The sequence below is a fragment of the Musa acuminata genome, chromosome BXJ2-4 (genome assembly GCF_036884655.1).
Source record: "Musa acuminata AAA Group cultivar baxijiao chromosome BXJ2-4, Cavendish_Baxijiao_AAA, whole genome shotgun sequence".
In the NCBI taxonomy this organism is placed as follows: domain Eukaryota; kingdom Viridiplantae; phylum Streptophyta; class Magnoliopsida; order Zingiberales; family Musaceae; genus Musa; species Musa acuminata.
Window position 1 is genome coordinate 47,797,019 of NC_088341.1, and position 57,982 is coordinate 47,855,000.

General features: G+C 37.2%; 3 protein-coding genes and 1 pseudogene across 4 annotated transcripts; 2 read left to right on the forward strand and 2 right to left on the reverse strand.

The window, feature by feature from the left end:
- Positions 1–7,413: 7,413 nt before the first annotated feature.
- LOC103972701 (uncharacterized) lies at positions 7,414–31,310 on the reverse strand (annotated as a pseudogene).
- Positions 31,311–40,236: 8,926 nt separating this feature from the next.
- Positions 40,237–47,100, forward strand: LOC135608855 (uncharacterized). The gene is made up of 9 exons (XM_065101906.1): positions 40,237–40,383; positions 44,077–44,231; positions 44,355–44,403; positions 44,752–44,841; positions 44,917–44,970; positions 45,751–45,816; positions 46,483–46,580; positions 46,648–46,727; positions 46,829–47,100. The coding sequence occupies exons 1-8, from the start codon at positions 40,237–40,239 to the stop codon at positions 46,709–46,711; spliced, it is 723 nt and encodes a 240-aa protein (XP_064957978.1). The 3' UTR covers positions 46,712–46,727; positions 46,829–47,100.
- A 930-nt stretch (positions 47,101–48,030) lies between these two features.
- Positions 48,031–50,346, forward strand: LOC135611387 (uncharacterized). 2 transcript variants are annotated; one of them, XM_065107135.1, is made up of 5 exons: positions 48,031–48,477; positions 48,557–48,619; positions 48,746–48,826; positions 48,904–49,199; positions 49,823–50,346. In XM_065107135.1, the coding sequence occupies exons 1-4, from the start codon at positions 48,148–48,150 to the stop codon at positions 49,183–49,185; spliced, it is 756 nt and encodes a 251-aa protein (XP_064963207.1). In that variant the 5' UTR covers positions 48,031–48,147; the 3' UTR covers positions 49,186–49,199; positions 49,823–50,346. The 2 variants fall into 2 exon arrangements, with proteins under 2 accessions (XP_064963207.1, XP_064963209.1); XM_065107137.1 differs by having other exon boundaries at positions 48,904–49,165.
- LOC135611388 (uncharacterized) lies at positions 49,655–53,828 on the reverse strand. The gene is made up of 6 exons (XM_065107138.1): positions 53,335–53,828; positions 52,097–52,296; positions 51,488–51,628; positions 51,330–51,410; positions 50,060–50,184; positions 49,655–49,981 (listed from the first exon to the last, which is right to left on the reverse strand). Exons 1-6 carry the CDS (start codon positions 53,555–53,557, stop codon positions 49,933–49,935), a joined length of 819 nt encoding a protein of 272 aa, XP_064963210.1. The 5' UTR covers positions 53,558–53,828; the 3' UTR covers positions 49,655–49,932.
- Between the last annotated feature and the right edge of the window lie 4,154 nt (positions 53,829–57,982).

Here is a 57,982-nt window from a genome sequence, read left to right on the forward strand (position 1 = left end):
AAATTTTAGTATATGGTATATGTCCTTCTAAATATTAAGATCAGAGATGCTATGGTTACCCAATGCTATATATATATATATATATATATACACACACAACTTCCGTGTCCTTTTTTTATTTTCAACTGTAAGGAGCTTTGTAGTATGACGCTGCAAGAACTGAAGAATGCAAGCGTCACTGTGCTTGCAGAGGCGGAAGCTTGCCACTCAGCTAGGCATGCATGAGTCGTTTTACCGAGACATGATGGTGATGTTCCGGAAGTGGGAATTTGATCCGATGGATCTCTCGCAACCGCCCTTTCCAGTTCATCTGTGGCATGGGGATGAAGACTGGCTCGTGCTGGTGACCCTACAGTGATACATCTACAGCCACCTCAGCTGGAACTACTACCATGAGCTGAAGCAAACAGGGCACTATCTGGGAGGTGTGCAGAGCTTGGTTGATGTTGTCCTCAAGACCTTGCTAGTGGCGTCAGTTTCGGCATGACCACGTATTTATCAGTTTGGAAAAAGAAGCACCCACAGGAAGCGGAATGCGTAATTCATACATGGGAGGGAAAATAATTAGATCGCACATACCCTATTTTAACAATGCATCCATTACTTATTCGAGATCACCCACCATATATATATTGTTATAGAGAGAGAGAGAGAGAGAGAGAGAGAGAGAGAGAGAGAGAGAGAGAGAGAGAGAGATGCTTGCATTGCGCTTTGACTATTGAATAATTAACGCCTGAACTTTGGTTGCATTCACTTGTGGATAAATTATGGTTCAAAGTTCTTAGGACGGAGAGTAGAAAAATATGGAGAGAACTTAGCATAACGTTTTATTCAAGCAGCTCGGATGGACCGTCGGCACAGGCAGCGGCACCTAAAGGAACCACAATGTGTACTGTTTTCATTACGGCATTAGGAGTAGATGTAGCATTTAGAGAAGACAAATTGTAGCCATTAGTAATAGTAGTTTGAGAAAACGTGAAAAACAGAGGAGTAAAAATTGATCTTAATGTTTAAAAATAAAAAATATATGACAAGCACAAAGCAATAAGAAATTACTACTACTCTTAATTAAGATAAATATAATTATATATATATATATATATATATATATATATATATATATATATATATATATAAAACAAAATATTATATATATATATAATTTAAAAAATACTACAACTCAGAAGTATAGATTAGCTTTAATTAAAATAAAAATATTAATAACTTTTGTGAAAGAGCCTACATGCACGTCAGCAGCCATACGAAGGGGGCCTCCCTTTATGGGAAAATAATTAGCAAGAGCATTATGTAATCAGAAAAATAACATTTTTTATAGCATCTATCAACCACTCAACAGGCAAGTTCTCACCAAGATTAACGTTCATCTCTTGCAAGATATATTAACATATACACAACACATCATGGCACATTGAAAAATTACAACTCTCTCGAAACAAAATAGGCAAAAGAACAAATAATCATGAAGGATACTTTGGCTTATAATCAATTATAACTTATGCTACAAGCCTCAAGCACAAAAACTCACGATATAGATGTGCTATATTTCAAAAATAATTATCCTTGTCAGAAGTCTCTATGGGTATGTATAAATGTTTAGACACATAACAATGCATTCTTAAATGAATTCAGATCATCCGGTCGCACTAGGATTGTTAGCACAAAAAAACATTAGCATAGCTTTAGAGCGCGAAAGAGCACTTATGCTACAAGCCTGAAGCACAAAAACTCACCATATCTAAGAAATGTGTTATATTTCACGAATAATTATCCTTGTCAGAAGCCTCTATGGATATAATAGATGTTTTGCCACGTATCAATATACTCTTAAATGAATTATTCAGACGTTAGCACAAAAAAAAAAGACATTAGCATAGCTTTAGAGCGAGAAAGAGCATTTACAAGACACCACTATCTCAGATGAGTATGCAATGTTTCCCTCCTCCGTGTAAATCGTCATTTCCCTATTTATTTATTTATTTTAATGTTTTTGGGGTTGGGGTCAGGGCATCTTATGAACAATGGATCCGTCGTGCAGTGAGCTCGCCAAATTGCTTGCTTTGTCATGCGGCGGCTTGTCTCCACCGGGGCCATGTCTTCCTCTTCCCCTTATTCGTCGTTCCTACCAGGTAAAAACCCTAGCTCGAGCTGCCTCACACATCAACGACAACTCAATGGTGCTCGTTTCTCTTTTCCCACCCGCTTTGTCGTCGATTCTTCTGTACGTTGCCTTGCCTCCTTCTCACCGGCTGAGCGAAACAAAGTCCACAACCCCATCGTTGAGATGGATGGTGAGCCACATCCCCATCGAACTGCTATAAATCAGTTTGTATTTCTGATTCTATTTACCCTTATTGCAATCTACTTTACATTACAAACTGATTTCTTACTCTCACTATGCCCTCATACGCTTTCAAATTAATATCTTCCGAGATCGCTTTTAATCATACAAAAGATTTTTCAAAATCAACGTTTTTATCCATTGTACTAATTCACACCCCCTCTTTTAGTGCTAACTCGTTCCTAACATATGACATCATTCACTTCCTCGTCTTTCTATTTTCCTTTTCCTTTATTCCTTTTTTTATTTTCCTTTGTCTTGTTCTGACTCACGTGTTGAAAGTGAGGAAAAAGCTTAAATTGAACCCTAATGGAAGGAGGGAAGGAGAGCTGATCTGTCTTTTTGCTCCTCTCGTTAACTCCCTACCAAGGAATATGTTCCCTTTGCCCCTCGTCCCGTATTTTTGTTTACAAGGCCATCGACACAAGGGACCAGTGGCGATGGCTCTTTGTTGTTGATATTGACATGGTCGTGGTGGTGGTTCCACCTCATCCTTCTCCCAATAACAGCAGCAAGTGTCCTCGGAAGACAACACACATAATACACACAACAAACATACATATACACAACACAGCATTCACAACACACGTAACATTTACAATGCTCAACACATACATAGACATACCACTCATGCACACGACACAATATAAGACACACATAGTGAGAGTAAGAAATCAGTTTGCAATGTAAAGTAGATTGCAATAAAGGTAAATAGCAAATCAGAAACACAAACTGATTTATAGTGGTTCAATCATCGTGACCAACATTCACTCCACTTAATCCTCTTCCGTCGAGGCTACCGACATCCACTAACAATCTTTCTTCAATAGGCGAAGACCAAACACCTTCTTACAACTCTATTCTTTTTGCTCCCAGTTGTGTCTGTTAACCAGGGATGAGAGGGGTATATACCTCAAGTTGATTCAAACTTAGAGCCTAAAAATGTCTCATCCCGTGTCTCCCGAGTACTGACGGTACCACCACTTGCAGTACTGACACTGACACTGGGCAGTACCACCGCCTGACACCCTGTCACTGGGCGGTACCACCGCTTGACATAGTCTCGAAGACTGTGCCACGACGGTTCTACCTATTGAGTCACTGTTTAGGTCTTTCACTTGGCCCAACACAGCCTAAATTTTGGGCCCAATTGGCTCCTGATTGAATTGACCAAATTCCAACCCAATTATGTGCTAACTACGAATTTTAAGGCATACACTAAACTAAATAAGTTCATAAGTCTAGGTTTTTTCTGACGAGCTTCCAACGATCTTCCGACGAACTTTTGACGATCTCTCGACAATGTTCCAACGAACTCCCGACAAGCTCCTGAACTTCATGGCGATATTCTTCGCGAGAGTTCCAACGAGCTTCTTTGGCAAGCTCCTGGGCTTCTCGATCAATTCCGACAAAACTTCCGACGCACTCTCGAACTTGCAACAAAATCTCGTTCTTGGCTCTTGGATTTCATTTTGCTTTATGCCTTAATCACTATCGTAGTTAATCCTGCACACTTAGAACCTACTTCGATCTAGATAATTATTACAAAGCAAATCAAATGTTTTTCGACATGTAATTGGTTCATCGACGCTTTGTCCAAATCTTCGATGCATCGTCCTCTCTTGTGGCCTATTGCCCAATCGACCAGTTGACCTCTGCAACTCCGATTTACTTGGCATAATTTCTGCTCTTCTTGGCCTGATGCCCGAACCGATGGCTCGAAACCTTCTGTCGATACGTCGATCGATTCTTTGACTCGACATCCAATCTTCTGATATGTTTATCTCTGACCCAACATGATTCTTCCTGCTTTACTTATCTCTCCATGATCGAAACTTCCTACGTCACTCAAAACCCAGATTAAATCATAAATACTATCAATTGGTTTCATCATCAAAATCCGAGAGTCAACATCGTCCTCCCTCCGTACTTCTGAATATAAAATAAAACGATAAAATGAAAGATGTAAAGGAATCACCTTTGCTCCTCACTTGTCACATAGCTTCCCAACTAAACTCCCAACAAATAACCCCCCTATCGAACCAGGAGAAGAACATAAGCACAATCCAAGGCTGCTCCGGAAGAAACAAAATTCCTCCCAAGAAAATTCTAGATCATATTAGAGAGATTTCGACCAATCCGATCGACCTATTCCTAGAAATAATTAGGAAGGCATTCCCGGAGAAATTAAGAATGGAAAGAACGTGGGGAAAGGGTTTATGTTTGGAGATAATCACATTAGCATTAACCACATCATTGGAAATAATCGAGTCGAGCAATGAGACACCTTCACAATCGCATTCAATAACTCGCTCGATAAAGACATGACAAGAACACGAAGAGCAATGCCTCGACGAATGATGGAAGCGACGTCAAGGAATCATTGGTCTCGTCTACACAACTTGAGGGTGGTGCATGGCCTGAGAAGCAATATTTTTCACATGCCACCCAAGATTCAGTTTATGAAACTGGATAAGATACTGGTTAAGTTTATGGACAGAAGAGGAAAGGGAAGGCAGTGGATGAATTTGAATAGATGCGACAAAGTTTACACGATGTAAGCACAAAACGAAGCTTATCGTATTCACAATCGTCGTATTATGAAAAATCTTATGACCAATAACAATACGATGATAGTTGGTTAGACTTCTCTGAGCAATAGTATGTACTACGCAGCAAAGAAAGTAGAAGCTTTGACATTCACCAATACATACCTCAAGAGCCACCTTAGACACGTGATTCATGACGATCATTCTACGATTATCACCACATTGATGTGCCAATGACATACGATGTATCAATACACTATATTGCGAGATCAATTTCAAAATTAGGTTCAATAAAATATCATATTAATAGTAGACACATAGGATCGAAGACCTCGATCCATCACCCGTGAAAACTTGTCGTTCATTTTGATGATAGAATCAACAATTAGGTATATCTACGTATATGATTATTTAATTTATTTAAATTTTAAAATTTATATTATAATAAAATAATTTAATAATTCAAATAATTTTTCAGTAGATGTTTCAATATTTACAGAAGGACCGAAATACAAACCTTAAAAAGACTATTCCTCAAAGCCGAAAAAAGATATGACACTATTCTTACCTAATTTACAATGATTTTGCTAAACTTATACTAAACATATATTTATTTCTAACTTAAAAAATCCTATCCTAATTTTTTTATTTTTCAGATATTTTTGAAGAATTTTATGTCTAAACTAGACATACTGCATCGTATCGAGCAAAGCTCAATACACCAATACGGTACAAAATTTCAATCCTTTATTTGGACAACACATAAGAAAGATTTGCTTCTTATTCCTTCTCAATGAAAACATAGGACAAAGTTGCACAACTTATGAGAAAGAAGGAACAAGGGTCGTGATTCACACAAAAAAACAAAGACACAAATTGCACTTGCATGCACGAACGAAGAAACAAACTCCAATCAGCTCAAGCAATGTTTTCCCCACGGCCCCCAATTTTTGACTTAGTAATGCCACCTTATCGATAGGAACTCTTGAGAATAATAAGAAATTGTTAAAAAAAGCTTGTAGAATTACTAACTGTATCTTATTTAGAAAAAGGAATCAAATCAGTGATACTACAAACGAAAGGTGAGAACTACAAAGCATCAGCTCTCAGATTAAAAAAGATAGAATTAAAAATCCAATTAGGTTCCGATCAAACAACATGACTATCTGCAAAATATTTGGTCTGACTAAACATCTCATCAAGTGCAACATATATATTCATTCAGCAAAGAGATAGTGTAGACATAACCTAAGAGCAATTAGGGATGTCAAGGAAGTAGTATCTAGAGGTATAAAAGAATAAAACTTTAATAGAAACAAGAAATATAAATCTAATTTCCCTTAATTTAAACAGTGATTACATTCTAAACAGAGCTCAATGGTGGAAAAAGACCTATGAATGTAACCCTTATTAGTTGGGATATTAGGGTTTTCCAATATTTTCCTGTAAATTTATTTAATGAGGTGAAATATGCTCTTCTGGATGCATTCTTTGCATGATCTAGTTAATAGGAAAGGACCATGTGCTTATGACTTGCAGCTTCCATCTCATAATCACATTCCCTAGACAGTTCCTCCTTAGCCACCATTATAAGAATTGAAGAAAATTACCAATCATTATATCTGATTGTAAATAGCATGCTCAAGTTTCCAAACTTAATTTGGAAATTTATTGGTTCATAACAATTTAAGATTTGGCCTTGGGCTGTGATAAAGCATATCATGGGTGGTTATAAGGAACTGAAAAACTAAATTGATCTTGAACACCAATCTGCAAGAAAAAGTACATAGCCAATTTGGATGATGCATAGCATTAGAGTCATGATCTATAAGAGTTAAAACCTGATTAATGAATCAAAGTAACTGTACAATCAAAGTGATTGGAATACATTTACTCATCTCTCAGTAGACAATCTGAAAGATGACCTATCTTATATTTCAAAACAACTGAAAAAATTTTCATTCAAGGAAAAATAGAATTTGGTCAAAATTCATTCTAATTGCTCATAACTAGCAAATGAGAGCTATCCAGTCGATTAAAATATGAGGAACTATGTTAAAGAAAAGCATAATATGTTTATACATACTACATAGCATACATAGCACGACAACCACATAAAGCAGCAACATACACTAAATACTAATAGAATTTCAAAAACAGAATTATCAAAATTCAATCCGATGACAACACAAGAAATTGAAAGATAGTAAAAAAAAGTGTAAACGATCATCATAAAAAAAGGAGCAATTCCACATTTAACGTGGGTTATACTCTACTAATGACTAATCTATTATTGAAGACCCCATAAGGCTCTGAGAACACATTTTAGCCTAATAACATAGACAGACCAAATAACCTTGTAATGTCGAAGTGTAAGTCATCTGCTTTTTAATAAATGAGAAGTCATGTAAAGATGTTGCATTAACTTCTAGTCTTAAGAATTGACTTGGAAATATATAATGATTAACTTAACTGTTATTATGATAAAGTTACTAGTACAGTACAGAAAGAAAACACTTTTATCAGTTTAATCATTACTACTGAAAAGTTCAATTGACACAGACAAGTCAATGAGATCATGAATATGTAGGTTCACCTTTATAGTGTAATCAAGAAAAATTCCTTTAGGATTGAGATTTGTGTAGTCTAAAATTAAACTGATTCTGGATGTCACTTTCTATGCTATCTGCAACACCAGGGGGTACTGTATTTTCATTGCAACCTCCAGACCATTCGTCAAAACTAGTCGATGGACCTGAAGAAGGCACGTACAAGAATATGTGAAGAAAAATAAGTCTAACAGATATCAACATGAGCAAATCAGAGTTGAACAAGCAAGCACTTTGTTGAAGAATTTTTCTATGGCATCCAAACACACGATATCTGAAATTCAGGAGGATTAGGATATGACCAATCTAGATCAAAACAACCTGCCCTATGCTTGCTGCAGCAAGATGTTCATAATCAAAGCTCGTCAGTTTGGATGACCAATCAGGACCCAGTTTAGCATCCAAAACATCATTCAATTGTTTCCTTGGCATCACATTGGCTCCTTGACGAACAATATCCATAGCAGCTAATATCTGCATCAGGGAAGGAGGCAAGACATGCATTAAAAATCATGCTAGTTGTTCATGAATTTTACATTTGGCTCAAACTAGGTAATCAGATTTAAGTAATAATATACATGAATTGAGTTAGGGTTATCATAAACATAATTCAAACCAAATATTAAAAACTATAGTTCGGATTACCATATGATTTGATCTGATTTGTCTTAACTAGCATGTAAACACTTTGGCATTCGAATAAACAGATTGAAAGTATTTGAAAATAAAATTAATGAATAATAATGGTTAACAGAACTATGATTAAAGTTTTTAGAGTTTCTTCAATATCCATTTTTTTTCACAAGCCTTGATTCTTTGACCATCAACACCATTCTTGTTTTTTAAAAACTATTTTCTTCTTCCTATCACCTCCCACTCTTAATTATTATTAGCATTATATACAATAATTAGTTGTCATATACAAGAATCATGATGTACACAGGTTGAGCATTCCTAATTAGGCTACTAAAAATAAACACCTACTAATTGTCTTCCCTAGGTTCTGATATCCTTGTCAACCAAAAAATGCTCATCAAATAAAATTTTGCATAATTTTTTAAAATGAAGCAAACAGTAAAAATAGTCAAATGCTAAACATTTCTGTAAACTAAGTGTTCATTCGTAACTACAAACTAGTAACTAAGAACGAAAAAAGGAATGTTCAGATTTTGCAACTGGGGGCAAAACAAGAAAAACCTCCCCAAGCTGAGAGTGACAGCAAGCCTTTGATATACTCTAATATATATAATGCTGTTGTTCTGGCTGACAAAAACAAAAAATTCAATAGGGAATTATGAGTTGGAGAAACATTTCTGCATTACTGACAAGGAAATGCGTTCACTATGCACTGTGTATAAAAGTATTGAATTAAAGAGGACATAGAATCTTTTCTAACCTACAACAACAATAACATCAACAAGCCATAATGTCACAACTATATGGGGTTGCTACATGGATCTTTTTCCATATAAGACAATATCCCTAGTTAAATCATTAACAACAAATATTTTTTTATCATTCTTAGTGATGTTTTTGATAGGTTTCTCTCTATTTCTGGCACCACTAATCCTAAGAAACTCACCTCCTCTCTCTAGGTCTCCTTTGAACATACTCAGAATTTAATACCATTCTAAACTGCTCTCATTTATATATTATCCTTGGCTCCTTGCGCATCCAATTCAGTATTCTAGTCTTGGCAAACATTTCTTTGACTCATATATCATTCTTGCACATCCATCTCAATAGTCTACAATTCAAGTCTTTGCAATGCTAACATTTCCTTTACTTGCTACAAGGTTATCCTTACAACCAAAAAGACATGGCAATGTAGGATCTAATATAGAGCCTTACCTCTATTAGATCAGTTGTTTCCATGATTTAAATACTGGTCTTTCAGGTTGCAAAAGAGCAATGTCACCATTGTACCAACCAAGGATCGTCATGCACCCATAGTCATTGTTGGTCAGATGTACCAATCGGTACCAGTGTATCGGCACAAGATACATTGGTATGTACCGATGTTTCGAAGAGGAAGATACCGAGGAGGAAGAGGAGGAAGGATGAAGAAATAAAGGAAATAGGAAGGAAGAGGAGGAAGAAGTTTGTACTGAAGGTGTTCGATGTAATGTGCATTTCGGTCTTGTGGCTTGCAATAGGCTTAACAATTGCATTTAGGTTAGGTTTTATGGCCGTTTCTAGCTTATAATGACAGCTTGGGTGGTCATCAAGCGAAGGCAAAACTATCCAAAAAAAATGGAGCCTCCAACCCGCAACAAATCGTATTTCTTGCAATGGAGATATGACACGCTATACTAGTGAATTAAAAAGCGTGGCGCCAAATCGTATTTCTTGAAGTGCTAGGCGCTCGCCTAGGCACCTGCTTGAGCGAAGCGAGACACTTTGAAATATTAAAATATAAAAAATATAAAATATAATTAATAAATAGATGTTAACAGTGCTAAAATCTAAATAGGGACAATTATATGATAACAATAGTTAACGATAACTGTTAACAGTATTTAATCTACTGTTAGTAGTCGTTAGAGAAGAGAAAAGAGTCATTAACGGTGAAAAGTGGGGAAAGAGAGGGCAACGGTGATGAAGGAACTTTTGAGCAACAACGACGACGGAGGAAGCTGTCGATGCAATAGCAGCGACGCAAGAAGCTTCGGACAACAACAACGACGATGGAGGAAGCTACAGATGATAGTAATAGGGGCAAACAAAGCTTTAGAAGGTGACAGCGACGATAGCGAAAACTATGGACGGACGAAGCTTCAAAAGTATTCGGTGGTGGTGAGGAAGCAACGACTCTCTCCCTCAGCGATGGAAGGAGCTGCACACGAAAGTAGCAGCACAGAGGGAATTGCACATAAAAGCTAGACTTTTCGAACCTATTCATCGACAACAGACCAAGTGTTGATCCTATGTGTCGATGGTAGAAGTAACGACAAAGGAAGCGACACTGACGAAGGCAACAACTGCGCACGAAGTAGGGTTCATAGCTTGTTGGTTCAATTGAACCACCTAAGCTACAATTCAACCAAACGTTTTGTTTCAATCGAATGCTCACCTGAGTTTAGGCAAGTGCCTAGGCGACACTTCACTGAAGCGCGCTGCCTGGTCAAGGCAAGGGCCCGAGTGCCTATTTAAACTCTTGCGCCAGACATCTCAGATCCTTGGAACCCCAAGGTAGCATATAATTAGATGGGGCTTTGGAGTAGTGTATAAGGATGATATATTGCTCAATTCCCCAATGGGGTCACATGAGCACTTGTGTGGTGGGGACCGTTTATGCATGATGGGTTGATTTGGACCCTCTGTTAGGCGACCATTTAGAGCTTACAAAGCCTATTTTTATATTTTGCAATGTGTATAATATGCTTGCTCAAATATGCTTATGGAATCCCAAGTATGTCCTTCAACAAAATGCCCACGCATTCGTGTATTTACTAACCCCTTTTCTTTTTACAAGTCTTGACAAGGAGGCTAACTCGACAAACACACAAGGGTGTCAAAGCGAGACAAGCACATTAATAAATACTCAATAGTCGGGTTGCATTGAGGGCATACCAAATTCGTTGGTGGAAATGAGTCTAGTGACATAAGAAATGAAGCCGCTCGGAGGAGTGAGGGCTTTTGAGATTAGCATACCATTTCAAGACGGTCCATGGATGCATAGTTCCCAATTGATGGGTTTTGGCAATTCAAAATTAGTGATCTATCCAAAATTCAGATGATTTTTCATTATGGAGTTTGAACCAATTAATCATGAATATAACTCATTACAAAAAAATAATTCAGTACAAATTGGGAATGCTAGTCGTTGGTTATCGAACGCCAATCACTAGTCGCCATTGATTGCCAATCGTCAATGGTGCAGACCTCATGGTAGTGAGGAGTTGGTCATGTCATTATTCTTATGTCATAAACTAAAACTCAAGCAACCTATAATCATGCTATCACTTGGACTAAAAAAATATCTTTACTAACCCAAATTCCACATTGTTATGATTTCTCCTCTCAAAAATATCTACGGCAAAAAAATTAATGATTCAAATAAATGATGATATTCATGATGAATTGTATTCAACATATAAAAGAGTATAATAACTTAGAAATAAGATACTGAAATCAAAGACCAACTAGTTGAGTATCTCGTCATTTGCTTAAGAGGTCATTTCTAGTCCACTTGTGACTTAGCATTATAGCAACCTTTGTTGTACTTGATGCAATCTTACTGGAATTTTGGTCGAGCCCTCACACTTCCTAATACCAAGACTTGAGAGACCAATAAATTCGGATATAAAATCTAAGCTAAATTTTTTTTAAAAAATAATTTAATTCATAATTTAAGATGACCAGGTATGAAATAGTTAAAATTAATTATTTAATTAACAAGTTAAAAATTTTCTTGATTAGACATTTAATTTTAGTGGACATCATCCTCATCTCCTATTTATGGATGGTTAAGCCCTCTCTATATTGAGTGCAAGTGTGATCTCCAAAAGAGATAGTTCTTGAACATATTTTTTAAATTGAATATAATAAATTTTATAATTATGGGACTTAAAAGTCATATAATCAATACGCTTGAGTAAAGGTAAATTCACTTTATTCTTCCAGTAATCTCCTGAATAAGACCCAAATAAAATTTATTGTTTTTCTCCTGCCCTAAAGTAACATTTTCAGCCTTTTCTATTAGTACATTTCATAAACGATTTAGGAAAAAAAAAGTTGTGTTGTGCTTATATATTCTGAAGGAGAATTTGTTAACCTAATACCAGTGGACATAATGAAAAGCAAGCTCAATTAAATTGTTTAAATATTTAAATCATTACGATATATTACCCAAAAGTAGGATGAATATGCAATGTCTTGAATAAGATTATCAAATAAGTAAATGACGACTCCCAAACAAACCAAGTGATGTGTCCCAAACAAGGAGTCCCAAACAAGGTTCGTAATTTTGTATTGTATCGATGTTTCTAGTTTTGCTCGGTACGGTACGATATAGGTGTACCGAGCGATACGTTAAGTTGTACTGCTCAGTATATATATATAAAATAAAAATATAAAATATAAAAAATAAAAAAGGAGGTGTTAATTGCCTCGACGATGTCGCCTCCTTTTCTTCTCCTCATGCACGAGGAGAAGAACGCAGTCTTCTAGTCATATGCGGCGTTTGGCGAAGACGTTAAAGGCCGCAAACGTCTTCGGCCTTCAGCGAAGAACACGACGAAGGTTGCAAGCGTCTCCGGCCTTCGACGAAGAATGCGGCGAAGAAGAAGCCGAGTTGCCGACTCTTCGTTAAAACCTGGATCGGGATCGTTGAGAGAGGGCGACGCTAGATCAGAAAGCGTCGAGGTTCTCCTGATTCTCCCTCGTCTCCCTTAACGCTTCTTCTTCTCTCGTTGCAGCCAAGCCGCAGCTATGCTGATACCGCCCGGTAGCGAGCGGTCTGCGTACCGATCGGCTGCCGGACCGATACGTACAGTCCGGTACGAACGATATCATTTGAAATTAAAATCCTTGACCTGAACTCAACTCAGGAAGGTGAGCTTATTTCACCGAGATAACTTCATTTTCAAGAAAAATAAAATCAATAGACACAACAAAACTAAGATTGCCATAATCAATATAATAAATGAAAAAAATAAAGCCCACTTGGAATCATTTTCTCATTTGGTGAGATCCTCCAACTTCGTACTTCAACGTCCGAAAAAGATAAAAACGCTATCCCTTCCTTATTTAGATAATATTTTATTGAAATCAAACTAAATTTACATTCAATTCCAATTAAAAGGTTCTAATTTATGTTTTTGATTTTTCAGATAATGTTTAGAAATTTCTGAGCATTTTAGGATCTGTTGGCACGTAGTGACATACATTTTAAGATTGCCATAATTAATATAATAAATGAAAAGAACAAAGTCCACTTGAATCATTTTCTCATTTGGTGAGATCCTCCAACTTCGTACTTCAACGTCCGAAAAAGATAAAAACGCTATCCCTTTGTTATTTAGATATTTTTTTTATTGAAATCGAACTAAATTTACATTAAATTGCAATTAAAAGGTTCTAATTTATGTTTTTGATTTTTCAGATAATGTTTTGAAATTTCTGAGCATTTTAGGATCTGTAGGCACGTAGTGACATACATTATGCTAGTACTAGCCGTTTAGTACTGGTCCAGCCATAGACCAACATTGCCGATCGGCGCGAGACTACAATCCTTGAATTCAGCTGCTAAAGAAACCACATCTAACATAAACCTAATTAGCAAAAACTAAAAATCTTGAATTCCAATGGACAATGCTCTCTTTCTCCTCAAAACATTTCACAATAAAAAAAGAAATATACAAGATTTATTTGATAACAAAAGTCAACAATGAGTTCTAGTCACAAATCTTAGACATGACAAGATCACGACTCTTAATAGATTAAACACAAAGGATAAGTAAGCATGTCATAAATTAATGTACAAGAAGGATGCGATCACAAGCACAATAAAAAAAATAAAGCTTCAAGAATTTGGAGGGCAATCCAAGTAGACAATCTAAACACCAAAGCAAATTCCCAATTTTAAGATATCAAAAAGCACTCTTAAGAAGATAAAAAAAATTACAAATTAAACCATACGAAAGAGAGAAATTTAGGACGAACGAGGCGACAATGAAGGCATTGATGGTTGGTGACCAGAGAAGTGGAGGCCCAATAAAATAGTAGTAGGGTGGAGCAAAAATAAGTCACCGACAAATATACGATCTCTCTCAGGGAGCTGAACGATCTCAAGTGCAACGATGATCATGGATTCCAATACTATAAATCATAAAGAGGGAAGGTGATCAATGATTTGCCCGATGGAGAAGAAATGATGGACAAACAAGTCGACAAGGACATCATCAGATTGAGGAGCGAAGATGAGGAAAGAGTATGATGGGGTGGGAAAAGGGAAAGAGGGACATCACTCGATTTTAAGATTCCGATTAGACATTTCAAGAAAAACAAGTTCACAAAGTCAATGCAGCAAACCCTAAATGTGGGAAAGAGACCAAAATTTACCTTGAGTGTGAGGGGCAAAAGAGGGCCGAATGAGATGAAGGTGAGCGTGTTGCAAGGGAGGCGAGGGAAGAAAGCTATGGGGAAATGGGAGGAGGGGAAGAGAGGGGGCTGTGGAGAGCAGCGAATATCGAGGGATTCATCACATTAACAACACTTTACAAAGCGAAAAGAAAGAAACATCACTTTTGAAAATAGATTACTTGTTCTGCTTTTATTTATGTGATTTCCTGCCTATTTGGTCCGGAAATAATCCAAAAAATAATTTAATAACATTAAAATAATATACAAATACTATTAAAATGTTTAAAATTAAAGTTAAAAAATTGGCCCAAGTAAATGGCCAGCCTATTAGACTACCCATTACTGTTTATGATAAGCCCATCATGGTTCATTATTAGAAAAATAGGAAAAAAGAAACAAATCTTCAATTTTATGCTCTTATTTTCGGTACAATATTCTATAGAATTTTTGTACGGTGATGATGAAAAAATATAAGTATTCTTTAAATTTTTTATAAAAATTATTAAACTATTTTAAATATTAATAAACATGCTAAGGAATGAGTAAAAAAAAAGACTACAACACACCATGAACAAGAATTCAAAAAAGAACCTAAGAATTACATTGTAATCAAACATTGCATATTTTATTACATCTAAGCTTATTAATAAAATAAATAAAACTTTCATAATGAAAAATCTTAACTCCACGTATTTGGAGCATGAAAACAGGTTATTGATATCTTGTGGAAGTAGGGTTTCATCATAAAATATTGTCATCATGCATAATTAAAAAAATAAAAAAATAAAAAACTATTCCATGAACTATTTTCAAAGAGAACTATAAAGTTAAATGAGACATAGATACGTAGGATTAACTTCACTATCATCTACCGAAAAGAGGAGGAATGAAAATACAATTAACCTATATCATCCAATTGCCATCAAACACCACCAAGAAGAATTAATCCATGGATCTTTTGCGAACCGTTAAATATAATGCATCTATGGATCATTTTGTCACACCCCCTAAATTAACGCATGCAAGAGGTGTGAACATATGTTAAATTAATAATATTATAATTCAATAACAATCAAAATCCAAGATACAAAATAACATTTGAGGACATTGAACAAACATTTTTCACATCAATAAAACACGTGCAATTTATAATCATATACTAGATCTCTTAATAATATACTAGATCTCTTGAACCATTTTTTTTAATTTAATATAATAAATTTTATATCATCCTTTAATATAATGAATTTAATATAATGAATCTATAATCGATACAAGACCTCAATGGTTCATCCTTTTTCTTATCTAACGACATTGGAGCACTCCATGATGAGACATTAAACCGAATGAAACTCTTATCTAACAGTTCTTATAGTTGCTTGTTGAATTCCACAAACATGAGTGGTGCCACTCTATAGGGAGGCTTAGATATTGCGGTTGTACCCAGGGACGAAAACATTAGCAAATTCACCTATTCCATTTGGTGGTAATCCGAGCAAGTCATCCGAGAATATAATAGGAAACTCAAGAGTTTTATTTAAATTAGGTTCTTGATCTGAATACTCTTTTTACAAATACAAGATAGCAACAACAGCCCATTTGGATAAGTCGATGAGCTTAAAGTAACGAGATAAGGCAAGGAGTTGAATCAAGCCTATCGCCCTTAAAATAAAGAATTGGCTAAGTTGGTATGCAAAAATTGGCCGAGTCTAGCAATTTCCTAAAAACATTCAGGTCATAATTTTTTTCCAATGACTTACGTTGCATCACCACCAAAATTATCCATCAAACTTATATATTTTCTTCTAAGTGTATCAGCTAAAACATTTGTTTTACCAAAATGATAACGGATGGTGCATAAAGGAAAGATTTCAAATGTTCGCCAATATAAATAATGTCTTTAAATATTTAGAGCAAAAGTAATTACAACTAATTTCATATTATTAGTTGGAAGAACTATAAGATCCACGTTTTGTCTACTTAAGGAATAAAGTAGATAATGGATTGAAGTCCGATTTTAGAGTTTCCGAGCATAGCCTTTTGAGATTTCGCGATAAAATATTCGACACTAATAATCCATATATCAGGAAACAAATTTTGGTGGAATGTCATAATTCCAAGTACACTATGCATCATGATTGTTTAAAATTAATGATATGAACGGGATCCACTATATACTTTCAAATTATTGATCATCGATTTGAGAGTCGATAAAATAAACTTGATTTTAGCATCCATAGATTCCTATAATCCTCTTCGCAATCTTGAAAGGATAAGAGATTTAAAAGGAGACAAAAGTCAAAAATCAAAAGTGGCTGAATTATCCTATCTATTTGATACATAAAAGCTGCAAGGGCATATCAAACCGAACGACATTATTAAGAATTCGCACTGACCATATCAAGTTCTAAAAGCTATTTTTAAGAAATCCCCTTTCTTAATCATTAATTGATAGTAAACAAACCTCATACAAATCTTCGAAAACACTTGTGCACCATACAATCGATAAAATCAATCATCAACTTTGGGTAGAGGATACTTATACTTAAGTGCCCCAAATTCAACTATTTATAATCAATCCAAGTCCTTAATGTTTCATCCTTTTTCTTAACTAACAGCATCGGAGCATCTCATGATGAGACATTAGACATAATGAAACTCTTATCAAACAGTTCTTGTAGTTGCATTTTCAATTCCATAAACTTGATTGGTGCAACTCTATAGGAGCACTTCAAAGAGGCGCCGGTCGATTCGGCCGAGTGCCTGGGTTAAACCAGGCGACTGAACCAAATTTTTAGGTCAACTAAATCATAGATATCATGCTCCCTCTCGCGATTTTGCCACTGAGATTTCTTCTCTGCTGTCGCTTCCATTATCGTTGCTTGCCGCTACTGTTGCTACTTGTCGCTACCATAATCATTGCTCGCCGACTGCCACAATCGTTGCTTGCCGTTGGTATTACGACGACTGTCGTCGTTCCCGCTGTCGCTACCGACTGCTACTGCAGTTATTGCCTCAATAGCTATATACTGTTAACAGTATAGTGAGAAGAGTGTGAGAAGATTGAGGCTATTGATCAGAAAGGAGTTATTGCCTCAATAGCTATATACTGTTATTGCCTCAATTAATAGTATTTCCCATGTGAAGGCACTTATGTTATACCAGTTTAATTACCATACAAAAACATGGTTGTAGACTCATGGAGTATTAAAAGGTAGACTACAACAAATTTGGAAAAATAACAGACAAAAATCAGAAAGGAGAATATAAATTATGGATACGAAGTTAAAATAGCAGCAAATTTTGTACATAATTAAACATGAGTGAAGTTCTAAAAGAATATAAAGACCAGCTTTTGATAAAATTACCAAATTATACACTTTTGCAAAAATATCTAAAAATATATAAGCTAAAAATATATAAGCTAAAGTCATGTTTCTAGTATGTAGAAATAGCAAGAGAGAGCATAACGAAAATCAAATTCTCATTCATACTGAAAAGATAGGGGCAAAGGAAGCTCACCTTATTAGTTTATGACCAAAAAGAAAGGGGCAAAGACAATTGATGTATTAAAGGCAAAGAGAGAGCTTACATAAGATTGAGTCATATCGGAGTTTCTTGTTGTTCCAGCCTTATTACCAACAAAATTTCATGGGTCACAATATAATGTTGATGATTGGCCCCAGTTCATCGAATTCAAGGCTCCATACAACTCAATATTAGTATAGTGATGACAATAATAGTTCTACTGCTTAACAGCGACATAGTCATGCTTGTGCATTTGCGCTTACCCAATCCCAGAACAATTTCTCCCATAGTGACTAATATGCCAGCTGTTCTTAATCCATGTATCTTTGCAACACTTCCAAATTTATTTCACATGTTACACATAATATATTAGTTTTGGGTGCTGCAGGAAGAATATTATCAGTGGGTTCTGCGGACTTATAATTTCTATCTTTAAGAGTCTAACAATTGCAACCTCAACATGTGACACACTTGATATGATAAGATTTTTGGTACTACCAAATAATAGTATGACACTTATAATTGAATTTTTGATATGTACTTCCTTACCTCAGAACCTTTACAAGCTATGTTTATATATATTTTCATGATATATGAACATTAAGATAGGACCTAAAAACTTATTTTGATGCATTCTTGGGCAGAAAAATATTTTAATTAGTTAAAAATTATTGAATTTTTGACATGTACTTCCTTATCTCAGAACCTTTACAAGCTTTGTTTACATATACTTCTTGATATATAAACATTAAGATAGGGCCTACAAGCTTATTTTGATGCATTATGGGGCAGACAAAAATTTTAATTAGTTTAAAATTAAAAGTAACTTTTGAAATTGGTCTGACCAATCAATCAATACAAACCTACACCAACACATGGTAATGGATACATAATGGCCCCATACTAGTCTGTCCTAGCACATACTGAATTGAGATTTTAATCCTTGATAGAAGTAGGGTCTGCCGTACTGAACCGTACTGCCCGATACGGGCAGTATGTACCGGTCCGACAGGTTGTCGGTATGCGGACCGCTTGTTACCGGCCCGAGTGCACTGTAGCACTGTAGCAGTGCACTGTACTCGGCACACCTGGGTGTACCGCTCGGTACACCGTACCGTACCGGTACCGAGCCCAGGTCGAAATACCGGTACGGTACGGTATTACGAACCTTGGATAGAACTACAAATTTTAAGAAACATTTGCATGCATAAAGATAAATTAACAAGCTAGAATAAACAAGGCACCAGAATAAATCTAAACAGCCATAAATGGAAAATTACTAACTGGATATATACATATAGCATGAGTTTCTAAAATATATATGCTGGAAAAAATAAATCTAAGCATTCACACATTTGGATACAACAGTATGTAAACACACAAATTATAGTAAAAGTTACAAATTGCAGCCTCAAGGTTACAGATAATTGATTATGTTTGACTTCATATAATTGGCAAGTAATATAAAAAACCAAAAGGGAAATTAAAATATAAAGAGTAGAGCTGTGCATACTTTATCTAATATTGCCACACCTGGCAACTTTGTTCCTCTGAGAAACTCCCAAGCAACTGATGCATTTCTAAACACTGAATATTGATTAGAATAACTTGATTTTCCTGCAAACGCTTTGCAGGCTGCATTCCCAATAAGAATCACCTCACTGCCATTTTTGCTTATTCCTTCAAGTACGGATACCAATTGAGATGTTCTTACGTTAACTTCCTCTAAAGAACCAAAACTTACTGAACCAATCAATATGACTTTCTGTAAGATGTGAATATTTATTACGGAAGCAGATATGTACAAAATAATTCACAAAACACAAAAGAGTCAAATTATAAGGCATAAAAAATAAATTTTAAGCAATAAGATATAAAAGCTAGGTTAAGAAGCACTACTATAAGGAAAAAACTAAACAAAGAAAAATATCCACTCAAGTTTAACAATTAGGGTTCATAGGTAAAAAAGAAACCTTGCTTGAAATTTTGAATAATAGCGCCATCAAGCATCACAAAAATATCCATCTTTCGCAATGTAGATGTCTTTTCCAATTAGCAATACTATAAATTTCATCCGTATAACTAAGTAGCTAGACATTTTCAGTATGCTAAAATGTCAATTCTGCAAGTATTTGAGCAACTTTGCTGACCAAGTTTCTCATGATCTACTTAAGTCATTATATATAAAGCTTTGTTATGTTAACCCATCTAAAAAGGTCAGGTTTGGTTGCAATTGCATCACCCTAAAGTGACAATAGTCATAGTATCTTTGGCTACTTTCTAAGTCACCACTCACCCACTATAAACCTGAAAATCTTCTTCTTTGTGCAAGCCATATTTTTTGCATAGCATTCTATCAGCTCAGCATTATTTTGATTACCTAATTGGTTACTTATCATTTTTAAAGTCCTCATTCATCAATATCAGCTAAAGATCACAAATCAACCAGGAAACCCTCTAAGTTTGTTAAGTAATCCCAAACAAAGATAACATAAGCAAAAGATGGACTTGCATTAAATAATCTATAGTTGGTTCATTGTTACTCTAAAAGCAAGTTCAAATCACATAAAATGACAAAAGTTACACCATAATTCAATGAACAAGGTACAGTTCAAATATCAAGGCATTAACAATATTGTATAAGATAGCTAGTTCTGAAAAGAATGCTAGGACATGGAAATGACAGAGAACAAATACTGGGTTGGCTGGTCAAATCTTCTTAATTATCTAAAAAATCAAATCACTAAACCACGAAAAAAAATAATACTTACATGTCAAGGACATGCATTAACCAGATAACTTTTGCAAAACACATCTAAGTCAACTGCCTTGTATTAATACGACAAGTTGTCACTAATCTTGTGATGCTCTCTATGATAGATACAATATTGAATGAACATCCCATATTTTCAAATAAAAACATAATGTGCAGTGTATACGCCATGAAAGTTAGTTCATCTCCATTTGGTTTGCTTAAGCACCAAACTCAACATTTTCAATCAAAAAGTAAAAATCACAATAATCAGAAAGTTAAAACAAGACTACAGAAAATAGAACCACAACAACAAAAAAAAATACTAGAGTTAAAATTGTTTGATTGATTTCTAATAAATTGAATTAAAAGTTCAAGTTTGTGAAAGATAAAGAAAGATAAGCATACCAAATTGAGAAAGTATTTGCCCAACCAAACATCATTGTAGCAGGTAATGAAGCCAAAATTGATCGATTCAAATGCAAGGATTCAAATGCAAGAGAGCAGTCCCTGACACCTTTTGTTTTTATTTTTTTGCAATCTAAAACAGCCAACAGCTTTGAACAACTGTTATAAGCTGTTAAAATTTAAAAATAAAAAATTAAAACAACTAGTTTCAAACCAGATCGAGCAAAATCACTCGGTCCACGTGCCAGAACCAATCAGATGAGTAAATACTAATCAGTACATATTGGTCTGATAAGTTATTTGGACCTCGAGACTAAAAATGATCATACAAAACTGCTAAGAGGAAAAATGCTAACTTGATCTACTATTTTAGCTTAAACTGAACTATGTCTTGATACATTTATATACTCCACCAAAACTCAGTCTGCTAAAGTAACTACACTTGCAGCATGATGATCACTAACAGACTTAATAAGAATGAAAACATGCCAAATTAAATTTCATTCTCAATAAAATTGTAGCACAACCTATCTCAGAGTTGATGCAGCTGTCCAAGGAGAAATCAAGCATATCGACTATGATAGTTCTTTTTTACTTCAGTGTTTTGCAACTAAGATGTTAAATCTGATCATTATGCTGGCATGGACCACTGATTGGATACATTAGTGCTGTAATCAGTGATTGAAACTAGGGAATATTAAAATGATATTTTTAAGTAGATATTCATGATCTTCTATTATATAAAGAACTTAGTGACCACTTTTATGATAAAAAACGGGGGACAACAAGCAATACCATCCAATAAACAATTTTTTTCTATTAGTTGATCTTCCATAGCTGCATGTACTTGACCATTTTTATCTATAGAAGAAACAGAAGAAAAATATAATTATCATAATGGCTTAATGGACATTCTGAGATGCATTTGTCACTTGGTTTTGAACCGGTTATGGCTTAGATGTTAATGAAAGACAAAGAGTACCTTATAAAACACAAACATTTAACCTCAATTAGATTTCAAACATGGCACAGAAAGTAAATTATGAGGCCACAGACCTTGCATGTTGAGAGCATAGAAGAGGTTTCTTTCATTGAAACTGGCCCTAGATCCACAGGCACCCAACCTGAATATTAAAGATAATCAGTAAAATGTCTCACTGTTTAGGTTAGAAATGCCTACACTATGAAGATCCAGTTACATATGTTTCACAATCTTTTAATGCATTAGATCATCAAGGGATCATTTGGAAAGATGTAAGTGGAGCTATAACCAGTAATGATAGCCAGGTTAGGTTCAGCTACCAGTTATCCTAGACCCACAGACGTGGTATAGGCAACAAGTAGGAAATTGGACTTGGACCCTCTCCTTTCAACAATAAGGGGACCAGGACCAAGTTGAGTACAAAAGGCCAAGTCCAAAATGGATCTTGATATGTTCAAGTGATGAGAGAAAAGTGATAGAACACATATAATTTGTGACACGATTAATTAGGATTCTAATCAAAGCTTGTACCAAGTCCATGTTATAAAATTTAACAAATTCATAAAAAAGATTTAAGAAGTTTCACTAGAAAAAACTAAAATGAAAGAAAGAAACAAACAAAGAATACGTTGTGGCTTATGAAAAAAAAAAGAAAAAAATTTAAGAAATAATAATACATAAAATAAATATATAGGCAAGCATTAGCATGCTTTCCAGGACTCAGATAAGCCAAAATGAAAGTGTGAACTACAAATGGAAAGTAAAGGGAAAGATTAAAAGGACAAAGGTTCAAAAGGGCCAATCCAAGCTTAAAAATTAATTTTCACATGATTTTACATGTACAATTCATCATACTAACCTACCAAGATTTCATTATAAGCGTATATCTCCACCAGCTCAGGCTTGCCAACTTTGACACACAAAATCTTTCTGAAAATAAATTGGAATCTTTCTTTGTTGTGTAAGTTTGATCAGTTCTAGTGCTTCTTTAACAGCATCATGTTCCACTAAGTGGGTAGGTACCGAAAGTCCGAAACCATTCATTATCTGAAATGCTAGCTTTCCAATGAAAATCAGTCCATCACATGTAGAAGCTAAAACATGCAATGTATTAGCTTTTTTCAGGAAATTACTCCCTCCAATCTGCAACATATTTAGCTCCCATCAGAAGGAAACAGCATGCAGAATGCCAAAAATTTAGAATTAAAAAAACAAGAAAATCTGGGCAATGAAACTGTTGTTTTAAATCAATTATCTAAAACATGGAATCAGACTATTATTCAAATGCAATAAAAGCAGAACATATCTAGTTAGCACCAGTTTGGCAACATGTTGCTCCAACTCAAAAGGTTTGCGTAGAATGAAGAGATCGGTAACAGTCCATAATAGTGCTCCAATGGTCAAAATGACCGTTGGAATATTTTCTCATAGGTTTTTAAACCCATACTCCCTCATATTTCACTCCATTTCACTCTCATAAACATCGTATTATGGAGAATCATACGGTCAACAATAGTACGACACAGTGATTTCAATAGGTGCTCGGGCGAGGTGAGGCCCGAGCGCCTCGCTTCATGTCCAGGCGCCTCGCTTCAAAGAGGAGCTGATTGGGCGCTCGCCCGATACCAGGTGGTTCAGGTGTGCCCCTGGGCTAAACCAGGCGACCAAACTAAATTTTTAGGTCTAGTTGGTTTTCGATGCTTTAGTTGGTTCAATCGAACCAACTAAATCATCGATATTAGGCCCCCTCTCGCGATTTCCCCGACTTCCCCAACCCTAACACTCGCGATCGCAATTTCTTCGTTGTTGCTACTCTCTACTGTCGCTACTCGCCGACTGCTCGCCGCTGCTGTCATCGCTCGCCGCTCTCATTGTCGCTCCTCGCTCCCACTCCCGCTATCACTCGCCACTCCTACTGTCACCGACGCTCGCCGCTCCCGCTCCAGCAACGGCTGTCGCCTGCTACCATTGCCGTTGCCTCAACAGCCTCGGTCTTCTCACACTCTTCTCACCATACTGTTAACAGTATACTGCTACCTGTATACTAATAATAGTATTTTTATTTATTAGAATAATAATATATTATTTTGATTTTAATACTATTAATTTTTATTTAAAATTAAAAAATATACTATTATGATTTATTTATTTAATGTGATTTTATACCTAATTTTCTTAATTTAATAGCATATTTTTTATTTAAATAATTATATTTATTAATTATATTATATATTTTTATATTTTAGCGCCTCGCTTCGCTCGGGCGAGCACCTAAAATCTCAAGCGTTTTTGGACCTTGGCGTCTTTTGACGCCTAGCGCTTTTTAAATCACTAGTACGGTGATAGTTGGTCATACTTATCCGAGCAACAGTATGATACAAAGCAGCAGATCAATAGCGAAAGTAGAAGCTCTGACATTCACCAATATATGCCTTAGGAGCCGTCTCGAACAAATGTGATTTATCACGATTAACCTACAATCATCACCACATTGATGCACCGATGGCATACGGTGTATATTTTAGCTGAAATCCTTACTTCTATTGAGCTGCACATTGTTATTTCGAAATCCTATATGCTCTTATCCCGAAATAATTTGTATATATAAATCTGTAATGTAACGTTTATGTTTAAATTATATTGTTTCGTACAAGCACATGCATATTTCGTTGTTTCACATGTGCTTTCCGATATATACGAGTTTTATTGTTCACATATCCTTTTGTACTCTGGTGGCTATGGGATTGTCTGGACCTTTGTTAGAAATGGTAAAGGGCACCTGCTTAGAGCCCGTGATGCATTGCCGGCCCCTTCTGACTTCACCCAGACGTGGGTGGATTGAGCTCCCAAACGTAGGAGACTTCTGTTAGGTGGTTATCCAGAAATAGATGGACTATATTTTGTTTAAGATCCGACTGCACCCTCTGTGTTTTTGATAAGATATCCAAAGCATCGCTTATGTGTTTATATGTGCGCTTTGGATGAAAATAAAATGAATGTAACGTCATTGATATATTTCGAAATGTTTCATATGCCTTTGATATACTTCGAAACATTTTAAACGCCATTGATATGCTCCGAAACATTTCATACGTCACTGATATGCTCCGAAATGTTTCGTATGCCTTTGATATCCTCCGAAACATTTTATACACCATTGATATGCTCCGAAATGTTTCATATTCTTTTATATGCTCCAAAACATTCCATATGTCATTGATATGCTTCGTAATGTTTCATAGGCCGTTGATATACTTTGAAACACTTCTTACGTTATTGATATGCTCCAATTATTCTTTACTCCATTTGTTATGAATCAAATATGTTTTGAATGAAATGACATTTGTGATTCTGTATCTAATGAGTTAATATCCATGAATTCTTGTATCTCTGACTTGTATTTTGATACCAAGTTTGTTTGAAACTACCATTTCTTATTCTGGATATGTTTCCCACTTGCTGAGCTTTGTAGCTCACTCCGTTACTATATAACCCTTTTTCATGTTAGTTTATCACTCACTAAAATGTTATAATTGAGCTGAGGCAGTGGAAATCTATTTAGATTATGGGCAAGTCTTTGTTGGTTGTGATGTTATTGTTGTATAAATGTATTTTGTATGTAATAAAATGTTGCAGACAAATTTAAATTGATATATCGTGTAGAAGTTTTAAAAAGACCTCTCTCGTTTTGGAATTGTTGGAATGTTTAGTCTATAATAATATGAACTTGTAGAAATGGTTGGAGTTCTAATTGTATAAATTATTATGCTCAATACACTAAATCGTGGGAAAAATTTCATGATTAGGTTCAACAAGCATATCATGTTAATATGCAGATGTATAGGATTGAGGACTCGATTCACCACCAGTGGAGGCCTACCATTCATTTTATAAAAGACACTTGCATAATGCTGACACAAAACCTTATAAACTAGGACAAAGCAAAAATTTTATAAAATTATGGATCCGCCTTTTTTCACTTTCATCTTTCTGCTATTCTTATTCTTTTCTTTAATTGTACCCCTATAAAACTACTTAGCATTTCCAATAGGCACAAGTTCATGCCATCACCAACTAATGCGCTATCCAGACAAAGGCTTGGGCCACAACCTAAGCTGCATGGGAGCATACTACCAACTAAAATATGAAGATAACAAAGTGAAACAAATACATAGGAAGCTAACAATTTGAGTTACAAATGCTTTTGACCTTGCTAGCAATACAACACTTGTTATGTGGACATGATCACTACAATAATCAAATGCCTACCATATGTCATGTACAACTAGCAGTCCATAAAAAAATCTGCTAAGATTATGAGAAAGAGCTAACAGGAAAAAACTACAGTTCACCACATTTAGCACTTCAAAGTTATTCCTAATATGTTTAGCACAAATAAAGACATACATCTTGATGCAAATCAAAAGCAGGAACCATATCCATCAGATAATTGAATAAATGAGGCGCAGATTGATCTCCAACACCACCAATTTGAAAAAAGAAATAAAATAGTCCAAGTTTTTCATACTTCCTTCTTTAAAATCAAATTAGCATCTTGCAAAATAAATCCATTACATGCAGTACACTGTTGCACCAACTTGAATAACAACCAAGCTCATGTTGTAATAATTTCTTATTAGGAAAAAACATCAGAAACATGTTTAAGATTATCCCTGAAGAGTTTAAATGAAAGTAGCATCAAACAGAAATAGGATAGAAGAGGATACTATTGCAACATAAGGTTGTTTTTTGGTCTCACTGATCTTCATTAGTTGCAACAATTCCTCCTCAAAATGAAAACCAGCAACAGATGCATGGCAAAAGCGGGCAACACCAACAGTTGAAGCAAGAACCCTATGTGATAGTGAGAAGGCATCATTAACAAAGATGGAGACACCAGATGACAATGTCTTGGAGAACTCGTAGGAATTTGCAACTTCTTCTTTATTATTTGTCAAGTTGTCAAGAAGAAGTACATCTGCATTTTCCACGTTTTTCATCTTGAATTGCAAGATGGCAGAAGCATCATTTGCAGGCACAACTTTAACCTTGAGAAGCGCTGACAAGTGATCTGTTCAACGATGACATTTCAAGCAGAACACTTAACTAAAAGACCACAGCGGAAAACCATCATCATTAAAGCAGAACTTCAATTAAAGAGACCAAATCTCTAAACTACTGAAGCAAGATAGTCTAGTGCATATATATTAAGAAACTGTCTTTCTTCCTGTATGTCAATAAACTAATACATGATAAATTGAAAGCTAATATTAGAATGCTGCAGAGAACTAGTATGGTTACTTAATATCTTCTCTTAAGATAACATGATAAAAGCAACAGTGTATACATTAGGTCTGAAATGCTACTAACCTGCAAAGGCCTCTTTTGAAAGAAGCCTTGAAGCATTGGCCTGAGGCCAGTTGCTTGCTAAAATTACTTTAGCCCCAACATTGTATAGATACTTGATAGTTAAAATTGCTCTATTTAAAGAGAGATCATCAGAAACCCTTAAATTCAGCAGAAGAGCAGAATCAAGCCGAACCATGACAACTTCTCCATAAAGTTTCTCAATGGGAAAGTTTCGAAGAGTTTGCACAGGTAACACTGAATCTAATCTATCAATGTTGGTGTCTTTATCCTGAAGAAATGTCATCAGTTATATACTTACGAAAATCAACATCTAGTAAATGAAAATGACATATCCTGATATCCAAGTATCCAAATCAGTGATTTAAAAAACGCTAGGCGCTAAAAGGCGCCACGGTCCAAAAACGCCCGAGGCGCTCGCCCATGCGTTTGCCCGAGCGAAGTGAGGCACTAAAAATTAATAATATTAAAATTAATAGTATTAAAATCAAAATAATAGTGTTATATTGTTAACAGTATATAGTATAACAGCATACTATATACTGTTAACAGTATACTTTCAATTTCGAAAGAGGAGAAGTGAAAGAGAAGAGAAGAGTGTAAGGGAAGACCGAGGGTGCTGAGAAAAGCGGGAGCGGGAGCGGCGACAGAGACAACGACAGCAGCGAGCAGCTACAGCGGCTGAGAGAGCGGGAGCGACGAGCAACGACAGTGGCAGCGAGCAATGTGAACAGTGAGCAGGGTTAGGGTTGGGGAAGTCGCGCTGATATCGATGCTTTAGTTGGTTCGATTGAACCAACTAAAGCACCGGAGACCGGACCAGACCTAAACCACTGGTTCGGTCGCCTGGTTTAACCCAGGTGCTCGCCCGAAGCTCTCGATGCCTGGGCTCGGGCGAGCGCCTATGCGGCACCTCTTTGAAGCGAGACACCTGGAAATGAAGCGAGGCGCTTAGGCTTTGCCTCGCCTCGCCTCGCCTGAGCGCCTAGGCGAGCGCCCGAGCGCCTTTTTAAATCACTGATCTAACTAAACTAAGAGTATCCAATAAAATATAACACAAAATATAGCTGGAGAAAATTAAACTATGACAATCAGTAAGCAAGAGAACAAAGACAAATCTGGGCAAATGTACAAATTCGAGTAACAAGAAAAACATTCCATTAGAAGGTTTAACAAAGTGCTTCCAGTTCATGTTGCTGCAGATGCTGATGCATTCATATAACTGTTTTGATGGCCTATATAGTCTATGTAGTACAACTGAATCTTCATAACAAGCAGCTGCACATACCCACAAAGGAATTCTCAATAAAATGTTCACTATTTTATAATAAGGTTCAACATATGAACCAAATATTCTATTAAAACATCAAATAATTTTAAAAATATAAAAAATTGTAAAAGAGTCAAACTCACATAAAGACCCATATCAGATTAGCTATTTTTAGGTAGGAGAGTCAACTACTTGACAAGGATTCAAATGCAACTAAAATAAATATAAGAAGATAGATCTAAGATATGAAACAATACATTGAACCTTTGTCTGCAAATATCGATCAACTTCAATAACTTTTTGACAAAATGGTTATCGACCCATAAATTGTAAAGAAGTGAGAGGGAAAAAAATAAAAATTTTAATGCACCAACAAAATGTTAGATGGGACCTGTAGGCTATGCAAGGGAATGCAGTTCCCTTGGTTTCTGACAATTTGGAGTCTTAGTTTACTTTAAAATTTGAATAATTCAAAAAAATCTTGCATGTCTTTTTGTGCTGAACCTCCTAAATTTTCACAAATCCATATCATTTTATGTCAAAGCATTCTTTGTTCAAAACTTAGTTAAAGTACCGACTATATGCCATCATATAGTAACATCAAATTAGTAAATTTTCAGCACAAGCCAAACAAGTTGATAAGAGCCACTCTATTATTTAAGAAGAAAATATTACAACATTGGGCTCTTTTATCATGCATCTAACTCCTAGATCTTTTCTTATCTCTAAGCAATTATTGGTGCAACATAAAGCTGGGTTTCATCACAAATTATAATAATTGTGATGATATCATTTTGAAAGCAGGTTCAAATGTTCATCAAACTATATGAGAATCCATGATAATCAACAAAAATATGTACAATCAAATAGAATGGACAATTTTAAAAACATTTTACAATCATCAAGTTCAAAATAATACAGACCTTTTTAATATCACATGTATTACAAGAATCTAGCACTTGCGAGCAAAATGATTTGAACCGTGAACAGGAAGATCTCCAGCTGCCTAAAAGTACAAGGACCAAACAAAAACCTTTAGTAAAAATTCTCAAAGCAAAAGGGATTATCATTTTGTCACTACACACACCAGATAAGAAATCAATCCACCTACAACTCTGTGGCCGTGAAATAGTGTTGCTTGGATTTGCTTGACGGAACATCAATGACTTGAGTGGTGGTGAACTTAATGAGTCAAAATGATACTGAGATCGATGAATGGAACTTGAAGCTTGAAGCATCATGAGGCTGACTTATGCCACTCCAAAACTTAAAAATTTAAAAAATTGTTACGATGACAGTAGAAGTCACTAAATCATAATCTTAATTCTTAAGAAAATGCATGATGCATCTATTGTACTAACTACAGCAGAGATGAACCTAGCATAAGCAAAGGATCTTTACACACAAGTATCCTGATGACTGGATATAAGCATTCAAGTGTCAGAATTCTCACACAAAAAGTGCAACAAGAGAGGAAAAGCAAAAGTAGCTACCTCAAATCTACAATACAAGCTTTCCAAAAAACAAATGATCTAGTATTATTTTCACCTATAGGCTACAACAATAAGCTAATATACCTTTTTGAACGATAACACTAGTAAAATATTCTTCCAATAAAATGTGGTTTAATTTTGGAGCTTGAATTTTCATAAAATTTCTGTAAAGAAGAAAGTGTGATACGTCCAACAAAATTATAAATGATCTATGAATCTAAGATATAGTAAGAACTATTGATCACTAAATTTCTCTAACGATAAGACAATGTGGGACTTGAACTGAGGTTTTTGCATCAATTCCTCTTTCATATTCAATTGGAACTTAAATCTATAACCTATCATGATCCTAGTGGAAGTCTATAACATTTATTTTGCTTCTATTTTGCAAACAAATTAAAAAGCACATTCCAAAATGCCCGAGGCGCTAGGTGCTAAGTGCTCGCTCAAGCGAAGCGAGACGCTCTGACAGTGGAAATTTCAGACTAGGAGAAAAGAACTGTCATGTCTCCCGAATCGATAATATTAAAATTTTTCATCACAAATCAATTCAGGATCCAAGTTTGGGGACACTGAGAAACATTGAGTCAAATTCATATCAATAAAATCTATGTAGTTTATATTTATATAGCACATCACTCATGATTCACATTTATGAAAATCCAAGCCAATTTAACAAAACATTAACAACACTTATAAATCCACAAGCTAAACAATTTATACACTCAGAAATCCAACCAATTACCACTAGATCATATCATTGTAAACTAAACTTAAGATTCCAAAATTCCAAATAAAAGAGATCTTTTAACACCTTTTATACGCTATATTCATTCAGGTTCATCGATAACACTTCATTACATACAAAATTTTCTTATACAACAATAACCACAATATAACAACCAATAAGTTTTACCTACAATTCTGAATAGCTCTCCACAGCCTCAGCTCAATACAAACATCTCAGAGAGTGACAAGTTGACCCGAAAGATTTATATAGCAACGGAGTAGGCCTAAAAAAGCTTAGCAAATGACAAAACATATCCAGAACGAAAAGAGAGCCCTAACAAACAAGGTATCACAATGCAAGGCAGAATACAAGAAATCCCAGGGTATCATCTCATTAGATATAGAATCACAAATGTCATTTCATTCAAAACACATTTGGTTCATAACAAATGGAGCACAGTGTAATTAGAGAATATCAATAGCGAATGAAATATTTCGTAGCATATCAACAGCATATAGAACATTTCAGAGTATAACAAAGGCAGATGAAACATTTCGGAGCATATCAATGGCATATGAAATATTTCGGAACATATCAATAACGAAGGAAACATTTCTAAACATATCAATGGCATATGAAATATTTAAAAGCGTATTAATGGCGTATAAACATTTCAGAGGCATAGGAAACATTTCGAAATATATCAGTGGAATATAAAATATTTCAGTGCATATCAATGACATATGAACCATTTCGAAGCATATCAAAGAACAAATACGAAACAAAAGCTCAAACGTCGTATTTGACGTTGTATTGGTATCATTCTTATCTAAAGCACATATAGAAACACATAACCAAAGCTCTAAATATCATATCAAACATATAGAAGGTGCAATGGGATCATTACAGAATATAGTTCATCCATTTCTGAATAACCACCAGACATAAGTCTCCTACGTCTGGGAGTGATAAGACCTTAAGGTCTTATTGGGGATGAAAGAAGAGAAATGAGAATGAACGCTTCGAGGGGATCGTCCTCCTTGATCACTTCGAGGGGATTGGCCTCCTAGGGTTTGTCCATAGACTGAAATAATACTTCATTGATTGATTTATTCTGAAAAGAAAGGGTTACATCACTATTTATAGAGTTCCACCTAGAGTCCACCGGGACTTAGACTCTTAATAATAAATAAATATTAAATAAAACTCTAGCTAACTTTAACTAAACTAAATAAACTCAATAAATATTATTCAAAACTCATAAAATAAAAGGGTCCTAACAATTCCTCCCTCTTCAAATCAGCATTGTCCTCAAAGTTGAGCAGCATCAAACTCGAGGAGCTTCTCTTTCAGCACTTCAATCATAGGCTATCTGCACAATTTGACAGTGTAAGCAATAGTTCGGTCTTTCAGTGTAGTAATCATTGCAAGAAACTCCTGGCATTGTATAATAAATTTTATCTTTGAACATTTGCTATCATGTCCATCAGCGATCTTAACTTCGAATCTGTCACAACCTTCAATGTGGTGGGCTAATCGATCAACAATCTCATTGTCTATAAAATTATTAGTGCTACTAGTATCATTCAAAACTATAGCATGCTGATGTTCCAAAGTTCGCCAACTTTCGCAGGTAAGAGTAACCGGTTAATGCATTCTTTGTATGTATGGTAGATCCAACATCTTCATTAGAATCTATACCTTCATGATCGGAGTCTACATTCAAAGCTTCCGGTTCCTCTCCAATTGGCTCAATTATCAGAAGTTGCACTTGTTTACATTGGTGCTCCATACTCCACTTTATATCATAGTACAAACCCTTTGCTGATCTTTCCTTGAGTTCTTCTAGGGTTAGTCTTTGAGTGTCAGGGTTTTGGTTGGGAATAGATGGGGCGGGTGGCTTGTTGATCATCTAGTTGTTGTCACTCCTGTTTCCATGATTTTCCCTAATGATTTTTTCCTCAAGTAAACATGTAAATGATATCGTAGCAATTATAGTACGGAGTTGACGAGCATTAACTTCAAACCGGATATTTGGATTAAGCCGTTCAATAAATATACTCACCATTTGCCGTTCAGACCAATCTCTGGCTAGATTTGACAATCGTTCAAATCTGTTTTAATATTCTAACACTGTAGAAGTTTGACAAATTTTAGCGCCTGTATTTCCAGATCTATGCATCATAGAAGTTGAGCCCCCATATTGTTGAAATTTGTTGAGGCTCTCCAGTAGGCTCTTTTTGAAATCATTAAGTGTTTCTTACAACCGACTCTCAATTCTGATTTCCAATGCTTCCATTTGTGCTTTTAACCGAATCTATACAACAAAAAAACTAACATTGATCACAAGGTCGTATCATTTTACAAATTAAACTTAACATTCCAAAATCCTAAACATGAGAAGTCTTTTAAAACCTCTACAAAACACATAAGTTCATATTTACCTTCAACATTTAGTTAGGCGCAAAGTGTACTTATATAATAAAAACATTTAACACTAGCCTGAAAAACATTTGAATCACAAATGTGAGGATTTGATCCAAAACATTAAGCCAAAGTAAAACTTATTCTACTTCAATTCCTCTTCTCTTCTCTTATCAAGCCTACGTTGGTTGTAGCAAGTTTCTGCTTTGATTTGCCTACAAGTCAAACACTATGAAACATACATCGCAATCACCTTCTTCAAACCTTCTCACGAATAATGACTTTGGAGATCTCTATACATCGTAGTGCTACCAAAATGTATGATATACTTTGAATTATGAACTAGCTTTAGGATTTGGTTATTGATAATTAGGTCATTTAGAACACATACTCTATCCCAAAACCCAAATTTGTGAATGAGATCAGATTGCACATAGATAGAGGCCATCAATATCATTGCGTCTTTCCCATTTCTTATAATAATCAAATCGTAATTTTCATCTAATAATCATAACATCATTGCTGACATTATTATTATTAGGGTTTACATGAATGTGATTATGATGTAATTACACGACGACACGCAACGAGAGCATAGAGGTGACAACAGGACCCACGAGAAGATAAGCAAAAAGACCAAATGTCGATGTCATCCTGGATTCCTAGAAGACATCAAATAAAATTTTCATCGATCTCCATATAATTTACTAAACCTCAATATAATTTTACACATCAAATGAATCAAATATCTTAGTAATCCTTAACTCATGCTCCGATACCACCTTTGACGCAACCCAAATTATTATATACAAGAGGTGTGACCTTGTCTGAAAATCTATAAAATTAAAATTTAATTAACAATCTAATCTACATTATCACATACTTTGAATTATAACCTTGCTTCAGGATTTGTTTATTGATAATTGGATCATTTAGAACACATATTCTATCCCAAAACAAAAAAGGCCATCGTCCAAAATTTAAAAATTCGACTTCAATCCCTTTTCTAGTTTATTCCATAAGTAGATTAAATGTGTATCTCATAGTTACCGTTTCTAAATTTGTTGAAAGAGATCAGATTACAAATAGATAGAGGCCATCAATAACATTAAGTCATGCTGTTTTATCATAATATTCAAATCATAATTTGGGTCAATTCGAACACACACTTAATCCCAAATCGAAATAAGCCATCCTCTAAAATTTAAAAATTTGACTTCACTTCCTTTCCTACTTCATTCCTCAAGAGGACCAGATGTCTTTACTAAACCTCAATATAATTTTGCACATCAAATGAATCAAATATCTTAGTAACCTTAAATCATGCTCCGATACCACCTTTGTCTCGCCTCCCAAATTATCACATACAAGAGGTTCGACATTGTCTTAAAATCAATAAAATAAAAATGTAATCAACAATCTAATCCGTATTATCACATACTTTGAATTATTACCCTGCTTCAGGATTTGGTTATTGATAATTGGATCATTTAGAACACATACTCAATTCCAAAACTCAAAAAGCCATCCTCCAAAATTTAAAAATTCGACTTAAATTCTTTTTCTTCATTCCTCAAGTAGATTATATGTGGATCTCATAGTTGACCTATCTAAATTTGTTGAATGAGATCAGATTGCACATAGATAGAGCCATCAATATCATTAAATCATGCTCTTTTATCATAATATTCAAATCATAATTTGGATCAGTTCGAACACACAGCCTATCCTAAATCTCAAAAAGCCATCCTCTAAAATTTAAAAATTCGACTTCACTACCTTTCCTACTTCATTCCTCATGAAGAAAAGATGTCTTTACTAAACCTCAATATAATTTTGCACATAAAATGAATCAAATATCTTAGTAATCCTTAAATCATGCTTCGATACCACCTTTGACAAGCCCCCCAAATTATTATATACAAGAAGTGTGACTTTGTCTAAAACTCCATAAAATTAAAATGTAATCAACAATCTAATCCAAATTATCACATACTTTGAATTATGACTTTGCTTCAGGATTTGGTTATTGATAATTGGGTCATTTAAAAAACATACTATATACCAAAACACAAAAAGCCATCGTCCAAAATTTAAAAATTCGACTTCAGTCCCTTTTATACTTCATTTGTCAAGTAGATTAAATGTGTATCTCATAGTTGCCGTTTCTAAATTTGTTGAAAGAGATCAGATTACAAATAGATAGAGGCCATCAATAACATTAAGTCATGCTCTTTTATCATAATATTCAAATCATAATTTGGGTCAATTCGAACACACACTTAATCCCAAATCGAAATAAGCCATCCTCTAAAATTTAAAAATTTGACTTCACTTCCTTTCCTACTTCATTCCTCAAGAGGACCAGATGTCTTTACTAAACATCAATATCATTTTGCACATCAAATGAATCAAATATCTTAGTAATCAGTAAATCATGCTCCGATACCACCTTTGTCTCGCCCCCCAAATTATCACATAAAAAGAGGTGCGACCTTGTCTTAAAATCCATAAAATTAAAATGTAATCAACAATCTAATCCGTATTATCACATACTTTGAATTATTACCCTGCTTCAGGATTTGATTATTGATAATTGGATCATTTAGAACACATACTCAATTCCAAAACTCAAAAAGCCATCCTCCAAAATTTAAAAATTCGACTTAAATTCCTTTTCTTCATTCCTCAAGTAGATTATATGTGGATCTCATAGTTGACCTATCTAAATTTGTTGAATGAGATCAGATTGCACATAGATAGAGCCATCAATATCATTAAATCATGCCCTTTTATCATAATATTCAAATCATAATTTGGGTCAGTTCGAAAACATAACCTATCCCAAATCTCAAAAAGCCATCTTCTAAAATTTAAAAATTCGACTTCACTACATTTACTAAACCTCAATATAATTTTGCACATAAAATGAATCAAATATCTTAGTAATCCTTAAATCATGCTCCGATACCACCTTTGACAAGCCCCCCAAATTATTAAATACAAGAAGTGTGACCTTGTCTAAAACTCCATAAAATTAAAATGTAATCAACAATCTAATCCAAATTATCACATACTTTGAATTATGACTTTGCTTCAGGATTTGGTTATTGATAATTGGGTCATTTAGAAAACATACTATATACCAAAACACAAAAGGCCATCGTCCAAAATTTAAAAATTCGACTTCAGTCCCTTTTATACTTCATTTGTCAAGTAGATTAAATATGTATCTCATAGTTGCCGTTTCTAAATTTGTTGAAAGAGATCAGATTACAAATAGATAGAGGCCATCAATAACATTAAGTCATGCTCTTTTATCATAATATTCAAATCATAATTTGGGTCAATTCGAACACACACTTAATCCCAAATCGAAATAAGCCATCCTCTAAAATTTAAAAATTTGACTTCACTTCCTTTCCTACTTCATTCCTCAAGAGGACCAGATGTCTTTACTAAACATCAATATCATTTTGCACATCAAATGAATCAAATATCTTAGTAATCAGTAAATCATGCTCCGATACCACCTTTGTCACGCCCCCAAAATTATCACATACAAGAGGTGCGACCTTCTCTTAAAATCAATAAAATAAAAATGTAATCAACAATCTAATCCGTATAATCACATACTTTGAATTATTACCCTGCTTCAGGATTTGGTTATTGATAATTGGATCATTTAGAACACATACTCAATTCCAAAACTCAAAAAGCCATCCTCCAAAATTTAAAAATTCGACTTAAATTCTTTTTCTTCATTCCTCAAGTAGATTATATGTGGATCTCATAGTTGACCTATCTAAATTTGTTGAATGAGATCAGATTGCACATAGATAGAGCCATCAATATCATTAAATCATGCCCTTTTATCATAATATTCAAATCATAATTTGGGTCAGTTCGAAAACACAGCCTATCCCAAATCTCAATAAGCCATCCTCGAAAATTTAAAATTTCGACTTCACTATCTTTCCTACTTCATTCCTCAAGAGGACCAGATGTCTTTACTAAACCTCAATATCAGTTTGCACATCAAATGAATCAAATATCTTAGTAATCCTTAAACCAAGCTCCGATACCAACTTTATCACGCCCCCCAAATTATCACAAACAAGAGGTGCGACCTTGTCTTAAAATCCATAAAATTAAAATGTAATCAACAATTTAATCCGGATTATCACATACTTTGAATTATTATCTTTCTTCAGGATTTGGTTATTGATAATTGGTTCATTTAGAACACATACTCTATTCCAAAACTCAAAAGGCCATTCTCCAAATTTTGAAAATTCGACTTAAATCCCTTTTCTATTTCATTCCTCAAGTAGATTATATGTGGATCTCATAGTTGCCCTTTCTAAATTTGTTGAATGAGATCAAATTGCACATCGATAGAGCCACCGATATCATTGAGTCATGCCCTTTTCTCTTAATATTCAAATCATACTTTGGGTTATTTCGAACACACACTCTATCCTAGGAATTCAATTTGGCTACTATTGAATATTCTCTACTAATCCACACAAAACAAAATCTACCGAGGAAAACGCCGTAGCCGAGAACTCCTCGGAGGAAGACACCGTCGTTGCTTCCGCTTTTCGCCGATGGAGAGGAAGACAACCGCTCGTCGAGGAAACGCCGCAGTCGCCGTTGGGGAGAAAGAGAGTCGCCACTAGGGAGAGAGTCGCAGTGTTTAGGGCACGAGTGCACCCGGGTGCTTGTTGTGAGGAAGGTAAGGGTCGGGGTTTTGTGGTGTCATGATTCTTATTTGGTTCAAACTAGAGATCCAAACTAACTCGACTCAGCTTGGACCCAATTGTAATTGAATCAGACCCGTGTCCGCACCGAGCCCTGCTTGGGCCCAACTAAATATTACTAAAATAAAAAAATAATTGATATTTAAAATAATTGACACAGACCACGTTGCCAATAATAAATGATCAAACAATGAGATAAATGCTCATAATTGAATCAGGTAGATGCCTCAACCGTGCCCAGCTTGGGCCCATGGGCCACGCGCCCGCTCATGCTCGAGATCTTATATTCTATGGAAAAATAAATATTAAGCCCCTGAGTTGAGTATGGAATCGCAATGGGCTGTTCGTGAGTGACTACGATGGAATTCGGGTTATAATAACTCAGGGGCTTAAGATTTATTTTTCCATGGAATCTCGAGCACGGGTGAGCGCGTGGCCCATGGGCCCAAGATGGGTTCGGCTCAGGCATCGGCCTGATTTAATTATGAGCATTTATCTAATTATTTGATCATTTATTATTGGCAACGTGGTCTGTGTCAATTATTTTAAATCTCAATTATTTTTCTATTTTAGTAATATTTTGTTGGGCCGAGGCAGGGCTCGGTTCGGACACGGGTCTGATTCAATTACAATTGGGTCCAACCTGAGTCGAGTTAGTTTGGATCTCTAGTTTGAACCAAATAAGAATCACGACACCACAAAACCCCGACCCTTACCGACCTCACAACAAGCACCCGAGTGCACCCGTGCCCTAAACACTGCGACTCTCTCCCTAGTGGCGACTCTCTTTCTCCCCAACGGCGACTGCGGCGTTTCCTCGACGAGCGGTTGTCTTCCTCTCCATCGGCGAAAAGCGGAAGCAACGACGGTGTCTTCCTCCGAGGAGTTCTCGGCTACGGCGTTTTCCTCGGTAGATTTTGTTTTGTGTGGATTAGTAGAGAATATTCAATAGTAGCCAAATCGAATTCCTAAGATCTTCCGATGATTCCTTTCACCCTCCGAAGATTCTATCTCCTATCCCGGATCCTCTCTCCACCACCTCATCTTCAATCAAGGTTATTTTGGATCCTCCAAGTAGCTCTTGGCGTTGCGACATTTTCCTTAGTGAAAAGACAACGACGACATCCCTTCCCCGATCCTCCTCCCTCCTACCTCTTCCACCTTTTGTCGCAGCTCCTCTCCTGGTTTAGGTTATGATCAAGATGTATGCCGATAAGTTCATCACCAGAAGGAAGAGACCCATTAAGGAGCACTTCAACAATAGCTCGAAAAGGGCCATGTTGGACCATATTGTGCCAAAAGGCTCAGCAGGGGACCCTATTGGACTGTTCTTGTTATCGCCAAGAAGTGGAAGACCAAAATCAGATTCTAAACAAATGAGAAGTTATCTTCAAGAATCAAACTGTAAGGCGGGAAAACAAGAATCAAACTGACTTCTAAAGATCCTTTCAAGAATCGAAACGATGGGAAAACAAGGAAGGCGTCGAGGCAAGATTCAACAAGAGAAAAGATACCTTCTAGAATCAAACTGTAAGTCAAGATTAAAGACCAAGGGAAGAAGAAAAATGGATCTGAAACGAGAGCGACGAAGAGCTAGGGCAAGATTGAAGACAACACAAAAATCGATGAAGAATCAAAACTAGAGGACAAGATTGAATACGAACCGAAGCAATTGATCCGAAACAACATGGCCGTGAGCTGGGGGCCGACAAGATGGAAGAGGGAGGGGGAGGAAGGAGAGATTGGGGAGGGGGGGCTGCGAAGGCGAAGGAGTAAGAGGAGACAGAGAGAGATACCGGGGGTAGACGTCGTTTCGCCGATGAAGAGGAAGACGCAGAAGCCGCCGTTCACCGAGGAAAACGCGCAGCCAAGAACTCCCCGAAGGAAGACACCGCCGTTGCTTCCGCTATTCGGCGATGGAGAGGAAGACATCCGCTCGCCGAGGAAGCATCGTAGTCGCTGCTGGGGAGAAGAGAGTCGTCGCGAGGGAGACAGGAGTTGTGTTTAGGGCACAGGTGCGCCCGGGCGTTTGTTATGGGGTGGATAATGGGCGGGTTTTTGCGGTAACACAATTATTATTTGGTTCAAACTAGACATCCAAACCAAGTTGACTCATGTTTGACCCGTTTGGAATTGAATTAGATCGGTGTGAGTTAAGGCCTGCTTGGGCCCAAACAAGCACATGGGCTACGCGCCCGCACACGCTCTTCGCCATGACATCATATATTCTATGAAAAAATAAATATTACTAAAATAGAAAAATAATTAAGATTTAAAATAATTGACCACATTAACAATAAGACACAGAGACGCAAGAGGATAGGCGGCCACTGCGAAAGAGGATGAGGAGGAGAAAGAGAGAGATATCGTGGGGGCAGAGACGCCATTTCGCCGATGGACAGGAAGACGCAGCAGCCGCCGTTCACCGAGGAAAACGCCGCATCGACAAGAACTCCCCGGAGGAAGACACCACAGTTGCTGTCACTGTCTCCAAGTTCTAATTTTCTGAAACTTACTAAGAGACCCTAAGCTTTTTGAACAAATTCAGAGATATCAATGTGGTCAAAGTCTTCAATACCAGGTACTACATATGTGACTTGTTGGAACTTTATTAAGCAAATCACTCTAATCTTCTTTAAAAATTAAATAATAAACTAAATTTGATACCTCAGAATCAGTAATATCAAATATAACATAGAGTAGTCAGAGGAGATATAAAAGATAAAAAAGACCTAGAGATATATTTAGCAGCAGAAATTGTTCATAGGAATTTGATCACAAACCATCAAATTTTTCTTCCCATCAGGCTTTTGGACAACTGGTAGCAATGTTTTTTGGGAATCATTCATAAGCTCGAGTAATAATCCTGTAAGTTTTCTTCTCCAATTTAGCATCAAATAACTCCCTACTGCTTGGTAATCCCACTCTGGAAAGATAACAAACATAAAAAATACCAAATATTTAAGCTAATGAACAAATAAAGAAATGCCAACTTCAACAAAAGTAAAAGAATGTCCTACTGGTTTCATAAAACAAATTAACCTTTGAGAAAAATTCAATGATCCTCGCCTTATATCTGGGATGTACAAGTCATTGAACGTCCACTTGTGCATCCTTACCAATCAGTCTACATTGCACAAGGCAACATGCAGCTCATGCCATTACATGCAACTAGAATGTACTAACGTAACCAAGGACTTGTATGGTAAAAAACTCATAAATGGGGGCAATCCCTTAATACAAATGACTTTAAAATTGAGATTAATCTTAATACAAGGTGAAGATTGCACATCAACTATAACATTATCAAGATTGATGGTGTCAAGAAGATGATCAGCAAACCCAATAACTATAACATTCTACCAGTAATCAGAGAATGTAAAAAATAACCTACTTTATCAAGATTAAAAACAATAATTGCCAAGATCGCATACCATAACCTAGAATATCGAGATTTTCATCATCAGCAACCAACTCTATCGGCTAAGGGTGAAGGAAGGGGGCACCGCCGTGGTTGGGGTGGGGGGGGGGGGGGGGGGTGTGTGTGTGTGTGTGTTTGTGTGTGTGTGGTGGTGGGAGTGCGCTGCGAGGAAGGGATGGAAGAGGGAGGAGGAGCAGTGGTCCCGGATGGGAAGGGGAGGGGAGGATGGTGTCGAGGATCGGGGAGGAACCGCGACGAAGGGAGAAGGAGGAGGGAGGAGAAGGGAAGGGGAGGATGGTGCCGGCGAAGGGAGGAGCAGCGAGAGAGGGGTAAAGGATAAAGAGGGAGGAGAAGGAAGGTGTCGGCGGAAGGAGCGGAGCTGCGACAGTGGAAGAGGGAGGGGGAGAGAGGAGGGATCGGGGAAGGGGGGGCTGCAACGGGGAAGGGGGAAGAGGAAAAGAAAGAGAGAGATACCGGGGGGGCGGAGACGTTGTTTCGTCGATGGAGAGGAAAACGCCGCAGCGATAGGAACTCAGCGGTGGAAGACACCGCCGTTGCGTCCGCTGTTCGCCGATGGGGAGGAAGACAGCCGATCGCCGAGGAAAGCCGCAGTCGTCGCACGGGAGAAAGAGTCGCTGGGTTTAGGGCACGGGTGACCCGGTGTGCATTGTGCGGTGGGTAAGGGGCGGGATTTTATACAGTCCATATTCTACATATTATTTATTCACCAAACTTCTATGGATTTAGTTCTTTTAAAAAGAACTATGAGCTACCACAGGACTTCCAACATATTATTTATTCACCAAATTATCAATAAGTAATACTACACTAAATTATTTTTTCACCAAAAGAGAAGATTATCTACTAGCCCTACTACACTATATAACTTTCCTTTCCTTCAGAAAACACGAGCAATAAAAAGAAAAAGAAATCAGACATATATTTTATAAAAAATAGAAACATGTCAGAAATTAAAATTGATGGTGTCAAGAAGATGATCAGCAAACCCAATAACTATAACATTCTACCAGGAATCAGAGAATATAAAAACAACTCTATTGGAGAATAACCTACTCTATCAGAGAATAACCTACTCTATCAAGATTAAAAACAACAATTGCCAAGATCGCATACCATAACCTAGAATATCGAGATTTTCATCATCAGCAACCAACTCTATCGGCTAAGGGTGTAGGAAGGGGGCACCGCCGTGGGGGGGGGGGGGGGGGGGGGTGGAAGTGTGTGTGTGGTGGTGGGAGGGCGCTGCGAGGAAGGGATGGAAGAGGGAGGAGGAGCAGTGGTCCCGGATGGGAAGGGGAGGGGGAGGAACCGCGACGAAGGGAGAAGAAGGAGGGAGGAGAAGGGAAGGGGAGGATGGTGCCGGCGAAGGGAGGAGCAGCGAGAGAGGGGTAAAGGGTAAAGAGGGAGGAGAAGGGAGGGGGAGGAAGGTGTCGGCGGAAGGAGCGGAGCAGCGACAGTGGAAGAGGGAGGGGGAGAGAGGAGGGATCGGGGAAGGGGGGGCTGCAACGGCGAAGGAGGAAGAGGAAAAGAAAGAGAGAGATACCGGGGGGGCGGAGACGCTGTTTCGCCGATGGAGAGGAAAACGCCGCAGCGACAGGAACTCAGCGGTGGAAGACACCGCCGTTGCGTCCGCTGTTCGCCGATGGGGAGGAAGACAGCCGATCGCCGAGGAAAGCCGCAGTCGTCGCACGGGAGAAAGAGTCGCTGGGTTTAGGGCACGGGTGACCCGGTGTGCATTGTGGGGTGGGTAAGGGGCGGGATTTTATACAGTCCATATTCAAATTTGGTTCAATAGAAAGTAGGATATAAAGTCGCCATATAAAGTTTTAACCAAGTAACTATTGAATCATGCCGGTGTCTGAGCCGAGCCCTGCTTGGGCCCAAACAAGCGCATGAGCCCCGACCGTGGCCAGTGGAGGCCCTCCTCGCCATGACATCATATTTCCAATTCAAAAAGAGATATTACTAAATAATAGAAAAAATTAAGATTTAAAGTAATTGATGCAGGACACATTGGCAATAAAAAAATAATTAAGATTTAAATACTTGAGATTTAAAATAATATATGGTTTAGGGTTTAGGGTTTAGGGTTTAGGGTTAGGGTTTAGGGTTTAGGGTTTAGGGTTTAGGGTTTTAGGGTTTAGGGTTTAGGGTTTAGGGTTTAGGGTTTATGATTTAGGGTTTATGGTTTAGGGTTTAGGGCTTAGGGTTTAGGGTTTAGGGTTTAGGGTTTAGGGTTTAGGGTTTTAATATAAGTTTCAAGTTCTACATTTGATTCATGGAATGATATTCTTATTTTAGGAATTTCATTTAGACTTTGGTCTACTGCATTGTGCAGATTATCTTTCCTGTTAGTAGAAGAAATTCTTCAGCTCCTGCTGCTCCACGGGTAAAACTGGTTTCTACTTCAGAAGTGAAGACCTTGTTCTCCGTAGAGGATGTCAAACTTCCACCATGGTTAGATGGAATGTAAGCCATCCTATATTCCATTAAGATTGGCGACACATATGATTCTGTTTTCTTCTAAATGTGTTTTATTAAATGTTATTACTAAAATCTGTTTTTTGCTTAAACTGGCTGCTTTGTTTAAAGGTGCTTGGCTGAATACCTTCCTGCTATAGAAGACAATCTCAAATTGCAGGTTAGTTGCTTTCCTTCCTAAATAAAAATTCAGCAGTAATTAATTGATGCATCAGAATTTACCTCTACAGTTCATGAAATGTTATATCTAACTTCACAGTGAACAAGAGACCTAATGTATATTCATTTAGGAAACTTTAGTATATCTTCATGTCCCAGAGTCTGTATGCAGGACTTTTCAAGATATAAGATTAGAAGTGTGCTGCATTAAAAGATAATATTTCATAATATCAATTATCTAGCAAGACATGGCTACATGTGCTTGATTAATGAACCCTTCTGCCTAGCTTATTAGTTAATTACTAGTTTTTGTATGTCTTATTTCTAATGTACTGGGTTCCTTTAAAAGGTTGTGGAGGCAATTGCATCAATTGGTGCTAGAAGACGTTTTATTGAGGCATTATCTCCTCTGTTTGGAAGGCCACTAGAAGCTGATCCGGTCTGCCCTTATACAGCACTGTTGTGTAATCTTGTGTATTTTTTCAGAATCCATTATGATTTGTTTTTCAATCAGGTTTTGTGCAGGAGAGCTACTGTGCTTTGTGCCTCTGGGGCTTTTACATTTTTGGTATGTTCAAGAATTGTTTATCTTCATTTTATGTGACAGGTGACTGGCATATCATGTGTAGTATCAGAGGCACAGCAAACTAAGGTCAACATAAGTGTAACTTAGCTAATATAGTTCAGACTGGTCATCAGAAATTAGCATTATTTTCAAATGAACTTCTACTTCAAGTTGGTTTATGCATAATTGCATATAAAACATAATCCCCCTAAATCCACTTTGCTTACTATTCCCAGAATGCGTGAAGCATGAATTAGGAACAGAATGTTTCTTGGTCTGATGAATTAAGACATGAATATATTGGCTGCATCTAGAAATTACAATCATATTTTGACCGGCATAAGGTGTGCTATATACATGCTGAAAATTTTCATCTTTTAAAATGAAATTCAATACTAGAGAGCACTCATAAAATCAGAACAAACTTCAGAAGTTTCAACCAAAGATATTGCTTTTTATGTTAGCCATCAAATTGACTATTTAATTCTTTTATTTACTTCATATGGTATCACATTTATGAAGTCCCCTTTGTCTTTATCCATCTTCTGCCTCATGTACTTCTGTAAGCTATCTCTAAGTCAACCATTGTTAAGTCCAGGTTTGCTTGAGTCTTTTTTTCCTTAGTTTATGCAGTTGTGCTGTCTTTGCTTATTCTTTTTTATCTGGCCTAGTTGATCGGTAATCAAGAGTAATAAGTTTATCTCACATTTCATGCTCGTGCTACTTAATGTTTTATAACATGTTGAAGACATTCAGCTGAGGTTGAAGTTTTTTTTTTTCTAGGTTCACTTTTCAATTCCCACACAGTTCCCAAAGCAGCAACCGACATTGGTAATGCAAAGTTCTCAGGTATCTTTTAGTGTTTAGATCATCTTCTTCCGGTTATAGTTCTTGAGCTCCTGTTAAAGCTACTTCACAAGGGCCTGATCTTTTAGTTAGGTCAAGCTTAAGTTTTTGAGAAAATAGATTTCTGTTATATTCATGTGTTCTACATGCGTCATGAAATTGCATTTATCTACCTTGTATTCTTTTGCACATAAGATTTTTCACTTATACTAGTTTGATAAGAATTAAGAAGAAAATCATAATTCTTGAAGAGGACAAGATTGAAATGGATAGTGTTAATATTTTTGAGAGGCTGGATCTTGCAGTGGCAAATTGTTGGGAATGTGTGACTCATTTTATAACCATGGTGTATGTTGAACTTTTGTACTGGAGAATCCCTACTGGGATTGTGTCAACTAGTGATCCTGCTCTGACATCCTTTCTTGCTCTGACTATAGCTTAAACATAGGGTATCAGCTTGCAGAGAGCTTCTAGATGGACTTTTTGGAACACATTGTATTCATGTAATCATAATTTATTTATGTATTTCTAATTTATTAAAAAAGTTTGTAAGTGAAGTGGAGTATTTTCATGTACTTTCTCTACGGAACACATCTCAAAGTTATTTATTATTATGCATTAGATGATTGATATTCTGTAATCTGATCAACGTTCCGTCGTGATATGTAGCATTTCAATTCTCAAGGCACACCAATATCCTCGCCGCTGATAAATGATTACCCTTGGAGTCCTAGATGGGATCCACCACAGATGGCTGAGCGAATCTTGTAAGCATCGGCAGTGTCTAAATTTAGAAACTGTCTTGGAACATCTCTGATCGTATCGTATATGCAGTGAATTCTTGGTCGATGAGTGTTTGAACTTTAAAAAGTTCTGCATTGATGCAATTCCTCAGTAAACCTGCATGACACTCGGTACAACCCTCATTTCCTCAAAGAATATGTTTTGCTTGTAAAGTCATTTTGTTTCTCCTCTTTTACATGGCTATGTATGATTAAATTTGCTTTTGGTGTAGAAAGCTGCCATTTGTTTCTTCCTAAGATGAACTTGAACCATGGGTCCATAACATGCATCAGGAAGAAATGGTCTCAGGAGAGCATTAGAACATCAAACACAGTGCCAAAGGTTGAGGTCTCAGATGCACATAATTGTAGCATGCAATGAATCCACTACCATGTAACAAACATCTACTCATCATTTCTGGCTTCCTAGTAATGTAACAATACTGTAATACTATCTTTGTGTGTGACATTAATTGATCTTTGATGAAAGATATTCTCTTTATCACATTAGGGCGGCCAATGTCGACTTCAATGACTTATGGCATTGGAGGAGGTGGTGCGCCGCGATAGCGATGACGACGAAGGTGGTGGCAGCTGCAGAGGTAGGTCGAGACAATCGTAAATTGTAAAGATAATCGTAAATTATAAATCGACACGGAGGAAGGTTAGATCGAGAAAGAACTCGATTATATAAATATTTATAAATGCGATGTCATAGAAAAGATATAGAAAAAAAAGAAAGATAAAATTTATTTTATTAAGAAAAATTATATATATAATGCTAAACTAATAAAAAGTTTTTTTAATAAAAATAAGTTATTTTATCGAAAAAAAAATCCTCACTATTAGGAAAATTTAAGATTTTTATATAAAATGAGTGGGAGTTGAATAAATTATACTCGAAATCAAAATAAGGTATATTTAATTACATAATATATTCAAAAAATTTAATTTCGATAATTTATTATTATAATTTTTTAAAAATAATATTAATAATCTTACAATCATGTCCTAATAATTAATTCTATGGAAGTTTGGGTTGGTTTAGCATAAGCTAATAAATTTACGTTCGTAATTGAATTTAAATTATATTTGATTAAAAAAATTCTAAGTTTTGATGGTTAATTATTATAAATTCTTTAAAAATAATAATATTATTAATCATCTAAGAAATATTTCTAATTGTTCTATAAAAGTTGACTTTGATTATATACTTGAAATTAAACTAATTACATCTATCCGAGAAATCTTTAATTATAATTAAATTTGAATAATCATGACATTTTTTATTATTTATAAAAAATCTCATGTAAAAATGAATAGCTTTTTTATAAAATACCCATAAAGATACTAAAAATGAACAATATTTTTTTTATGTATGAGAAATAGGAAAAAGTAATATCTTCCACTATTTCCATTTGTCCATATGAACCAGCAGACGCCACCGTTCTTATCCATTCTTCCTTTCTCTCTATCTTTTAGTCACTCGTGCCGTCGCCGTCGCCGCCGCTGCAGCCGTCGCCGCCACCGTATAATCGCGTTGTTTGATTACATGTCTCCGACAGAGGAGGAGCTGGAGGTGGCGCTCACGCTCGACAGCCTCCCCGAGCTCGTCCTCGCGTCCGTCCACCGGGCGGCGCTCCACGTCCTTCCCGAGTCCCTCCGCTGGGGCTCCCGGAAGCCCCGGTCACTCCCCGGTCATCCTCTAATGCCTTCTCCTCCTCCGCCGCTCCGTTACGGGGAGAAGAACGTCGACGGGGGAGTCACCGCCACCGCCACATCGAGCCCCTCTACGCCTCTCTCCTTCCAAGGCAGCGGCGGCAGCGAAGACATCGACGTCCGGCCCAAGCCGTGGGTGGAGCACCGCAAACAGTACATCCAGGTAAGTGTACCGTCAGCCTCTCCCTCTCTCTCTCTAGCCAGCTAAGATATTTATTGTATTTGATGCTTGTGGTGAGCAGTGGGTGGAAGAACAGCATGAGCCGATGGCTTCGTTTGCCGACAAGAAATCCAATCTCGAACGAGTGTGTTCTTTTCTTTCTTTTCTTCTCTTTTGCCATTTTATTATCTATATTTTCTCTCGATTCCTTTTATTTCAACTTAATTGTGTGTATATATATATATATATTCTTAATGATAAGATGAATCAGGTGAGAGAGGAGTACGAAGCCCAGTTGCATAGTCCATCAGCCAACCCCTCCGTGCTTCCAGCGGCTACACAACTGCGCCATGTAATCAATCTACTCCTCTTCTCTTCTTCTTCTTTAAGATTGTGCGCCGAAGAGTGAATCGAATGTCTCGGCGGCAGGAAAAGATGCTATGGGTCGGTGGCGGCGATATGGTCCCCGTGGATCCCACAGCCGTCGACCACCGGTGGGCCCAGAGCGGCAGCCAACGGCCGGCCGCGGGTCGGGTCGGCCTCCCGGATCTGAACGTGACGCCCGACGACGAGGAGGGCGGGTGGGATTTGGTGTGGGGGTGGGGGGAACGGCAACACAGCGCGTGCAAAGCGGCCACGTCGGCGCTGGCGAGACGGAGGAGACTTGAGATACAAAGGGCGAAGAGATACGGTCTGGTTTATGACCAATAAAATGCCAAGATTAAGTATTTTTCTTATTTTCAAGATTTAAGTATTCATCTTCAATTTGGTTAGTGGGGATTTCTTTTTGTTTTTTATTGACGTCAATGTTAGGCATTTGCTCACGAAAATATTTTTTTTCCTATTGATTAAAAATAATATTTTATGAAAAATATTACAGTAAGTGAAGAAGGGTAAAACAACTATTTATTGGAATTCAAAAGACAAGTGATGCATTCATAATACTTAATATCTAGGAGTATAGTACCTAACATTCAAAAGGAACATTATGATATTTAACCTTGAGAGAATGAATTATGGTGTACCTAACATTCAAAAAAATATCTAGTATGCAATTGGAGTATCGAATAATCTATTCCAAAGAGAAAAAAAACCCCACCAACCGTTCCTTTGGCCTCCTCTTTCATCTCAAACCAAAAGCATAGTACAAAGGGAAAAAGCCGGATAAGTCTACAAAATATGAAGCTAGGAGGTTGAAAGTCTTGTTATAGAAAAGAAGTCAACCCAAGGTCAACCGTAAAACTTCCTCAAGAAACTATTTACTTGCTGCATACAGTCAGCTAACGTGCAATTTCTACCCACATTAGTGTCTATATGTAAGACTTCTTCATAACTCAACATGTCACAGGTGAGAATCCCTAACTGGTGCAAGCCTCGCATAAGAGAGGAGGCATTTCGGTATGCTCAGACAAATGATTCAGTTTAAGTTGATGATTCAGTCTGACTGTGCGTGGAAGATCACACTACACCTGACGGAAGCCGTAGCACCAGCTGTCCACCGACAACACTGCAGGAGGAAGAGTGAGAACAAGTTTTGTATTAACGGCCATAATAGGTGCGTGTTCGTGGAAAGAATCTTCGTTACCTCTTCACATAATAATAGCAGAAATCAGCGAGAATGAAAGTTTGAACGATCTCGGCAAGAAGAACCATTGGTGGCCACAAACCATACCCTAAAGCTGTCAACAGTCGTCCACGAGTGTCCAGGACCTACAAGAGACACCGAGAAGGAAATGCATCATGCGACACGCCTGCTATAGCAGGAGACCATGTTTCCAGAGGTTCATACTGAACCAAGACAATCAGGAAGAAAATAATTGCCTGATGCCAGACACTTGAATACAATTTATTTTTCCATGTTTTTCTTATTAAGTTTTACTTGATTCTTCTTCATATTATTTTCTCACTCAAAGATAATCACAAGACAATCAGGAAGAAAATAATTGTGGAATGGTCAAAATAGCATAAATTGGATTGGATTTCGAGAAAAACAAAGGTTTCAACCAACATCTACAGTAAGATAATGCAACAGCTGGTTCTCCATGAGTTTTGTGTCCAATCCATCAAGTTCACCTCAAAGAAGCAAATAATGTTACTAGGCTAGATCTAACAAAGTAGAACTCATTGCACGGTTCTGTGGCTGCATATAATCAGACCTCTCGTGTGTCATGCAAATGGTTGGCATAAATATTGTGATGCATTGTGTACAACGCAAACTTCTGACTGTAAATACAATTAATAGAAACGATGACCTTGAAGATATATAGAAGATAAGAAGAGAGGAAAGACTTAAAATGGTACCAAATATTAGTCATGTGGAATGAAATAAAATATTAATACTAATATTAGTCGTGGTGTGAAACATCAACATAAACAAATTGACAAGCAGGACAAGCCATGAGCATATAATTATGACCTCCACATCAAAACCAAGAAAATATAGATAGATATGCCTTTCGAGCTGACAACACAAAAATGGTGTGTTTCATTGGAGCTGCACTAACAAGGTTTAAAGAAAGAACAAGAGTCAATGTAAAATCTAATTTTTAAATATTCAAAATTGAAGCTCAATAGGAAACTCATGTGCAATGATGCTGAGGCCTCAAGAGATCCAAAACTTATGCAGAAATAGTAACACATGCTTTCAATAATATGTGACTCTATATCAACAAATTATGACTATAAATGAAGAACCAGAGTATCCTACAAAGTTCTAGCCTTCAACAGTATGAGAAAAATATATATATATCATGCTTATGCTTAAGAAGTCACTCTACTGTAAATACATCAGTGGTATATCAGTCATACAAATCCATAAAACCTAGTCAGAATGCAGAGTTTCATACTAAACCAACCTGAAGGACCCAGTGAGCGCAGCTCAGAAATCTTGCAATCCCAAGAGCAAAAACATAGTGAGCAGTGAACGGTTCTACAATCTGGGGATCATGTATGAAGATACAATTAGAAACTTTTTCTTTAAAAATTTACAAGGTTCTCTGATTCCAGGTTGTACCTTCGTGTTCTGCATCAATCGTAACTGGGGCAACACCGAAACAGCTTCCAGATAAACACAAAAGGCCCAACAGATCCTATTGAAAATATTGTGAGATGTAGAAGGATGAACAGCAAGCGCTAACAGCACACAAGGCACAACCTGCAATCATATAAAGAGAGGTGAGATCCATTCATGATCTTATGAATAAAAAACAAGTTTTTTTATCACGGATAATTCTTTAAAGACCAGCAAAGAGACATGAATTTTCTTAAGAACTTCAAATGCGAAGAAACTTTGTAGCCATAATAGTAAAAAAGAAGCTGCCAAAAACCCAAAGATATAATAATAAATAAATAGTAGTAACGATATAAATAAAAGCAACAAGCGTCCTTTTCCTTGACATGACTCTTTTGGCAATAACACAGTGCTTAATAAGTATTTTCTAAGTAAAGGGAAAAAAAACACTGAAAAACAAATTCAACGACCAAGTATTTTTTTCATTACAGGTACAAAATAGTCCAAGTGATAAAATAAAACTATTACTTTGTCGCCAAAAAAAAAACCAAATTTCTAAAGGGTTTATCATGTATATAAAGCTTTTTTTATATAATACATGAGATGTCTTACCACAAAATATATAGCAAAATTGTCCTTATCCTCCATGTAACTTGGCCTCAGCTTAAAACGAATCATGTAAATAACCCAAAGAGTAGTAGCAAGTGTAGCAGTATCTAGCACTGTGTGTATATCGTATTCCATAACGAAACTGCAATAAAGTCTGGCAGCTAAAAACAAAGCTGTCAAATCCTGAGACTTCAACGAAACCCCTGCATATTATAAAATTGTTAATGAAAGATAATTGGATCCACGAAATAAGTGCAATTTCTATAAACTTAGCATTAGGCAACATGAATTACAAAGCAACCAAAAACTGGTGACCTATTAAACCGGTTCCATATATAGGTAACAGAAATGTATTCTCGAAACGATCTTGATAAAATCAAATACTTAGAGATAAATGAATAACAAATTGTAAGGTTAGAATATCTATCACATAGCTTAAGTGCTGCTCTAAGGCAGAATGTTCTGGATTCCCAATAAAAGGGCTTAATTGTCAATTCACTTCAAAAACAAACTTGAAACTCCTCCTCAGACAGGAATCGTATAATTATATCAGAAATTTGGTGCAAATGAAAAAAAAAACATTAAAAAGGTCCACCAGCATCATATAAGGTTAGCATTTTTCCTCGTGGATCTTTACATAATTTCATCATCTTGCACATACTTGTAAAAGATAATTTTGCAATAATAATCAACAATGAGAAAAGTTAGATAATGTAAAAGTACCAATAAAGCAACATGGATTATACGATAGAAATTTGATAAACTTAAAATGTAGAACAACAAGATCAACATTGAGCAAATGCACTATTCAAAACAGGGGGAAAAAAACTTCTTTCAATTTCTTCCCTTAGAAAACCTATTCTGCAAGTTTCAAGCTAGTAATTCCCATAAGCAAAACTCTTGAGCCTTGTAATTACTCAAAATTCTGAAACTATCAATGATATAATACTCTCCTTCGAACTTCCATTCCACAAACCTAACATCGACAAACTCCCAAATCAGGGTCCTAGTCGAAACCAAAACCCCCTCCAGCCCCGGATTACCTCAAAGGGGGGAAAATATCTTTTTAGCCATGCCATCTAGGGCATCCATTATTTAAATCCCGAAGCCTTGGCAATTGGCATTCTTACCGCCCCATCCACCAACAGATCACGTATGCAGTAGATCAAAACAAAACAAACCAAAACAAAGCAGCACGGGCAAAGAAAATGAAATAAAAAGGGGAAAGAGAAGGCGGGGACCAGCGCATGTCCTCTCCTTGGTAAGCTTATAGATGAGGACGGAGATGCCGAGGGCGTGAACGGCCTCGGCGGCGATGAAGAGGTTGTCGTGGTCGTGAACGATGAAGCGGAGGAAGACGAGGGCCGCGATGCCCGCCACCACGCACAGGAACGCCTTCACTTTGGGCGGCTGCCGCTTCACCCATGTCGCCACCGCGTAGATCGGCCGCCTCGCCCCCCTCATCGCACGCCTTCCCTCGCAGCGATCCGTTCGTCCCTGCTCGAATCCAGGAATTAAAGAGGGCACGGAAATCGAGTCGCTTCTTCGTCTCCTTTCACCGTCACAACGGAGCTCTAATAAAAGGGGGCCAAAGGAGTTTGGCTCATCAAATACATTACCATCACGTCACCCGCTGCCTCTCACCGCTCACCTACCCGCCTTTTGGTTGCAGGAAACGACTGCCTAAATGCGGGCCCCGTGTGGAGCCACTGTGTCGCGTAGTCGTTAGATATGGGAAGTGCTGCGTTTAGTGTCCGCCAACTGTTCGAGATAAAGCCTGAGACAAGAGCTTAACCGGGGCCAGAAGCTCGTCTCACGACCTTCTCTCTCGTTCTTAATGCTGCATGTTGCCGAGCGTTGATGGCTTTTCATGGTGGCAGTTGTAAGCGCCCACAGCACCGCCGTAGTCCGTTGACTAAGATTGCTACTCATTTCTCATTTTTATTTTTATTTTTCATGGTGGCTTTTCATGATGTATTTGATTTCTTTATATATAATAAATTTTTGGATGATGAGGAACCTTATGCCATAGTCAATAGATCAACACGACTTGGTTCGATCCCAAGTGTGCAAAGTCATCCACGTGGATGATCGAATGAAGGTGGTCAGCGTTAGGTTCGGTCCGAGCTTCATCTCAATAATTGATCCGAAGTAGAGCAAGGAGTTGCTCTTCCTCCCCCGTCAAGTTCTTGCACACAAGTCGAAGTCGATAGGGGAATTTCTCGACTCGACCCCTTCGAAGCATAAGTCGGTGTTGAGTGAGGTTAAGTAGAGTTGAAGTGTTCGAGGTCCTCCCCTTGACGTCGATCAGGGGGTCGGCTTTTATACCTACGAATGAGGGTCGGTCGTACGTGATCTGTTAATGGTTGCTAACTCCTCGAGCAATCGGCTTATACCTCCTATGCGAGCGTCGATCAACCTGCACGAATATGCATCGCACGACGTCGTTTCGAGCTTTTCGGAGCGGCTTTGTGCTATGCAGCGTTGTCTCGTACAACCTCGAATAATACAGGAACATGCTACCATCCCATTTAAGTTTGAGGTGTCATGTCGATGTAATGCACCATATCAGCCCTAAGGTTCTACATTGGCATTGACATGATCACTAACTGTTGTCACGAGGGTGGTACAAGAATATGTCATATCATTTCCCATCTCGACCCCGCCCCCCCCCCCCCCCAAGAGGCATGCCCCAGGTTCCTCGTGGAGGAGCTCGGGGCATGACTTGGTGCCTTTTTCTAGCTGGGTTAGCTATCATGTTGGGATTGGTGGTTTGGTTGTCAGTTGACTAGGAGCTTCTATTTGGGAGCTGTACTAGTCAAGCGACATAACTTGGGGACTAGGCTAGCCGAGTAACACTACTCAGGTGCAGGATTGGCCGAGCAATACTACTCGAGCACTGACTTGGTCGAGCACACTGCTCAAGCACTGGGTACTAGACTGGTCGAGCAACACTGCTCGGGCACTAAGCATTGGACTGGCCAAGCGATGTGACTCGAGCACTAGGTTAGCCGAGCAACACTACTCGGGCATAGGACTGGTCGCAAGGCATGGTCCAGACATTAGACTGGCCGAGATATGACTCGAACATTAGACTGGCCACGAGACATGGCTCAGGCATTGGATTGGCCGAGACGTGACTCAGACATTGGACTAGTCGTGAGGAGTGGCTCGGGCATTAGATTGACCGAGTGGTGACTTAGACATTGGACTGGCAAAAGGCATAGCTCAGGCATTAGATTGGTCGAGACATGACTCGAACATTAGACTGGCCACGAGGAGTGGCTCGAGTATTGAACTGACCAAGATGCGACTCGGATATTGGACTGGTCGTGAGGCATAGCTAGGGCATTGGACTGGCCGAGACGTGACTCAGACATTGTTTGGCCAAGGTGCATAACACAGGCATTGTTTAGCCAAGGTGCATAACTCGGACACTATTTGTGTTAGACATAGGTGCCCTATAAGCCAATCACGTGAGTGATGACACGTGTGATTTGACACCAGTCTTTTTACTTATTATTATTATTTGAGAAACCGATGATGAGATCACGATAATAAGATTGATTTGCCTTTTAACACAGATCATAAATATTCGTGGTCATAGGTTACTCGAGAGGGACATCGAGATAACCGAACAAGCTGATGTGTTGTATACATGTTCATATGATAGATGTAGCTAGTCTTATAGTTGCTCGTGTGGGGACACTAGGGATATAGTACAGGAGCTCATTAGAGAATGAGTTCGCTGATTGATCCGCTTATAGGATGCTGGATGGTTGATGATGTCTTATTGTCAGACAACGATTCCGTTATCCCAGTGGTGTATCTGGTCCTTAGATTTAAGACACCAAGGATGTCCTGTATGAGTACTTCATTATTTGATACCAAACTTATAGGTCTGGAGGTTCCAAATCTAGCACAGCTGGTCATTGGGAGTGGTAGCTAACCTTACGAGGACTATTGAGTGTCGATAGAGGATCATCCACTCTCGATGTCATGACAGGAATATTTTATGTATTCTTACTCAGACAAACCCTTGGCCAAGGTTATTCGGATTGAGAGAGAAAGAGTTTTCGAGGAGAATCCAATTAGAGCGAGACTTGAGTAAAAATCGTATGAGTCTGATAGTATCATGCTCGGTATACGGTCTCTGGGAGATTAGATGGATGAGGGACTATAGGTATACGGCAATTGAAGGCAGATATGTCAAATGGATTGAATTCCCCTGTATCGTTTGGGGACTGTGGCGTAGTAGCTTAGTACGTTCGCAGTCGATGAGTCGAGTGAATTATTATAGAGATAATAATTCACTAAGCCAGAAGGAGTTATGATAGGTATAACTTACGTCCAGCTCGATATTGGGCCTAGAAGGTCACACACATATGATAGGCGATGCAATGAGTAGAGGTTTAGATATGAGATATCCGTCAAAGCCCTTATCTTATTGGATATCCAATAAGCCCTTGAATTATTGGATCATATGGATGAGATCTAATAAGAGCCCATGTGAGATTATTGTATAGAGATTCACTAATCTAAGAGGCTTTGGTAGTTGGATGAAGATCCAATACCCAATAAGGTAGGATCCATTAGGATTAAGTTTACAAGGGATCTCTATAAATAGGAGGGAACAAATGGTTCATAGGCTAGAGCCTTTTTGGTTGTCTTCTCCTATTCTCCTCCCCTTCTCCTCCTCAGAGTAGGCCTAGAGTTTTGAAGAGCAGGGTGTTTGACCTCCTTCACTCTCTTATAGAGATTTATAGAGATTAAGGGTTATACAATCTCTCTATGTAACAGAATCTTTAATATACGTAGTTTTCTATTTCATGGATTTTGCGCATCAGTCTTTACGACGACGAACGCATCTTTGGGAATTAGAGATTTTGTTTTTATGTTCTTTCGCTATGCATGTGACGTCGCCCCCTAGATTTGCCAATAATTTGGGCGAGGTGCACAACTCGGGCACAGTTTGACCGAGGTGCATAATTTTGGCCGAGGTGCATGATTCAGACACTGTTTGGTCAAGGTGCACAACTCGAACACTATTTGATCAAAATACACCATTATTTGACTCGAACACTATTTGACCGAGGTGCATAGCTCGGCCATTGTTTGGCCGAGATGCACCACTTAGACACTATTTGGTCAAGGTGCATGACTCGAGCACTGTTTGACCAAGGTGCATGACTCGGACATTGTTTGGTCAAGGTGCACTACTCGGGCACTATTTGGTCGAGGTGCACAACTTGGATACTATTTGATCGAGGTGCACAACTCGGACATTGTTTGGCTGAGGTGCATGACTCGGGCATTGTTTGGCCAAGGTGCACCACTTGAACACTATTTGGTCGAGGTGCACCACTCATACACTGTTTGGCCGAGGTGCATGACTACGACACTATTTGGCCTAGGTGCATGACTACGACGCTATTTGGCCAAGGTGCATGACTCGAGCAATGTTTGGTCGAGGTGCATGACTCGAGCACTATTTGTCCGAGGTGCATGACTCGGGCATTGTTTAGCCAAGGTGCGTCACTCGGACATTGTTTGGCCAAAGTGCACCACTCAGGCACTGTTTGGTCGAGGTGTACAACTCTGGCACTGTTTGGTCGAGATACACAACTCAGACACTATTTGACCAAGGTGTATGACTCGGGCATTGTTTAGTTGAGATGCATCATTCGAGTTGTGTTTTGCTGAGGTGCACACTCGAGTACTATTTGGCCAAGATTCATATCTCAAGCACATGTCTAGTCGAGATTTATAACTCGGGCGCATGCTCCGCTGTAGAAGATATCTTTATATATATATATATATATATATATATATATATATATATATATATATATATATATATATATATATATATATATATATATATATATA

Coding starts and splice junctions, on each gene's coding strand:
- LOC135608855 (XM_065101906.1), top strand. CDS start 40,237: ATGGAGAGGAAGACATCCGCTCGCCGAGGAAGCATCGTAGTCGCTGCT. Junction 44,232..44,354: donor CCACCATGGTTAGATGGAAT/GTAAGCCATCCT, acceptor CTTTGTTTAAAG/GTGCTTGGCTGAATACCTTC. Junction 45,817..46,482: donor TGGTAATGCAAAGTTCTCAG/GTATCTTTTAGT, acceptor CGTGATATGTAG/CATTTCAATTCTCAAGGCAC.
- LOC135611387 (XM_065107135.1), top strand. CDS start 48,148: ATGTCTCCGACAGAGGAGGAGCTGGAGGTGGCGCTCACGCTCGACAGC. Junction 48,478..48,556: donor ACCGCAAACAGTACATCCAG/GTAAGTGTACCG, acceptor TGTGGTGAGCAG/TGGGTGGAAGAACAGCATGA. Junction 48,620..48,745: donor AGAAATCCAATCTCGAACGA/GTGTGTTCTTTT, acceptor AAGATGAATCAG/GTGAGAGAGGAGTACGAAGC.
- LOC135611388 (XM_065107138.1), bottom strand. CDS start 53,557: ATGAGGGGGGCGAGGCGGCCGATCTACGCGGTGGCGACATGGGTGAAG. Junction 52,297..53,334: donor CAAGGAGAGGACATGCGCTG/GTCCCCGCCTTC, acceptor TATAATATGCAG/GGGTTTCGTTGAAGTCTCAG. Junction 49,982..50,059: donor TGCTATTATTATGTGAAGAG/GTAACGAAGATT, acceptor TTCCTCCTGCAG/TGTTGTCGGTGGACAGCTGG.